This window comes from Nothobranchius furzeri, chromosome 4, assembly GCF_043380555.1.
Source record: "Nothobranchius furzeri strain GRZ-AD chromosome 4, NfurGRZ-RIMD1, whole genome shotgun sequence".
NCBI lineage: Eukaryota > Metazoa > Chordata > Actinopteri > Cyprinodontiformes > Nothobranchiidae > Nothobranchius > Nothobranchius furzeri.
The window spans coordinates 78479522-78540469 of NC_091744.1; the positions used below are offsets into that span (position 1 = coordinate 78479522).

At 43.3% G+C, this 60948-nt stretch overlaps 1 protein-coding gene across 1 annotated transcript; it reads left to right on the plus strand.

The window, feature by feature from the left end:
* Window positions 1–31638: 31638 nt before the first annotated feature.
* Window positions 31639–50067, plus strand: tshz3a (teashirt zinc finger homeobox 3a). The gene is made up of 2 exons (XM_015964954.3): window positions 31639–31853; window positions 45914–50067. The coding sequence occupies exons 1-2, from the start codon at window positions 31814–31816 to the stop codon at window positions 49210–49212; spliced, it is 3339 nt and encodes a 1112-aa protein (XP_015820440.1). The 5' UTR covers window positions 31639–31813; the 3' UTR covers window positions 49213–50067.
* The last annotated feature ends 10881 nt before the right edge of the window (window positions 50068–60948 follow it).

A 60948-nucleotide genomic window follows, 5' to 3' on the forward strand; every position in this document is an offset into this window, starting at 1 on the left:
CATGGTTTGGATTTTGATTTATGTTCCTGTGAAGCTCAAATCAAAGATTCCATCTACTGCTGCTTTATGGCAGCTGGGATGATGAATGGCGCAGTCTCTCGGTCAAACCAAGCCTCTGTGTCTTTGCCCCACATTTTAATTGCTAAAGTAGCCAGTCATCGCTCAGCCCTCCTCTCCCTTCCTCCCAACCTTATCCTTTCTCTGCTTCTCAACGTATTGTCTCTCGCTTTCTCGCTCTCTCTCTCTCACGTGCGCCCAATAATGTACCTTTATCTCCCTAAAATTTCAGAAATGTCTCAACTTCCCGCACTAAAACTTCAAATTGGCCCCTGAGGTGTGGCCAATCAAAGAAAAATTATAACAGAAAGCAGTAAAAGCCTAACAGGAACCCTTTAATATAAGCAGTTTCCAGCTGCCCTACATTATTTTATACATCCAGCATTAGCGCATGATTTACAGCAAACAAGTCTGATGAGGGAAGAAATTCATTCCTGCATCAACATAAAAAGCCACTTTATTTGGAGGAAGAATGTGCAGATGTCAAGCTCTGATAGAGTTTATGTTTTCTCACTATTTTTCAAAAGTAAACACATTCTGCGGTACATGGCATTACTAAGTAGGTTAAGTATAGCCCTGGGCCGTCATCCATCAGTACAGAATGAAGCGAGCATATTCTGCTCGATGAGAGGTGAAAGTTTTCCACTGTGCCACCATGACATTTAATTTTTCACATCTCCTGCGTGTTCCTGGGATGAATTTTGGCAGACCTGGTGCAATTTAGCTGCTTGGCAGTTTGAAATTGGGCGATGAATCACAACGTGGATTCAATGGGAGCCAGTCAGTGTACGATATTTTCTCTGTGTCACACTGGAAAGGGAGCGGGAATAAAGAGCTGCCGAGGCTTTAGATTGTGTTCTCCAATCATCTTCCACTCACGCGGCCTATCATACTTTCCTCCCTGTTAACAAAAAAGAAAAGACGAAGAAAAAGAAGTGCCCGGGTCGGCCATTAGAAGAGAAGCGGTGTGTGGCTGCGGATGTCGAGCAATGGCGGAGGTCTTTAAGGTCTGCAGTTGGATATTTTGACAAAGAGCAGTGAAGAAAGAAATCAATAAAGTCAGGACTTTGCCAGTCACTGAGCAGAGCGGCGGGGAATGCAAAGCTCCTCTCCGACCCCTAGACAAACTCGAAATGAGCAACCAATAGACTGACACTGCCTCTGACACGAGCCATTTATTAGGCTGGCAGTAGAATCTGGTGGATTGCACAGCTGATGGTCTGTAACTGGGAGGACCACACCTGAGGAGGAGACGTGTTATATAGAAGGCAGCATGTGTGGAGGCGCTGGGCCGTATAGTAATGACTAAAAGTGTGAAACATACTGTATGACATCTGCAAGGGAAATGTTTGAGCTACAACACAATCCATATATCACCGGGCATCCTGGTGTGCCGGAGTGGTACTTAAAGGATAGCGTTCACGCCCCGTGTTCGCATCATCTGTTCCGCCGATCGCTGAAAAATGATCACCCCGGCGGCACTGTTGTGTTTGTGGCTGCACTTTGACCTCCCAGTGGAAAGGGCAAAAGAGGGGAGAAAAAAGAGGAGAGGCTTTTTCTTCCGTGATGAAATTAACTTGAACTTTCCACCGATGCATGAGAATAATGTATGAAAAAAAACCAGAGGGGTGAGGGATTAAGGTTGTAACTTTGGTTTGACAACAAAACCTTTTGCAGGAGCAACAATTAAAAATTACAGCTCTTATGATTGTTGACTACCAGTCAGGTTCTTAATATTAAAGACAGAAATACACAGAATTTCTGCAGTAATATTATAATTCGTTGCTTATTTTTTACCAAAAGGAAAACATCTTGGTAATAATTCTGACATCACTTGAGAGGTTTTATTGCCCATTTTAATCTGATAGATCATTTGCGTCAAGAATTCATAAAGTGAAAGAACTTAAATATTTTATGGGACTTAAAGCATGTTTGGTACAACACAACACCTCACCATTCATTTCTTTCTTTCTTTATTTATTTGAAACCCTAAAATAGAGAAAAGATTTTCAGATAAAACCTTTTGCTTGTGACACATTTTGTTTTGGAATATTTCTCTGTTTTCTTAGAGTTTAAAACTCTCAAACCCACAAAAACATCTTGTAAAAATCTAAACTCATCTTAGTTGCGTTATCATTTACTAAAATATCCACTCTTCCTACGATTACATTAAACTAAACTAATTCAGACTTTTTTTCCTGTCTTGCTTGTTTGTGGATGTTTTTAAACAGAAAATGAATGAAAAAAATAACTTCAGTGAACAATAGCAGTTCTTCTGCGTTGTGGAATGGAGATAAATTAATGCACTTCTTCTTCCTTATTTCTTTGATCATATAAATGATAAATGACCCGCACTTGTATAGCGCCTCTCAGAGTAAGGACTCCAAAACGCTTTACGCTACAGTGTATCGTTCATCCATTCACACACACATTCACACACTGATGGTGATGAGCTACGATGTAGCCACAGCTGCCCTGCGGCACACTGACAGAGGCGAGGCTGCCGAGCACAGGCGCCACCGTTCCCTCCGACCACCACCAGCAGGCAAGTGTCTTGCCCAAGGACACAACAGCAGACTTCTCTGTCCGGAGCCGGGATCAAACCTGCAACCTTCTGGTTACTGGACAACCCGCTCAACCTGTTGAGCTACTGCAGGTGTTTCTGTATTTACTTTTTCACCTGTTGTGAGAAGTTTTCTGAACATCATCCATTTGTAGTAATGAGTTAATGTTCAGCAGGAATTAAGTGCTAATGGCTACTCTGAACATGCATAAGTGTGTTGCTGCCATGTAAAAAATGCCTCCAGTCTCAAAACTGAACTTTTTAATAAACTTTTGCACTGCTGCATTTTTTTGTTTTTCAGTTTTCAGTTGTGACCAAACAGTCTAATCATTAATGAGACGTTGTTTATGGATTGAAGATTATTTTGACATGGAGAGCAATTTAATTATAGCAATATTTACAAGTGTGTATTTTGTTGAGTCACTCGGGGTATAATTTAATAAGCATTAGCTTCTTCCTACTCCTTTTCGAACAGAATATGAAAAAGTTATCCTTTTTTATTATATTTTGCAGATTTGAGAGCTATATGTTTTCTTTATTTTTTGGAATGTTTTGTCTGTAAATATTTCTTTTATTTCTATTTTATTTTCAATTTTCGAATAAAAATCAAATCATAACAAGCAGCACCAAAGTGGTGCATCCAGACATTGCATGCATCAAGAATTTCTTAACATAAATAATCTTGGCACATGGAAGAGCTGCAAAATTATTCCCCGCCAGGACAACAGAGGGCGGAATACTTCACTCTTCACAGCTGCTTCACTCTCGGCTGCGAACCGCTCCAGCGAAAGCTGAAGATCACATTCTGATGAAGCCAACAGGACCACATCATCTGCAAAAAGCAGAGACCTGATCCTTAGGCCATCAAAACAGATGCCCTCCACACCTTGGCTGCGCCTAGAAATCCTGTCCATAAAGGTTAAGAAAAGAATTGGTGACAAAGGGCAGCCTTAGCGGAGTCCAACTCTCACTGGGAACGAGCCCGACTTACTGCCGGCAATGCAGACCAAGCTCTGACACCGGTCATACATGGACCTAACAGCCCATATCAGAGGGCCTAGTACCCCATACTCCCGGAGTACATCCCACAGGGCCCCCCGAGTGATGCGGTCAAACGCCTTCTCCAAATCCACAAAACACATGTAGACTGGTTGGGCAAATTCCCACGCACCCTCCAGGATCCCCCTAAGGGTATAGAGCTGGTCCAGTGTTCCACGGCCAGGACGAAAACCACATTGCACCTCCTGAATCTGAGGTTCAACAGTCCGACAGACCCTCCTCTCCAGAACTCCTGAATAGACCTTACCAGGAAGGCTCAGGAGTGTGATCCCCCTGTAGTTGGAACACACCCTGTGGTCCCCCCTTTTTAAGGAAGGGGACCACCAGCCGGTCTGCCAGTCTAGTGGGACTGCACCCGATGTCCACGCGTTATTGCTGAGCCGCGTCAGCCAACACAGCCCCACAACATCCAGAACCTTAAGAAACTCTGGGCAGATATCATACACCCCTGGGGGCATTCCTCCCAACCACACCTCTCCAGGTCTCACTGTTGTTGCTCACGTGAGTGTTAAAGTCCCCCAGCAGAACGAGGGAGTCACCGGAAGGAGCGCTTTCCAGCACCCCCTCCAAGGTCTCCAAAAAGGGTTGGTAGTCTGAACTGTAGTTTGGTGCATAAGCACAGACCACAGTCAGAACTCATCCCCCACATGTAGGTGGAGGGAGGCTACCCTCTCATTCACTGGGGTAAACCCCAACGTACAGGCACCAAGATGGGTGACAACTAGTATGCCCACCCCTGCTCGGCACCTCTTAGTGGGAGCAACTCCAGAGTGGTAGAAAGTCCAACCCCTCTCAAGAAAACTGGTTCCAGAACCAGAGCAATGCATTGAGGTGAGACCGACTATATGTAGTCGGAACCTCTCAACCTCACACACCAACTCAGGCTCCTTCCCCACCAGAGAGGTGACATTCCATGTGCCAAGAGCCAGCTTCTGTAGCCAAGGATCAGACTGCCAAGGTCCCCGCCCTCGACTACCACCCGTCACCCGCTGCACCCGACCCCTTTAGACCCTCCCACGAGTGGTGAGCTCATGGGAAGGGGGACCCACGTTTCCTCTTCGGGCTGTGACTGGCCAGGCTCCATGGGTGAAAGCCTGGCCACAAGGCGCTCGACAACGTGCCCCACCTCCAGGCCTGGCTCCAGAGGGGGGCCCCGGTGACCCACGTGTGGGCGAGGGAGCATGGTTTCCATTAATATAATTCATCATAAGAGGTCTTCTTTCCTTCTTTGGCAAAATATTGCACAAAACAACTGTTTTTCATAAGAGAAACATTGGAGCCTGTGTCTAAAATATATTGTACTGGTGTGTTCTCAATGGTTAGGGCAACACGTGGTATTTGTCCAATCAGTTGGTTCTTCACTTCTGTACTGGGCCCTTTTAACACTGGATACCCCACTGTGTGACCCGCTACAGTGGTGTCAACTAGTTTAAAGATGCAAATTCTTGTCTACAAAAGTGAGCAATGTGCCCTACCCGGCCGCACTTATTGCAGACCGTATAACCCCGTTCATCATATCGGTTTGTAGAATTCACGGAGGCAGAGGACAGAGGACAGGAGAACACGCAGCTAGTTAATTTGGTTCTGTACCTTTCTCTTCAGCACAGCCAACAAAGATTTAAGATGGATCAGTCCTCCTGCATGCTCAGATCATTCCCTTCCCTTGCTTGAAAAATTGTTCCAAAATGAAAGTTGAACCCACATCTTTTTTATCTGTGAATTCAATGCCATTCGGCGAGTCTCAAATAAAAATTTGGACGTCTTACTGTAAAAAAAAAAAATTTACCATTTATGTAAAAAATAACCTCTAAAACAACTATCTTCACATCCAACAGTATGTTCTAATGGGAAACAGGCTTCAACACAAACGGCTGTTTTCCGCTTGGTCCTAGAGCTCAACCAGTGTCAATTTAATATAACGTAATATTGTTTTTGGATGGTAAAAAGTGCAGGGGTCAAAACTTGACTTTGGAAAAAGTGGGGTGACATCCCCCCCCCCCCCCCCCCCCAATTACGCCCATAATTTCTATACATGTTTTGGCTGTCAAACTTCCATAATGCCCCTTTAAAATCCTCTTGTAGTCGAAGGACAAAAGTGCTAATATCCTCCTGCGACTGTTGTCGAGCATTAAAAAATTGTGACCGTAAAACTGAGGCTGTGGCCTTGTCTCCATATAACTTATTCAATTCAGAGAAAATTTTCTCTATTGTGTCTCGCCTGTGCAATGGCAGAATTAACATTTCTATCTTGGTCTTTCCCTCGAGACAGCACATTCTGAATTCAGCTCTGAAATCCACTGGCACTCCTTGCACAGCAAAGGTGGTCTTTAGGTTACTTTTCCACTCTCCAAGGCCAATTTCTGAACCTTTGCCTTTAAACTTCACTATCGCCATGTTAAGCATAGGAAGCATGCCAAACGGTCCAATCCTTAGGCCCTACCCTAGAACAGGGTTGCTGGATTGAGAAGGACCTTCATCTGTCATTCTGCCCACTACTGGTTATTTTTTGGTCAGATCCTGCCAACAACGCCAAGTTGTAACGCCCGCAGATCAGCCACCAAGATGTTACATGAAGTGAATCTGACCAACCAGCATTAATGTGGGCAATGAAGCACAGAATTGGATCGCTTCAAAAATAGTTAATTTATTACAAAATTATTGCAAAAGCTAAAAGTCCATAGAAAAGCTCAGTCTGTGTGGGTTGTGCCTACAAAACAGAGCAGGGAGGCCATTTAAAATCCAGGAGGAAGTTGAATTCACCAAACCAACATGTATGAAGCCAGGTAGTGACGATGACTTGAGCTTCCCCCAGTCGGCCCAGTGCCTCCAGCCGTCCGACTAATGGTTGGTTTATGCTTGACGCGTCCGCGAGGTCCGCACGGCTCCGCGCGGCGAAATTGCGTCATTTTAACAACCACACCCCTCCACCGCGTCTCCGCGCGGCCCAAAATTTCCGCAACGCGCACCTAGGAAAATTTCTAACCACGCGGACGGTCGGACGCGGAAAAACATGGCGGACTGGCAACAACTAGTATAGCAGAGGTTTGTAAACACAGACATTTGTATGATTCAGCTCTCAGAGATCACCGTGATCAACATGTTGTTAATAATTCTTGGAGAGAAATAGCTTGAACTGTCGGAAAAGACGAGGACGCTGTTAAAAATGCTGGAATGCCATGCTGTAAACAGTCATTTTTACTTCTACTATGGTGTAGTGTTGGATGCATGCCGCAGAGCTCCATGCTGCCCCCTACAGTTTGGGAGAATGTTGGCTCACCGCAAAGACAAGCCGCATGAACCATAAATGCTGCGAGTTGTGAAGCGCGTTCCATCCGCGAGCCGCATCACCGCGGGGAAAGTGAACGCGTCAAGCATAAACCAAGCTTCAGTGCTGGACAGGTGTTTGGTCCTTCTGATCAGTGACTCCTTGTCTCCCATGTTTGGCACACCTGTGAGCTTCTGCGAGGAGTTCTGCAAAGAGTTAAGCACAGCCGCAGTAGATACAGAGCTATGTGTGCCTTCCCCGTAAGTAGAGCAGTGCCTGATTTCTAATTGAAATCACCTGTGTTGCTGCACCCACACATTTCATACACACACACACACACACACACACACACACACACACACACACACAGTGCGATACAGCTCTACCAGGTTACACACTCATTGTGGCGTGTTCCTCTGAGCTAAGTGTTTTTCCCTCACCTTCACAACATAACTAGTGACATAGACTTATAGGTGTGCTACATTAGACTGTCCAAGCTGCAACAACAATGTGAATGTGGTTTTAAATTGTGTTGATCCTTAAGGAAAAGATCACATCTGTACAACAAGCTGGTCCTTCTTTTCAGTCCAACCCTGGATGCTGAAGATCGTCCTCATCCATTGTGCAAAATGTCATCACAATAAAAAGGAAGGTGAATGAATACTCTGGATTGCCCATAGACCAGTGAGTCACTTACACGCAGGAGAAAAGCAGAGAATAAACAAAGAACAGAAGTATTTTAAAGACTTTAATGCTTCTGGGTTTCAGATGCATCTCCATTTCCAACAGCTGCATTTACTCCTCACCTTTGAGAGCTCGTGTGCCGATTGACAATCAAGGCAGAACCCATCTTCTCACAAAGTGACCCTGTGTGTCTCACTCCCACCTAATGCAGTTACACACTTCTCTTTGACATTAGGCTGGAAAACATGAAGTGAAATCTCTCCGTGCGTGCATGTGTGTTTAAATGTGTTTGCGTGTGTCGTTGTCCGCACACTTCTGGGAGCGTGAGGATAATTCTAAGTGCCATTTCCTTGTGTGAGGACAGCCTTCACAAACGCACTCGTCATACAGAAGATGTCATCCTCCGTCTCGTTGTTTGTGTAAGCGATGTCTCCAATCACCATCAAACACGTGGAGTTTTCATCCTCCCTCTGTCACTCTCCTTCTCAGCCTCCTCTGACGATTGCACAAATTGTCCTGTTGTCCTTCTGCTCCTGCGGTCTCCTCTGGCGTTCTCTGCTCAGGAGCTTTTACTACTGACGCAGACAGAGGGGAAGTGGCAGTGATTAAACTTTTTGAACACGCATTTTTAATTCATCATATTTGAAATAAGTGTTTTAGGAAACAACTTTAGTTTTGAATACTGAGATGTTTTGTGACAGAACTTGAGCCAGGATAACAGAAATAAGATGTGATTAAAATCAGCTAAGACTGAAATGATATTTTAAAATGTATTCCTTTTTGATTTTATTTATTTATTTTTTGCAAAACAATTCTTTAAACCAAAGTAAACGAGATGATTTGGGGTCTGGACTGCATCAAACTCATCACATAAATCACAATAAACAGGTATTAAAACTGAATAATACAAAGGAAAACATAACAGCACAACTAAATATGATCATAAGCTTAAATTATTTATCGTTTACTCCAGATTGACAACTTTGCTCCTGTAATCACTTTTCAGTTGTTTTTGATTTTTCTGTTCTGATTAAACGTTCGATTGTAACATCATCCAAAGCAGCATCAGAGCTGTTTTCCCTGTTTCATGACATGATCCTTTGACTCAAATGTCAAGTGGAAAATCGGCTCGTCTATTTATCAGCATTTCTTGGAAAAGTTTCTGTTACACTCATCGTAACAAAGCTGTAAGCAGCTGGAATAACAGCCTAAACTTTAAGCTGTTTCTCTTTATGCTGCATATTTTGGTCTTTTTTTGATATCTATAATATATTTTTATAATATAGTAGATATATTTTGATATCTATAATATATATACCGGTGTGTATATATATATATATATATATATATATATATATATATATATAATCTTTTTTTTTTTACAAAAAATTATGTTATGAAAATCTTATTTATTTATTTAATTTCTTTTTTACCATCTTTAAAATCACAATAAAGTTGTTACATCTTTTCTTCTGTTTACAGAATTTACATATCTTTACATGATTTATGTCCAATGTTTTAACATTTTATAAAAAACAAAAACATCAGATCAGTTAATATTGTAGTTTTGATTTGTTTCTGAAATACTACAATGCTTTTTTACTTTTATTTCTTTGTGAAGTGCGTTCCACAAATGACTTCCTTTCAAGGAGATGGTCCATTCCTTTACTTTGGTTCAGATCTAGTTTAATCAGAAATGTCTGTTCCTTTCAGATTGTTAATTTCTCTTTTTTGGGGGGGTGACTTCTGGTAATAATTTACTATTAGCCTTACCTAAAACATGAAGATTATTATAATTTACAATATAATGAAATTGTATTGCCTTGCACTTTACAAAAAGAGGATTGGATGGATCTCCATATCTTTTGTTGCTATTCTTAAATCCTTTCAACATCTGCTGTATATCTACACAGTAAGTTAGGTATGCCATGATCATTTTATAAAGTGATTTATAAAGTAAAACTGTGTATTTATTATGTTTTTGTGGAAATAAGTGATTGAAAAGCAGCTCATTGCAGTTTAGAACCACCAGCTTGCATGTTAACGAAAACCAAAACAATTGCCCTTAAGGGTGATTTTTGTATTTTGGGTTCTCTTCTGGGTTTTGCAAATGGTTATTATGTGACTTCAGGTTGTTAGTTATGTATGATCTGTTTGGTCTAAAAACATTCATCTATCCTATTTTGACTGCTTGTTCGGGGTCGGGTCACGGGTGTAGAAGCCTAAGCAGGGAGGCCCAGACCCTCCCCGGCCACCCGGGCCAGCTCCTCCGGAGGAATCCCAAGGCTTTCCCTGGCCAGACAAGAGACAGTCCCTCCTGCATGTCCTGGGTCTTATTTAGAAAGTTTCATTTAAAATAAAAAAATAATAAAAAAAAAAACTCATTTTGGCCGCTTGTATCCGTGATCTCATTCTTTTGGTCACCACCCAAAACTCGTGACCACAGATGAGCGTAGGACTATAGATCGACCGGTAAATCTAAAGTCTAAAAAAAAAAAAAAAATAGAAAATTGTTTAATTGATTTTTTTTTTATTTTAGAATAATACTTCCATCTATGTGTTTTCCATTTGCATTCCTGCTCCAACACAAAATTAAGTCTTCAACTCCCAAACAGTTAAAACTTTTTTACCAGTGTACATGTGGCCTCTGGGGCCAACGGTTGTACGGCCTGGAAGAACATCAGAGGAACATTACAGGTAAATACTGCTGTTTCATCTTGCACTCTCCCCCCATGGGTGTGTGTGTGTGTGTGTGTGTGTGTGTGTGTGTGTGTGTGTGTGTGTGTGTGTGTGTGTAGGTACTCCATTAGCACAGTTTCAAGCCGTTATAATGGTGCCGATGAAAGCTTTTGGCCTGCTCTTTGCAGCGGCCCTCCAACCCCATCCCACCTCGCCCATCCTTCAAATATCTCGTCTCATTACCTGATTGACCTGTTAGCATTCGTTACCAAAAGCTGCAGCCTCTCCCAGCAGAGTACTTCAGATGGATTTCCCATTTTAGATCAGAGGAAAGTGGAGTCGGCTTCGATTGGAGCCGACATTGGAGGAGTTCTTCAGGGCAAACCAGCTGTGACTGGGCTGATGTGTAGCTGTCACTTTGTCGTGACATGATATAATATGAAATGATATTGAACAACGCTGGTTTGGCACTAAATTGTTAGCAGGGCTTCAGGTCTGACAGCAGCCAGTTTATGGCTTTAATCCCAAGGTCCTTTAAACCTTGTTTGACATAAATTGAGTTTGGCTTCTTGACGGGGGAAAAAGAGCAATGACGAGAAAACGCTTTCCGCTCTCCCGTCTTGTTTGGTTCAAATGTAAAGTTTCTCTGTCTGTGAAGTTTCTTTAACTCATGAGCCCAAGTGGCAATGTCAAACCAGTGCAATAGTGATTTTAGTGTCATTTTCTTTCTGTTTAAAGGTGTGGAACACTGAAAAACCCATTTATAATGATTATTTCTGATTACACAACACCTACAGCTGTTTCCTGCATTAGCTTCTGATATAAAATAGACATTGGAACACTAGGATTTGAAAAGCTTGACAGATCTAGACATAGACAAAGTTGTTGGTGCCCTTCGGCCAATGAAAGAAAAACTCACAATCGTCACAGAAATAACTTGAATCTGACAAAAGTAATAAAATGGAATGCTATAAAAATTAACCAATGAAAGTCAGACAATGCTTTTCAACCGTGCATCAGTGGAATTATTTTTAAAAATAAACTCATGGTACAGGTCTGGACTAAAATGAATGTACCCTTAGCTTAACTTTTTGCTGCACAACCTTTTGAGGCAATCACTGCAATGACACAATTCCTGTAGCTGTCGGTAAAACTTTTGCACCTCACAGCAGGTATTTTGGCCCACTCCTCATGAGTAAACTGCTCCAGTTATATCAGATTTGAAGGGTGCCTGTTCCAGACGGCATGTTTCAGCTCCTTCCAAAGATGCTCAATAGGATTGAGATCAGGGATCATAGAAAGCCACTTTAGAATAGTGCAATGTTTTCCTCAAAGCCATTCTTGGGTGTTTCTAGCTGTGTGTTTTTGGTCATTGTCCTGTTGCAAGACCCATGACCTGCGACTAAGACCAAGCGTTCTGACACCGGCCAGCACATTTCTCTCTAGAATGCCTTGATAGACTTGAGATTTCATTGTACCCTGCGCAGAATCAGGACACCCTTTGCCAGATGCAGCAAAGCAGCCCCAGAACACAACACAGCCTCCTCCGTGTTTCACAGCAGGGACAGTGTTCTTTTCTTGATATGCTTCATTTTTGTGTCTTTGAACATAGAGCTGATGTGCCTTAAAAAAACGTTCAATTGTTGTCTCATCTGGACAGTCTCCCAGAAGCTTTGTGGCTTGTTAACATGTGGTTGGCAAATTACTTCCTGAAGCAGGCACATCATGCAACTTACAAGGCACTCATACATACAAGGATCATTACAGATATATTGATTAAATGAGTGAACCACATTTTTAACACAATTTTGAATTTTCATGCCTTTTTTTTCAATTGTTTCATAACAATCTCACAAATCCTACGCCTAAACTGGAGCTTAAATTATTGAATCTGAGCACCTTCAGACGGTCATCTCCTCTCATTGTCAGGGCGTTGACATCCACCGGTGATCTGTGATAAATCTGCTATGTAAAGCTCAATGAAAACCCCGAACACAGGTCTGAGGGACCCGTTACAATGACTAATGTCCCGACTGACAGCGAAAGATAAGACTCATCCTTCACCTCAGCCAAGCACATTTCTCAGCAATAATGTTCATAATGGAGTGCTCCGGTGTCGTTATTGTGTGAATAATTTAAACAGTGATTTAGATTATTGGGCATCGAGGTCACAGCCACATCAACCCGCCTAGAAGACTCGGCTTTACATGGTGCACTTCAAAGAGGCACTGGCAAATATGGCCGTGCTGCAGTGTTTCGGTGTGTCGCTTAATTAGATGTTCCAGTGACATCTGTTTTCTAAGGGAAAACTGCAACTCTGGCACATTAATTCACTTTGTAATGAATGACTGAATGTCAATGCAGGCCATGAAATCACCAAGAGGGAAAGTGTGTGTGTGTGTGTGTGTGCACGCGTGCATCACAGTGATGCTTTTCCATCTGTTTGGCAAAAACACTTTCCCTCTGACACTGGCACCGTCGGTGCTCGGTCGCCAGAACAAGGAGGGATTCAAGATGGCCTAAAGCTGATTGGAATTCCTGATGAATGGAGGAAAAAAATTAAAGAAAGATGGAGTGGACATTATACTGCTGAATCTTAGTTAAGGACGCTTCACAAGTGTGTGACAGTGTCATTAATCTCAAGGAATTACAGACGGAGAAACCAATACAACAGAATCACAAGATGCTAATGGAGAATGTGTATAAAACCACATTTCTGTGTGCAGAAATCATTTCTATTCAAACTTATACCAGGATGCTCTTCTTTCTAGTTCAGGGAAGTTGCTAAATGAACTTATGCTAAAAATCTGCTATAACTTAATCTTTCCTTATCTTCCAGATGGAGGTAAGCTAAATTGGCTCTCCAACAGGATAAAGCAGCTTCCTTTCTGTGAGTGACGGACTGCAGTCCAAGGAGACCACTTGGCACCTGGAGTGACAGGCTGCCATCAGCGTGTAAAGATGCTAATATGAATTCTGATCCCTCACTCATATAGGCAGGGGAATTACTGCCCATCACCAGCATTGACTGATTCTCCACACATGGTAAAGTCAAGGGGCACTCTGCAGAAACCAGGCAAAGACGTGATAGTTAAAGCCAGATTCTGCTTAACACCTCGTTTTTAAGTGGTGGTGGTACGATACGTGCTCTGTAATATCCAAACAAAATTGGAGCTGTGCCTGAATGATTTCAGAGTGATGAGAATGATTCATGACAGATTCATCGCTTAAACCATCTCTGTCCTTCAGTCTTGATGCCTGCACAAGCCCAGGGGAGGTCAAAGGCTAATTACCAAACAGGATAAGAGGCAGAGGAGGAGAAAGACAGAATGTTCACAGTTTAGGGAGGTGTAAATTTATGCAGATTATTTCTGAGTGGAATGTCTTTCAGATGATTTTCAAGGGGAGGACACTAATCACTAAAACAAGCAACTAAAGTTGAACAGCATCTGTTATGTTACATTAATGCAGTTGATGATCTCGCACAAACAACGAGTGAAACAAGAGAAAATCTTGCGGTTTTGTGTCCTTTTAGCTATTTTCTACGATAGAGCTGGAAAAATGTCAGAAGAAACTTTGACCAGTAAAGGAATTAAAAAAATATTTATCCAAAAAATGCTGTTATTTAAAGGTTATAAAATAAAAACGAAATTGAAAGAAATGATATAATTCATTCCATTCCATTTATTTGATAGAGCACATTTAAAAACAGCATGTGAGCTGACCAAAGTGCTGTACAGGGGTAGAAACATATAAGGTTAAAAGAATAATATAAAAGAATAAAACAACTAGAGCAAAACACAAGGAACCAACCATGAGAAGTCAATAAAATCAGTAAAAGAACAGTGTAAATAAACCATCGATAAAATAGCTAGGCAGTAAAAGCAAGGAAATAAAAGTAAGTCTTTAAGTGAGACTTAAAAACCCCAATGGAGGGGGAGAGTCTGATATTCAGCGGGAGATCATTCCAGAGTTTTGGAGCACAGACAGAAAAAGCTCGTTCATCACAGATTTTGCAGCATAGACGGGGAATCTGTAGTAGGTGTAGGTCACCTGAACGGAGAGTCCTGCCCGGCACATAAGGAGTGAGTAACTCGGATATGTAGGGTGGTGCTAAGCCATTCAGCACCTTAAAAACAAACAATAAAATTTTAAAACGTATACGGTAGTGCACAGGAAGACAGTGAAGTCTTGCTAAAATTGGAGTGATGTGCTGCCGACGGCCGGTATTGGTCAGAAATCTTGCTGTCGCATTTTGTATCAGCCGAAGGTGAGATAATGCGGCTTTTGAAATGCCAAACAGAATTTATAAAATTAATAAATTATAAATTATAATTTATAAAATAAAAATGAAATTGAAAGAAATGATATAACTCATGGCAGTGCACATGTGGGTGGTCACCATGGCAACTGCTCACCTGTGTTTCTTACTTTCCAGTGACATTGTCTGAAAGAAATTAGAAGAACTGTTTTAAAGCAGGTTCACTGAAAAAAAAACATTCGTTTTATTTATTATTTCTGATTATAATGAAAATATCCCTCTGATATAAAATAGACAGAAAAACGCTCGGTTCAGAAAAGCCTGACAGATCTATGTCACACTGTCAGTTAACATTCATGGACTCAACCATCTTGGCTCATGACGGGAAAGGCTGTTGTTGGTTTAGTGTCCAGGAAACGGCAGAGAACGTCTCGAATAGCAGAAGCTAACCGTTATCATTAGCAACTCCACCACATGGCAGAACTCCTTCAGGTTTGTGTTATTTGTGGAGATAAAACATCTATGTTGCATGTCAGGTGTAGAGTTGCATTGCTGTTGTCCAATCAGAGACCAGATGCCCAAATATCAGGAAATAAGGCTCCAAATCCTGTCGTCTGAAGCTACTTTCTCCACCAGCCAAACTATACGTCCTCAAACAGACACATCTGAGCTTTCTTTTTCCCCCAGAGTACAACTTACAAAGTGTTCAATCTTACTACAGACCACTGCAACTATATTAGGAGTAACATTTAGTAGTAAACTGACCAGCTGACCCATGAGTGTCCATTCTGAGATTGGGAGATCGTGGGCTCTAATCCATGAGTCGGTCATACCAAAGACTTCTAAATGGGACTCAATGCCTCCCCGCTTGACACTCAGCATTGAGGCGTTGGATTGGGGGGTCAAACCACCAAATGGTTCCCGAGCATGCCTGTGTCTGCAGCTTGCCACTCCTCCAAGAGATGGGTCAAATGTGGAGATATTTTTATCACCACACACCAGTGTGTGTGTGACAACTAATGAGGCTTTGATCTTTAATCTTTACCAGGGGCGGATTTAGGACTGAAGAAGATCCGGGGCTTAACACACACACGCGCGCGCACACACACACGCGCGCGTGCGCATACACACGTGACACGCACTAGTCAACATCATATATATATATTTGTCTTGTACCACATAATTTTTAATCTGAAGCTACATATTAAGCATTTTCAGGGCAGAGTATTGTTCCTGTTAGTGTTTAGTGTGAGATGATAGTAAATATTCCCTTTCTTTCTCCAACCACTTTACCTGATAAGCTAACTTTAGGCAAACCAGCAGCACAACAAATATTTTCAAATAAGACTCAAAAACCTGAGTCAACACCAGTCTCATCAAAGCTGGGGTTCTGTCGCGGTACTTTTTGTCTAAAAACGTCCTTATGTCCATCTTCACTCATGCGTTTCAGGCAGAGACTGCAGAAGAAGCCGGCTGCAGAAGGGCTTCTTCTTCAGTGGTGGAGGCTCAGGCAGGCTGTATACAAACTGCTGCCAGCTGCTCCCTCTCTGTTGGACTTTGGTACTGCATGTTACTTCCGTGATTTAGATCCGGGGCTTTTCATAAAACATCCGGGGCTTCAGCCCAAGTAGCCGGGCCTAACGCCGCCCCTGATCTTTACAGTGATGCAGATTACATGTAAGATGTTCTGATCATTGAGGTATGATACTTATTTTAAGGTGATCCTGTTTATCTTTTTATTCCTGTTTCACAAGGCCTCAAACATTTTGAAAGTCTGACAACTAAAGACAAAGGCTTTTCATTCAGATAAAAACGTTCTTATCATTGCAAACAAATGTATGAACCTCAAATTTCCGTGACACGCGAGCACACATATCACGAAAAAATCAAACGTGTGGCTGAAAGTGCAAAAGTCAGCCACCTGATCTCCGCCGCTGTCACTCCACTTTCCTCCCCTCCCCGGTGAATTCACGCTTCACCCCTGAAAGCGACGATACCGTCTACTTTGCCGAGACTCTCCCCGCTTGACACTTCGACACGAGGAGAAGGATGTTTCTGTCTGTCTCGTCACATCGCAGACGTCCTGATTCGGATCCCTCCCATCCAGCACCCTGTGACGCTCCACGTTCAAAAGCTGCCCGTCCATCATAAACATCCTCCCTTTTATGTTCCCCGCCTGAGAAGCAAGAGGAAAGAGAGAAATCTGTCCTCTCTCAAACACAAGCTGACAGCTCCATGCAGACTGACGTTACATCAGAGGAGAGATGTGCCAGACGTACATTTGAATTTCCATAACAAGAAAAAAAAACATGCGATTATAAGTCACTCAGTGAAAACAGAAACTTATTACAATATTGAAGAATTTGTTCAGAATTGTGACTTCTTGCAAAACCCAGCTAAACTTTTCTTTCTTTCTTTTTTCTGAGGAAACTGTTAATCATATACATCACGGCTCCTTAATCAGTCTCTTTCTAAATATTCTCAGCAGTTCGGCAAGAGGCTTAAATTAAATCCCTCACCTTGACTTCTCATAAATGTAATACTGTCAATAAAGGGGATATAAATAGATTAGGTCCTAACCATTCATAATCTACCTGAATATTTTAAAAGGGTCTTTTGGGCAATGAGGCAGAGAAAGAGAAGAGGACAAAGAGACTTGATCAATTGCCCGAGTTCTGCCTCTACAATCAGAAGTGTGCTAATTGAAATGGTGCAGAGTCATCTACCACTCCTAAAGGATGAGGCGTATCAAATTAGCAATTTTCCCCAATAATTCTCCACAAATTTATAACATCTACTTGGATCTCACATGTTCCTCTCCTCTCCTGGCTGGACAATGGTTGAGAAAGAATTGCTTATTGGCTGTCGAGGGAGAAGCCCAGAGAAATGTTAAGCAGACCTTTTCAACGTCTGACCCATTCAGTCTGTGAATGTTAATGGTCTTTAATGAAGACATGAACTGAAAACTGAACTATACAGCTTAATAAGCGAGAAGAAGAAGAGAACAACCAACTGGGATTTTTTTTTTCTTTTTTAGTGAAGCAGTCCGAGCTTTAGGGCACCAATGGCCCGAAGAGAAATTGGTGGTATGTCAAAAGCTTAAAGAGAGATCTTAAGTGTTTAAGGTGGATCACTGGACGTGTTATTAAGGCGCTTGCTCTGAGCTATCATCACACGTCCACCTTTCCCTGAGCTTTTCTATTTTCAGAGTGAAGCTAATAAATTGGGATCTAGAGAAGGTTTTTCTGCAGGCTTACAATGAGGAATGATAAGAGATTATTTTAGAATGAAGATCAATGACAAGGTCGAAACGGTGAGATGAGGAGGAGGAGGAGGAGCAGGAGGAGGCATTTGGCACTAATGTCGTATGAGTGTAATGTGCAACTCGAGGCCAAAGGCAAGAACTTCATCTGGCCAATTCTCTTTACAGGAGTGGAAATTACTTGGTGCCATACATAGCTGATTTAAACAAATTAATGACTTGGGTTATTAATATGCAGAGGTGCATATATTAAACATCACGAGTAAAGGTAGCTTTAATTATGCATTCTTTATAAAACATGTTTGATTTTAAATCCTGCTGCAGAAAAACTTCAGTTTAGAGAAATGGAGATTCTGAGTTTCTGGAACTACTTCACATTACATATGTGCCTTGGTTTCTGTTATTAGTTGGAGCAGAATAGGTTTAAGCACATGGAGAAACTTTAGTGAGTTTCTTTGAGACTGGAAATTTAAAATATTTCAGCCAAAATAGCCAAGAGGAAGGTTGTGAAATTGCATTTGTAGCACTTGCTTTAATTTTTTACGATTTGAAATTGTTTTAAAACACTTTTCAAATGGTTTCACTACGACAAAATGCTACCATGTCAGTATAGTGAAACTCAAAAAAACTAAAGAGAATCTGGTGCCAAAGTACATTTATTTCAGTTTTTCAACTCTGACTGAGAGACCATCTAAAGGCCCAGGAACCCTTTGCAGGTGTGACACTTTAAGCCTAGAATATCTAACTGTTTCACAACATTTTAATTGTCTAATTGTTTTCATAAGTTGTAAGCTATAAACATCACAATCATGACACATAAAGGCTTGACATATCTGGCTCTACATGGAATGAGACAATCTCGTATTTTACCTTTTTAAAGGCACACTTTGGCAGTTTTGTTTGCTTTTAGCACCCCCTAGTGTTTGTTATTAATTCTCTGTGGTCAAATCAAAAATGAAACTTGCCTCCTTGCTGTGCGTTTGTCTTTTTAACACCTTAATCAAACTTCTGAAATGTCTCTGAGCCTTCCTTACTGTCTACAGGAGTCATGCATAACTAAATCAAACAAATCAACTGTGTTCATGATCTAAAACATGCAGAAAATATGCTGGAAGCAGACTGCAGAGCCAAGTGGGGTTGTCACGGTAACCGGTATAGCGGTAAACCCCGGTAAAAAAGTTGACAATTAAAATAACCGTCCAGTTTTTAAAAAACTAAATTATCTCGGTGGGTTTACCGTGGCCGCGGTTTAGGCGCGGTGACACTTACCAGCCACCATCGCTTCTGCTGAAGTTCCCGCGCACACGCACTTTTTAGTTTGCAACAAAAACTTTGAAGCTGAAATAATGGCCGAAGGAGGAGACGGCAGCGCCCAGGACATCCATCAGCCCTCAAAGAAGACTAAATCGGAAGTATGGGCATATTTTGGATTTCTGAAAAATGCTGAGGGACAGTTAATAGAAGACTGCTATCCCGTTTGCAGAACGTGCAGGAAACAAGTGTCTGCAGAAGGCAGCAACACTTCGAATCTAATGGCACATCTGCGTGACCATCACCCACGTCTCTACAGCCAGTGCAAGGTAAGTTAACATTAGCATTTTAGCTTAAATGCATGACGTGAGGACTTTTGGCTGAGGGAGAATGCAACGAGTCACTATAGACTGCAGCCGCAGCGCCCTCTGCCAGCATTTAAACCGTGTCACAGACACCCTGTTGCTGGATGAAGCATCTTATTTGTTGATGATGAAGAGAAATATACAATTAGTTCCTTGTCATTGATTTGTTTACTTATTCAATGCCATTTATACTTGAACATTTGGATTTGATTACATAGTGTAGTAGTTATTTTAGTAATTTGTTTAAAGTGGCTATTTGTTTTAAATACATTTTTTTTAAGGATGACTTGTACAGTGCTCAAGTGAAGTGTGGACTGGAGTTTTAGATTTTCATTTTGATATTGAAGAAAACAAGTATATGAGAAAACAAGTGGTGTTTCTTTGATTTGTTTACATATTGTTTATGTTTTGAATGTTTGGATTTGTATAATTTAAACCTGCACTACTGTAACATGTTCCAGAAAAATAAGCTATTTGTTCCTTTACTTGTGAAAAGTTGCACTTTTGCTAAGGTTTTGTGTTATTTTAGGTTTAATAAACACTGTTAAACCTTTTCAAAACTATTTCAGTTTGTGTAGAACAGGACTATCAATGCTTTCTGAACATATGCAACACCGTTTAAAAAATAATACCGAAAACCGTGATAATTTTGGTCACAATAACCGTGAGGTTAAATTTTCATACCGTGACAACCCTGGAGCCAAGTATGTCAGCTAATATTTTTCAAGGTCCTACAGGTGGCGGCCCGCCACTCTGAAGTTGCAAATGTGGTATTCTAACCAGGGCTGGACTGGGACAAAAATTCAGCCCGGGCATTTTGATTGGAGACCGGCCCATCACCTGGTTTTTTTGGAAAAGACATTAAGCCTTACGCTGTTTCTGACACACACCAACGTACACTTTCTTATTGGTAATATTTATGTATCAATCTAATAAACGTAAACCTACACCATCCTTCCTATCCTGGTATTCTAAAAAAGTAGGGTTGGGGGCAAATGATTATTTTTAAAGTGATTATTCTGACGATTATTTTATCGAATAGTCAACTATTCTAATGACTATTTAGATGATTAATTTAGCGATTATTTTTCTATTGCACAATTAATAAAAACCAAAAAATCTCAAATAAATTCCTCCAAAAAATTGATAAGTTGTTACTGTAAGAGAATAAACACTACAGGCCTTCCATTTTGTATAACACTGCTTTTATTGTGTTGCGGTTGTTTATATTCTGGTGACGTGTAGATCATGCAGGCTGCTGCCTGAGAGGTGGTTGGAGACGGAGTGTCTCCATGCTGCTTTGTTTTGGTCACTTATGTGCATGAGGCAAGTGGTGTTACGGCCCTTCCTGGGGAGTCACGTGTAAAGGGTTAAATTTACCTAAATATTACCTTATTTATTATCTCTTGATGTTATTAGTCCCTATTTCTGTGGTTAATTGACAATAGTTTCCTGAAATGTTTCTCCTATTTTAACTGTAAATCCTTCTAGCTGTTATATTTATAACAAGAAACAGATATTCGGACGGAATATTTTCATGTTTATTCGAATATGATTGTGGAACACACCCAGCATCATAATAAATGAAGTCATATTTATGCCAATTTAAGCCTTTATGGGTGACCAGGACACTGTAATCAATTTTTGGCAAGGGAAATTATCTTTTTTTTTTGCCATTTTTGGGGTGTTTATGATGATACAGTAGACAGTATGAGTACAGTAACATCAACAGATAATACATAAAACCCTTATTTGGTCAATTTTAGCCTCCATGAAAATCTGAGCGATACAATCACTTTTTGGCAAGTAAAATGCCATTTTAGTTGTCTACAATTAAATCATCAATAAAGAATTTAAAGACATTTTGAGGCATTTCTTATAGGTAAACAGGAGGGTGTAGTCTCTATTTGGCAAGTGAAAATCTTAATTGTATGTGCTGATGTGCTTTTATCTTGTTACTTTTAAATAGAGCAACGTAATGTATAGATAGTAACCTACACAGTGTCATTAAAGCCAAAGCTTGATCAGTTTAAATACTATTTTTCCAAGTAAAAATTTGCCCCAAACTAGTTAACTGTGGCTCCATGTCAAGTGGACTAAAGAAAGGAAGGGGAAAAAATTAAATCGCTGGAGAATTGTTTATTTACATTTATACAACGTTTACATTCAATACATGGTGCCATTTTACATTGTTGATTTATTTTTTTAGTATCAAGGCTGTAACATAAAGAAAGCCAGTTCTTACCACAAACCATCTTTCAATCGCAAATATTGCAAAAAGGATTAATATATCCTCATTGTGAACGTTTAAGACAAATAGCAACACTTAAAACAACTTCCGAACTGGAAAAACTTATGTGGCAAGGTGAAGAAACAATGCCCGAGCGGGATTCGATCTCCAGACCTCTGGGGAGAGAGTCATACGCTCTAATCACTCAGCCAAAGGGACATCCCCTAGGCGAGTAGCCAGGGCGCAAGATCAATCGGGATATTGTGGATGCTCACACTGTCACATCTTCCTCCCTCTTTCCACAAGTACGTCCTCGAGCGCCCGCGCAGGGTGCCACAAACACTGCCACACTAATATCCGCGATAAACATCTGTTTAAGTACCGGAAGAGGTTATCTTTGCTTTCTGAATGTCCATATTGCTAGATATGCCGAGTTTTAGGGCGAAATCCTGGGGAATTTTGTCTAGAAATGCAATTACCTAACCGTGCGCGATCCCGCGGTGGCTAATCATTTTTTGGCAGCGAGTCGATTAATGGCACAACACCGGCTCGGGTTTCTACCTCCTCCTCCCTCTTTTCTTCTCCAACCTGTAGCTGGGCTGAGGCTCCATCACTTCCTAAATTGATTTTACTTGAACCTTCACTACCAAACAACTGTGAGATTTTAACACATGTGCCAGCATCAGCCTGAAGGGCCAGTTTCTTTTTTAGTCGAATTTTCTCCGCTCCTGCTTTCCGTTTTTTGTTCTCCATTTTGTAAAGCTCGTCTGTCTGTTTACTGAGATTCACAAACAACTGGCGGGTGCATCAGACCTCTGGCTATTGGTCCAGCCCAGAGTGTATTGTTACCAATTGGCCAATCCACCAACTTTTAGGAGGCGTCGCGTGGGGCGGCGCGGACAAGTTGTCAGCAACGACTAGAGGCCAGAAAAAAAAAAAAAAAGACACCGGCCCATAAAAGATGAAAGGGTCGGCCCAGCGGGCAATTGCCCGCTATGCCCTATGGTCAGTCCAGCAGTGATTCTAACCAAAGAAGGCGGTAAGGGTCTGAGTAGTGGCGTGTCCAGATCTTTTAAAATGGGGTGGCCAACGTGAGGCACAAATTTGTGCATGGGTGGCACCAATGGTTATGCTTTGTTTGTTTTACCCCCAAGCCTTTTGTGGGAAAAAAAAGCCTATTTAAAGGTACATTAGTGTGATGGCACCTGGGGTGGCCAATCAGATTCCAAGGCTGGCATGTGCTACCCCAGGCCACTCCCTGGACACACCCCTGGGTCTGAGTGACGTTTCATTAACACTGTAACGTGTCATTTTAGCCCATGCTGGCTCAAAAAAAGATTTAAACAAAAGAAAATATTGTATAGTATGACTTCAAGTTGTTTTTGATATTCTAGTTTTTCACGTTTCCCCAGTAACTAATCTCTTTCTCCCAAATGAGGCAACTGAATAAAAACTCCTACAACGGTTATTCCCAAAACAAGTAAATATATATATTTGTGTCATCCATTTCTTATAATAGCAACTAGGTGCCACCCAAGACAGCAAACTGTTAATGCTTCTATATTTAAAGGTGTGGAACACTTGTTTAATCAACACATTTGCAGTGTTCTAGTAGGAATGAAGGCCTTGTAAATCATTCTTGAGGGGAAAACAAACACCATTTCTGCACCATTCCCAGTGAGCAACATCACAGCTGAGCTTCAGACGGCAGATTTTGGACACTTATTTCTATTTCATATTTCCTGATATTTGGACATGTTGCCTCAGATTGGATAACAGCAACATGACTTCACTGACTGTTTTGCATTGCTGTTTTATCTTTACAAATAACATAAGCCTGAAAGAGTTCTGTTGTGTGGTGGAGTCGCTAATGCTAATGGTTAGCTTCTTCTATTCGAGAGGTTTGCTGCTGTTTCTTGGACACTAAAACCACAGCCTTCACCATCGTGAGTGAATATGGGTGAGTCCGTGAATGTTAAAGGTGGAATATGGAACATTTTAATAAAGGCTATATTTCAAAAATATAAAACCTCCATGGGACGTTGAGAGGTGTGCAGAATAAATTACAGTTTCTCCTATAAAAGCTATATTTAAAAAAATGAATAATCAAAATTTTATTTTCATTGGCAAACCGGGTTAATGTTTACATCTACCAGCCAATAGGGGGCACCATTGTGGTAAAAAGTCTGCTTGGTAAGGTGAGGCTGGGACTGTGTCAAGCAGCTGATTCTGAGCCCAGAAGATGTGCTAACAATAAATACTGTTGTAAAATAAACTCAGTAGAAATGAGTCCTTAGCCTATACGATTCACTACTGGACATGGTGCTGGCTGGTCCCTTCACGTATCGGCAGTAAACCAACACCCTGACGGCTAGAACAAGTGTTCTGTTGTTGCACTACTACCTCTAAACACTAGATGTCACTATTGTGTGCGTGTTCCATATTCAACCCGACAGTGTGACATAGATCTTGTCAGGCTTTTCAAATCCTAGAGCAGGGGTGTCAAACTCAAACTCACATGGGGCCGAAATGAAACTCTGGGACGGAGTCGAGGGCCAAACTTAATATTTTTGAAAAAGTGACGGCAAATTTGCACATTTTCTTTATCAACATATATGCAATTTTGAACCTTTAAATTTGGAAACAAACTTATTTCTGCATTAACACTGAATGTAGAATAACCAAATTACACAAGAGCAAGTCAGTTTTAAATAAATCACATCAGTGGTTTCATTACTTGTGGTATAATCAGCATTTTATAAATCTATTCAGGATTTATGTTTTCTTGTTTATTCATTTTTCTTATTTTTTATTCTCTTTTTTTCTCCTGTAATAAGTGTCATCGCTGCTGTGACATAGCTGTCCCCACTGAGGAACAATAAAGGGATTTTCTATTCTATTCATCTATCTGCAGCCTTTCCACTTCCGGTTTTACTGTAGGTTAAGATTAAAAATATATATCATTTTATCTTAAATGAAAATGCAACATCTCACCTGTTAACTTTCATGTTTTGGAGTAGAAAAAGAGCATAAAACCAACATATTTAAAGCTCCGTTTGCTCCACTGGTTTACTGTGATGCTCACCTGTTCCAGCCAGATACCTGCATCATGGGGTTGATCTGAGCTGAGGAGGAGACTCCTGTTGTTTTGTTCATCTTCATCATAATAACGACAACAGGTGCTCACATAGGTTTGTGCTAATGAACATGTCTGAGCAGCTTGACCACGTTGTTGTGTGTCGGGGAGGAAACACAACAACAGAGCCGTGCTGGTTTGAGCGTGTCGCTGCTCGCTGGAGTTATATCAGCTCTGTCTGGACGTTAGTTGGAAAACTTTCTCTTTCAGTCGTGAACACATTACTGAGCGGCTAGAATCTCCATTTCTGGTCTTCAACGTCAGAAAATAGCTGAGTGAACTCGGCGCTGAGTGAGAGGAGTGTTTAGTTTGTCCGAGACAGCGAAGCTGCTGACACCAGCAGCAGGCGCTGAAAAAACACAAAGGAGGGGGCGCATCAGCTCCGCGCTGACGCCGCAAAGTATCATGGGAGTTGAAGTCTTTGAGGTAAAATCGGCCAGCGGGCCAGTTTTAATATATATTTTTGATATTTATCTCGCGGGCCACATAAAAATGCTCCGCGGGCCTCATGTGGCCCGCGGGCCTTGACTCTGACATATGTGTTCTAGAGTTTCACTGTCTGTATCTCTCAGAAGTTAATGCGGGAGATATATGTAGGAGACTATTTTCATGTTCAGCCTGCATGAAAAATTCAGAATGACCGATTTAAAATATAAATTAATAATTACGATTTTGTTTTTTAGTGTTCCACACCTTTAAATGGACTTCATCGTAATTTTGAAGCTCTGCGTGGTTAACTAAATATGTTCTTTGTAAATCTGCTTCAAAGTTAATGATGGAATTAAACAAAGCTATTGATGATAAAAGTTTTCAGCCACATTAGTTGTATTATTCTGCACATTCTGTCAAGTTCACCCTGATTTATATTTACCCAAACACAGCCCGCGTTTCATACTTTGGGGCCTCGATGTGAGCAGGAGTTCCTGGGACCTCTGTGCAGACAATGGTGTCACAGCCTCCCCGGGGGGTGGGGGGTGGGGGGGGACACCTCAGTGTGATTTGTGGTTTGGGAAGACTGATGAACTGCTATTGCCACCCTGTTTCTTTGCAAGATCAATTCTACATGTAGGAGTGTGCTTTATGAATGATGGAGACCTTCTCGAGCCATCCATACAGCTGCCCAAAGACACGTCCCTGGCCCCCACAGCACCTACAAGGCAGGAATAAAGCAATCACTCTTCTCAACAGGGCCATGCATTATGCACCCGCAGTTGCACGTGAACGTAGCCACATGAATACACAGATAAGCCAACAAGGCACGCACACGAACAACTGTGGTTATCTGTTTGCAAGATACAAATGGAGATCTGGTTGAGATCTTTATTTCTTCCTTTTGACTCAGAAAACCAGCATGATTCCTGCATCATTATAGAAGGACTGCTCTTTACAGTTTGGGAGAAAATGTTGCTGAGAGAAAACGAAACTGGCGGTCCACGATCCGGCTTTGCACAGTGCCGCTTTTCCGGACAGGCCCATTAAATGAGGCGCAGGCCAATAAGAGGAATTCGATGGTACTGAGGGATCACTCGCGGCACACATCTGAAGGCTGTGTAGCACTGTGAAAAGCGGCAGCACACATAGATGTCATGAGTTCTGCCTCCCGCAGAGAGGTGGAAAGCAAAAAGTAGAGCGCAATGAATACTTGAGTGTTCTGGAGGCTATGAAATTGAAAGGCCTCTCTGTTTTTGCCAAAAGATTTTCATGGAGAAATGGAAGAAGCTCTGGCTTTTTAATCGCAACTTTGAGATTGATTGGGCAAACTTGTGTGCAAATCAATGCTTCCTTGACGGATGAGCTTCTTTAATGATAATCTCGATGCCAAGAGCAAAATGAAAAGAAGGATGCAGAGGGGCTACCTGACGATGGAGAGAATTGCACAGCCGCGTTTTTTAAAATACGCACTCATTATGTATAAAACTGCATTTTCTAAAACCACAGAGCCCTCCAGCCAGCGCCAATGATTAAAACACCTCAGGTTGTGTTCATCACTTGCAAAAACGCCTTTTGCATGACATTATAATCTGATGCATTACGTCCTCGTTTTCACAGCAAGCTAAGCATCTGAATACACTGCTGCAGTTGTAAGATGTCATGTTTTTTTAACGCACACACCAAAGCGAGACAGATGCACGGCTGAGATAACTTCCATTTACAGTGTAAGCCTGGGAGAGCCTCGGTGTAAGGGCCATATACTATTTATGGGTTAATCGATACAGTGGCTGGATGACACCATGTCCCCACTACTTTCTGTCATGATGATGGCTCACTAATTTTGGAGCGGCTGCTTTCTCCTGCTGCCTTCAGCAGGCTGCAAGAGGGTTTAATTTGGCTGTAAAAACGCCAATCACCATGTTACTTCTTGTTCCTGTGGGAGGTCAGAATGGGGGCAAGTCCATAGGAGGAAATATATTCACATAGTTCTCCTAGAGACACTGCTAACCTCTGACATCCCATTTGGGTTGTAATTGCATGTTGTTAAAGTGACAGAGACCCAGCCTCCGTGCTCTCAGAGAGACGAGTGAATTGTGATCAGAAAGGCCTTTGGGTCTTCTTCTCTGTAGGGTAATACCAGCGAGTAAAAGTGTATGAAGGTTAGGGTTAGGTTTGTGATGGAAAGAAGGAAACCTTTAGGAAACCTAATCCAGGAGTTTGCCGATGATGTTTCCTATCATCTCTTTGCTGATGATCTTCAGCTGTATTGTTCTTTCAAGCCTTCTGAGGTTAAAAAATTGCATCTTGTTTTGAGCGAATCAAACAGTGGCTCGGTGCAAATGCCTTACGGCTGAACTCAGACAAAATTGAAGTACTGGTGATTGCCCCCGATGATGCTGTTCCAGGGATTCACCAGCAGTTAGGTGATCTGAGTTTGTCTGTTAAACCTACCCTTAGAAACCTTGGAGTTTTCTTTGACAAGGGAATGTCTCTTGAACATCACTCAAAGCAGTTAACTAGAAACTGTTTTTACCACTTGAGACAAATTTCTAAACTCAGAACAATGGTGTCTAAAGTTGATCTTGAGTTGATTATGCATGCGTTTACATCATCCCGTTTAGACTACTGTAATAGTTTATTTTCTTGTCTAAACAAAAAAGAGCTGTCCCGCTTACAACAAGTCCAGAATTGTGCAGCTAGATTTCTGACCCGTGACAACAGAAGGGCCCACATTACCCCCATTTTAAAAGCTCTTCATTGGCTTCCAATCACATTTCGCATCAATTTTAAAATTCTTGTGCTGACTTTCAGAGCGCTGCATGGTCTGGCTCCATTGTATGTTCGAGACATGCTCTGCCCTTACACGCCTTCTCGCAGGCTGAGATCTCTGGATCAAAACCTTTTAATGGTCCCACGTACTCAGTTCAGGACACGAGGAGATCGCTCATTCCAGGCCGTCGCTCCTAGGCTCTGGAATGAGCTACCTCTGTCCTTACGCTCAATCGACTCAGTTGATGTTCTTAAGAGCAATCTTAAAACCCATTTGTTTCTCCAGGCATTTTAAACTTAGTCTCATTCGGATGGGTTGTATTTGACACTATGTATATTGTGCCTATATTCTACTGTATTTATATGTTGTTGTCTTTTAACGTGTGAAGCACTTTGTGACCTTTTTGTCTGTGAGAGGTGCTATAGAAATAAAGTTACTTACTTACTTACCTAAATACTGTGGGCCATCTGCATCCAGCTTGTTTGCATTCTGAAGACACGTCAGAGTCACAGGAGGTCACGCGTTCTAGAAATAAGACTGTCTTGAAGAAAGAGAGACAAGTGGAGAAAAACTCATTACCATGGCACCTCAACTTACCGCTGCTTCCTTCAGCTGGCTTTCATCTCCACCTAATGTGGACAAATGAGAAAACGGGTGCCGTTAGCGTGATGAAAGCAAACATTGAACTGCTCTCATTAAATCTGTAAGTTAAAGCATCACATCTGTGTGAAGCAGGAGTTTCTTTAATAATTTTTTATGAAAATCGGGCTGGAAAAGTAAAATAATGAGCATCATTGAGCACCGTGAGGCTGCCATGGGTCTCTTCTGTTGATTTTGTTTTAATCGCTCACATGCTCACAGCAGATAGAGGAGGAGCAATGTGGTTTTCGTCCTGGCCGTGGAACTGTGGACCAGCTCTATACCCTTGCAAGGGTGATGGAGGGGGCATGGGAGTTTGCCCAACCAATCCACATGTGCTTTGTGGATTTGGAGAAGGCTTATGACCGTGTACCCAGGGGCACCCTGTGGGGGACGCTCCAGGAGTATGGGGTGGGTGGCTTTCTGTTAAGGGCCATTCAGTCCCTTTACCAGAGGAGCGTGAGTTTGGTCCGCATAGCCGGTAGTAAGTCGGACCTGTTCCCAGTGAGGGTTGGACTCCGCCAGGGCTGCCCTTTGTCACCGGTTCTGTTCATCACTTTTATGGACAGAATTTCTAGACGCAGCCGTGGTGTGGAGTGTGTCGAGTTTGGTGGCAGGAGAATCTCGTCTCTGCTTTTTGCGGATGATGTGGTCCTCCTAGCTTCATCCAGCTCTGACGTTCAGCTCTTGCTGGGTAGGTTCGCGGCCGAATGTGAAGCGGCTGGGATGAGGATCAGCACCTCCAAATCTGAGACCATGGTTCTCGACCGGAAAAGGGTGGCTTGCCACCTCCGGGTCGGGGGAGAGGTCCTACCTCAAGTGGAGGAGTTTAAGTATCTCGGGGTCTTGTTCACGAGTGAGGGTAGGAGGGATCGGGAGATCGACAGGCGGATTGGTTCGGCGTCTGCAGTGATGTGGACGCTGAGCCGATCTGTCGTGGGGAAGAGGGAGCTGAGCCAGAAAGCCAGGCTCTCGATTTACCGGTCGATCTACGTCCCAATCCTCACCTATGGTCATGAGCTTTGGGTAATGACCGAAAGAACGAGATCGCGGATACAAGCGGCCGAAATGAGTTTTCTCCGTAGGGTGGCCGGGCTCAGCCTTGGATATAGGGTGAGGAGCTCGGACATTCGGAAGGGACTCGGAGTAGAACCGCTGCTCCTCCGGATCGAAAGGAGCCAGTTGAGGTGGTTTGGGCATCTGGTCAGGATGCCTCCTGGACGCCTCCCCGGGGAGGTGTTTCGGGCATGTCCTGCCGGCAGAAGGCCCCCGGGTCGACCCAGGACACGTTGGAGAGGTTACATCTCCAATCTGCTCCGGGAACGCCTTGGGGTCCTGCCGGAGGAGCTGGTGGACAAGGCCGGGGAGAGGACGGCCTGGAGCTCCCTAGTTGGGATGCTGCCCCCGCGACCCGGACCCGGATAAGCGGAGGAAGACGACGAGAGACATGCTCACAGCTGTACCCTGTGTGGCTTTGTAGGGCAGATTGCTCTCATTTAGACAAGAAAAATGCACATGTTGCTGTTTATTGCAAAGGCATGGTTCAAATCTCTTTTCATATCACACTAGTAGATGAAACACACCTGAAAAATGATGTTTGATGTCTGGATGCATCCAGAACTGAGCTCTAATCGTATTTATTTATAAACGTGTCTATGTATAAAACTAAAATATTGATCAAGAATCCTAGAAGAGATATTGGACATTCCTTAAATAAATGGGGAATTTTTAAATTGATTTTATGAATCTGTATATACAGTATTTGATATAAATGGAAACATGTAATTATGAACGTAATTGGTAAAAATAGTCCATACAGTATTTGTATTTTTATTGTTCAGCCTATAGGAAGAGTTGCTAGGCTGATCTGATTGTTGTTCATTGTTTTAAGAGCGAGAAAAGGAAAGTGTGTATTGTTGTTTAAAACCTCAGATTTGTGACCTTTCTGTGACTTAACTCATGCTGGGAATCTGGGATAGCCACGTATTTTCATTTGGGTTGGTTCTATTAGTGTGAGTGTGTGTGTGTGTGTGTGTGTGTGTGTGTGTGTGTGTGTGTGTGTGTGTGTGTGTGTGTGTGTGTGTGTGTGTGTGTGTGTGTGTGTGTGTGTGTGTGTGTGTGTGTGTGTGTGTGTGTGTGTGTGTGTGTGTGTGTGTGTGTGTGTGTGTGTGTGTGTTCTTGTACTTACTACATACTGAGGACCATTTTGACCATTTTCCCTACAAAGTGAGGACACTTTTTTGGTCCTCACTTATTTTTACAAGCTTACCAGTTGGCTTTAGAGGTATGGTGTGAATTAAGTTTTAGTTAAGGTTAGGGTTAGGAATAGATCAGCACTGGTTAGGGTTATAGTATGGGTTAGGCATAGTGGAGTCACAAAAATGAATTAAAGTCAATGGAGGGTCCTCACTATGATAGAAAAACATACGTGTATGTGTGTGTGTGTGTGTGTGTGTGTGTGTGTGTGTGTGTGTGTGTGTGTGTGTGTGTGTGTGTGTGTGTGTGTGTGTCCAAAGAGTAAATGAAAAGTATGTTGGAATAAAATATCATGAGATCTGGAATTATAAAGCATTTTAACAAATCCCCATGTTACAATCACAAAGTACGTTTTCTAAAATGATGACCTCACTAGAATAAAACCCGTCTTGGCGCATTTAAAAGTATCATGTAGTTTGCGGTTTGCTGCACTCATCCTGCTGCGTTTGGCTCCTGACGCGTACCAGAGGCAGGAGGACGCACCGTGTGAGGTGTGGTGTCCGCCCTCTCTGAGAAGTAAAGAGTTAACAGAGCGGTGGGTTTGCCCATTCTCTCGCTGTGAGTGACGCGATCATCTCTCTTATCCCTCAACTTTGCCTGTTGCCAGACCAGGCAGCCGAGGTGGACGCTGGCTATGACCGAGCACCGACCCGCCGAATACCAAACAAATCCACGTTTTACTTCCTTGTTTGATTTCCCGCTGACATTCCCTTTCGTTTCCTCTCGGCTGCTGTTTCCCAACGATGATTTTTAGTTTTCCTTTCCATCGGACGCTCCGATGTGCCGTCTACTACACGGAGGCGTGAATCTTTTTTGAGTAGAGGTGGATCTTCCCGGATACGGCGAGGAGGGAGCTCTATGAATTAAAAAAGGGAAGATTTAGACGGAGAACTGCACAAATAAAATGCCACGGAGGAAACAAGAAGCGCCCAAGCGCGCAGCAGGTACGTGAATCCAACTGTAATGCGCGTAAAACAAGGTTTAGGTGTCAAAGCTGCACATTTGTTTTGTGAAGCTCACTTAACCGTCTCCGCATTTCTGTTTCCACTTTATGGATTTAGCTCTAACGACGCGCTTGATCACTTATGTCGCCGTTTCCAGACCTCACGGAGACTCCTGCTCTGTTTTTGTCTCGTCCTGGCGGATAGAGGGTTTGTTGTGCGTTTTTTTAAAATTTTTTTTTTTTTTGCGTTTTCGCTCCACGTTTTGATCCCCATAGGATGACTCGGCAGCTGTAAACTTTCATTCCCCTTTGTTCCGAAGTTGAAGCCCTTGTGCCACATCTGACTTTAAATTACATTTGATAGTAAAAGTAAAAACAAGAGTGTGTTTTGCCCGAGGCGTCCCATATAGTGGGACACAACAGAGGGCTTTGTGCGCAGTTGATCCAAACGCACCAACTTCTTTCATCTTGGGATAAGATAAACAATTTGAGGGGAGACAATGGGAGTTTCGTGGGCTGGAAGGAGCCATAATCGACAGTTGCCACGTCTGATTTGACGGTTGATTGATTGGCTGTCATGTGGCTTTGATCTGATCCTTCCCGATTTGCATCAGAAAATCACTTCCCACCATGTGCTGCAGGCCCCTGACGTCACGTTTAAACCACTTTGAAAGGATCTGTGTACTTTTTCTCTCTCTCTCTCTCTCTCACACACACACACTTTGTGGCAATGATGGTCAAGTGACTCACTAAAAAATGAAACAAGGGGAGGGGGCAAAGAGGTTTCACGGTGAGAAATCATGGACATAAACACACACACACACACACACACACACATCTATAAGAGAAGCTCACACTCCCACTTGCTCAATTTGAACACACACAGTAACAAGCGTACAGTGGATAAGAGGAGGCGGGAGGAGTGGGTTAGGGGTTGTAAAAGGAGCCGTGTGCTATGTAATGGAGGGGAGGAATGGGTTTGCTCTGTCAGACTGGGCCGTCACAATGGCTTTGTTTCATGTTTGATTTAATTGTCTCTCCCCTGACAGGCCCATTCATCAATGGCTTTAATGGTCAATCAGAGACAGGCTGAGTGAGTGCTCCCATTCTGTTTAGCCATAAGCTGGCCTGGGCTTTTATTTCATCAAAATGCCCCAGCCTAATGTACATGCTCACTGGCTCAGAGTGGCCGCAGGGAGCACATAAAGAATGACTGAAAGCTTTCTGATTTCAGATCAGTGAGAAGGATGTTTTTTCTCTCTTTTATGTCCTCTACTCTCTCCTCCCTGCCACACTGCTGTTTCTCTGTTGACGAAAGAGAATAAAAGGCTGTAATACGGATCGTTTTGTGTTTTTAGAAAACAACTTTTTCTCCTCGCAACCACGCTTCTTTGTTCATTCATTCATCTATTCATTTCTTCATTTTTTCACGCTCCCCTTCCACCCCTGTCAGTCAGCCCGTGCAGCTGCAAGTTATAAAGTTGTCAACTGTTCAGTGGCACACAAAGGGTGATGATGAATTGATTGCAGCACAGAGCATGGTGATAGAGAGAGCAAAGAAAGGGATGACAGATGATGGGCCTTGATTAGGGACTTAGGGAGAGAGTCAGCCCACTGCAACCTTGAGACTTGCATGAAAAATCTACACACGCCCCAACAACACACACATAGACACGCTCACATCCAGCATTGCTCTCTCATTGTCTCACACACACACACACACACACACACACACACTCTCCTTTTCTTTCCTGTCTAAGAGGGTTTCCCCCTCCTCAGTAGAAAACTTGTTTTGCCTGCTTCATTAGCATTGGTCCAATTAGCCGTGAGGCTGATGGAGTCCTGACAGGCCCTGTGATTGGAGATGACAAGCTCGGGGTGCCCGGCCCAATGAGGTTTGCCACCACTTTGATGTAATCAACTTGATATTACGCAGAGCCGCTCGCCTTTGGTTGTGCTGTAACTCAGTTTTCTGCTGCAGGTGACAAATGGGCCTGCGTACCTGGGTCAGGTCTGAGTGCTCTTAACAACCTAGAGCAGCTGGACATAAACACCCGAGAAAACTGGGGGGGGGGGGGCGACTGGGAAAGCAGATCTCTTTCATTTCTGGCTGGCGATTAGCTTTGCCACAAGTTCAGGGCCTGAAGCTATTGAAATGGCAACAGAGAGTTGAAGTTCTCCATCGAACATGTCGGCAAAGAGGTGGAGATTTTACAGAAATACCTGAACTGACCGCTTAAGAGATTCAGTTTGTTTACTGAATCAAGAGTGTTTGATTCACCAGTTCTCTCTGAGGTCTTCGCAGAAATCTCTGCTCATCCTCCCCCGTTTCATCGGGTTCTTTGCTCATGTTTTTCCCTATGAAAGTTTGTTGGATATCAAAACCGGGGAGTGAATCCGATTTGGACAAGTTTTCATCCGCCAGACCGACACCCACCACTCGTGTTGTGTGTACGCACATGCTCTCAAATCAGTGGCCTCTCTTGTTTCTCAGGTCTGGGCGTATGTTTGGTTTGGCTCTCGAATCCGCTAATGAAAGGAATGGTAACCATAGAGCAACTGCCGGGGTCAGCCCACAATTCTTTGAACTCGTTTGGTTTAAAGTTTCTCCTCTTTCCATCTGTTTATCTTAGCACATCAGTGATGCAACATAAGTCACAGCGTATGCCGGCTTGGAAACCAGAGCAGCTGCAGGCAGGAATGAAGTGTTGTTGCCGGTTAGAGGTACAAGCGTTCACGGTGCACATTGCAGACACTCGCACACATGTTGTGACTGGATTGCAGAAGGTGGCTGCATTTATCTGTGCGGCTTCCTGTTTACGTGTGAAGAGCCTGTCCTTAGCCGGGAGCAGCGGGGGACCTCCGGTTGGGACGTAAACGTCGGCTGATGTCGTCAGCGAACTTTAGCAACAACCCCCCCCCCTCCACTGGTTCGCAGGTGAGGGAGGCAAATGGTTTGGCCTCGCAGGCCTTGCTGCTAATGAAAGTTCCGTAGTCGGATTCCGTTGAAGTTGAGTCACGTCTGTGATCTATGTGTCTGATAAGTGCATACCTAATGAGGCTGTGAACGCCAGAGAAAGGAGGAGGACAGCTGACGGAGTGTTTCCCACAGGTATTGACAGATGCCTTTTTTGTTTTTACCATGAGCCTTGACTCCATAAATCCTGCCTGTGTAATAACAGTGCCACCCTGCCAGCAAGCGACTGAAAAAGAGACTTTAGGAGAAGAAAGAGGGGGCACACGGGGAGGAGGAAGAGGAGGAGGAGGGGGTGGTGGAGGGGAGATGAGAAGAAGAGCGGGGGCGTTTTAAGTCATCCTTCTCTCCTTTTTAACACACACTTGGCAGAAGTCTGGCCATAGGGTTGGGCTCTTTGAGAAGTGTAAGTGCTGTAGTGTCACAAATAAAAAACTGTTAGCCGTTCACGTTTCCTTTCAGCTTCCAGTGGAGGTTTTCAGCCGACTGCCGTCTTGGCACCGAGTCTTTGTAAAAATAGTCCCACCGCTGTTGTGATAGATGCAGCTGCACTGGGGCGACAATTGGGACAGGCTGGATCCCTCCAACTCCACCACCCACCCACCTATCCCTCCCAGAGGTAGCGAGAGTTAGAGCCTGATGGGATGTGTGCTCTTTTCGGGGAAACTGAGCCACTCCGATCTTTAGGGGTCTTGAAACACAATCCAGGAGGAGAATAGCCCGGCCATGCCAGAGAGCCGATTTCCTTTTCAACAGAGTCATTTATCACTGACCCACCCTTCGCTTCTGACACGGTGACGTGTGTCATTTATCAAACAGGCTTTACCAGACACACAGAGAGGGGAGGTAGAGGATGGGGGGAGGCAGAGAGGAAGAGAGGGAGAGAGGGAGAGTGAAAAACAAGACAGAAAGTGGACTGAGAGAAACAAAGAGAAGCCGAGGAAGACAGAATGAGGCGCAGAGTTGAAGGGAAGGGACGTACAAACTCTTGTTTGTGTATGTATGAGTGATTTTCCAGGGAAGAGTGAGTTTTCCTGAAACCCTTGAGGAGGAGTGATTGGGAGGGGAGATTTCTTTTCCCTTTTGAGATGACTGGGAGGATTGAGTTACACAGAGCTGTGTCTTGATGAGTGACAGAATGCGTTTCCGTGCCACGTCGCAAGACGTCTGAACGAAGGAGGGAAACATGCTTTGAGAGTACACAAGTCCGACAAGTATGCAAGTGTTGTTTACTCATCATATATGCACCACAAACATGTGCAGACAGTGTAAAAGTGTGTGTCTGTGCGTTCAGGGGGCCATATGGCGTCAATGTTTAATGTTTGTGTGTGAGTGTGTGTGCTCCCTGATGAACAGGGCCGACAGGTATCACTCATGCAGCTGCCTGGCCTTTAAATGAACCCGGGCTGCTCTGCTCTCCTGTGGCCCTAACAGGCTCTCTCCAAGATGGATGCTTCTTTAAAAATCAGATTAATGATGGATACCAGGCTTATAGCGCCATTTATCATGAAGAATATTATTTAGGCTGGCCGTGTATGGCTGTAACTGGAGAGCTAGGACGAGAAGAAGCAGGGTGGAAAGCCTTAGACAGACACTCACTGTGTGATGGATGGCTGAGCGCTCTCTGAGTGTTACTAGACACCAGCGCCGCAGCAGTAAGCCATAATCAGATAGCCCAGGGATGTTTATCCCGCAACTACACTACCCAGATTGCTTTGCCTGTAGGGGTTGCTTTATGAAAGGTATAAACTGCCATTATCATCATTTTTAAAAAGTTTGTAGAGTTTTTTTTTTTTTTTTTTCCGAGGGGGTAGAAGAAAGACCTGAAGGACAAAATCAGAGTTTTATGCCCCGGACTGAACTTTTCTCCCCCAACAGTTATGAATGAAAGTACAGTGAGGGGTCAAGGCAAGGTCAGCCCTGCTGCTGCTCCCAGAGAAAAGTCAGAAAAAATGTTGTCTTGTGTCCTCTAGTTGTTCCCTTCTCCCTGCCTCCTACATTGTCCTCCTCCTACACACTACTGTGATTTATGGTGACCATCCATCTTCAGGCTGCGTCCATCACCTCCTCGTTGCTAGGCGATCGTGGCAGCAGCTGTGCGTGGTGGGAGGGGATTCGGCCGTCCAGCTTTCCAACTCCACTTTATTCCCTTGACCCTGAAACGTGAAAGTTTGGACCTCAAACTAAAAACTTCACTTCCAACCTTGAAAGTGAAGCTTGTAGTCTACATCCCTTCCTGAGTTATTAAAGCTGCAATAGCTAAGCAGCAAACAAGCCAGGTTTTGAATGCAAACATGGTCACAGACCACTCGCCCCTCCCCTCGGGTATCTTTCCTGAGACGCTTCCGCCGGAAACACGCTTTGCGAGAGGAAACGAAAAAGCTCTAAACACCAGTCTCCCTTTTCTTGGTCCAATTGTCTTTTTTTTTATTTTAACAATGACTTCAAACATTTTGGGACTCTGGTAGTTTGTTTTATGGTTGAAAGTGGTAGCAGCCAGCTGTTTCTCCTTCTCTGATGTTATTGAGCTGAGAACCTCTCACAGTGGTGTTCTGTAGCTAAATACATGAGTGGAGGACACAGGGATGTGCGGTGGTTCGGCGAGACCGACACCCGGAGGCTCCGATGGTTGCTTTGGGCCCGAGCCGTGCTATCGGTAAAGGTTTTTAGACAAATGCAAGAGAACCACTATTAATTGTAGGCCTGGGCGATAAATCCATTTAATGAATTAATTTGAATTTTTTGTTGCGGGCGATTTTTTTAAAAAGTAATTCGAATTTTTATCTAATAGTGCCTTTTTGGCTCCCCAGAGCTTCCGTAACGTTAGTTTCACATAACCGCGACAACGTCATAACACGCACACAAAACTGCAACAGCAAGCGAATCCATGGCCACCGGTGAGAGTGCGAAGTTTGTTCCTAAGAAAGGAATGAAATCATCTGTTGTTTGGAACTGGTTTGGGTTTGATGTGACGGACGTGGAGCGTGCCACTTTTATTCCAAGAGGATGTTCATTTATTCATGAATCACCTTAGAAATGAGTATTACATTTGTCTTGCTTGTGATTAAATAAAAAACTAAATGGGCTTTAAAGTGCCTTCCATTTGTACTTCTTGCTATTCTTCATAATTGAGGGGGAGAGAGAATCGGAAAAAAATCGTATATCGAATTAAAAAATATTTTATCGCAGACTTTATTTTCAGGCCGCATCGCCCAGCCCTAATTAATTGTTGTTTTGTTTTGTTTTTTATTAATCTCCACATTATATGTACAGTTATACTATGTAATAAAGTGTACCGTATTCTATTAGAAGATTAAGAAGCATGAAAAAATCTTAGCTCAGACTCAGAGCATCTAATCTGGTTAGACACATTAAGCCTGCGAAAGCAAAAAGTTCAGAAATCAATTTCAGATTCTTTTATTTCACTTGGTCAAGCTTGTCTTACAGATTTACGTGTTTAGTAACCGATTTGTGGTCTTCCTGTGTAAACAAATTGTAAGGCATGCAATAGGGCTCATGATCGTGACGTCATCACCGACGTGGCCGCCCCGCTGGAGGCCTGAGAGTCCTTACTTGTTGCTTGTTACTCCTGTAAACGGCGCGCTCCGACTCGCTTTTGCAGCTTTAATTTAATTTAATTCATTTAACCGGTTATATTACTCAACTATAGTAAATAGTTGCTGTGTTGTGGGGTACAACGCGTGATCGCCAGGAGAATAAAGATGGAAAATGGGCTAATTTTTCAGTTTTCCTGCTTGGAGGGACAGCCACGCGGACCAGGTATCTAACATAACAAAGTCTTGTCGGCTCGCTTGGATTGCAGCTGTAAAGTAACCAAATATCGCCTACCGGAGTAGTTTTATTCTGGTAAGCTACAGATGGTGTACATTTATTTTGTACATAGCTTCTTTCCTTCAACCGCGACACACACACACACACACACACACACACACACACACACACACACACACAGGCTACACACACACCGGTAAGCTAATGTGGGTGCATTGACACAACACAACTTCTCCTGCTACATTTCTTCTATAGGATGACGATTTTGATTGTTTTACTAGAAAAACCAGCAAATGAAATGTTTACCTCTCATCCGGACATTTACATCCGCTCACACCACAAACAAGAAAGTATATAATGCTGATTTCATCCACATAGCGGTCCCCGACGTCTTTATTTAATGTATCCCAGTATATTCCGCATCCTTTTTGAGATTTTAGCATGTTGTTGACACTTCCTTTCCCTTGAATCTGCTTCTTCTCTTCAACGTGCTGTTTTGTTTTCACAGTTTGTTTACACTCATAAGACAGCCAACATGTCTGCACACACATCCCAGAATGCTTTGCGTAATCACGAGTGATCACAAGCCCTATAGTAACAACAGTCTAAAGTTTAAATTTGACTTTTTGATTCTACATGTTGGGATCGGCACCACAACCCGGTCGATGTCTGCAGCCCCGTGGGTTCTTTCACCCTTGGGCTGAATTTCTGTCGAGTGTTTCTCAGACTCCCGAGTGTCCCGTCGCGACACCTGCTAGATCCTTTTAGACCGTTGTTAAACATCCTGAATCTGACACAGGCAAGACCAGATCAAACAGGTTTTCCTGTTTACATCATTGGCCTAAAACTAAAATGTGTTCTACCGCTGATGGTTTCAGTTTCCAGTGCAATCTTACAGCCTCAGGCAGGAACAGAGTGTCAACAATGAATGAACTAATTCAATGACCCAATTCAACCTGGTTTGGCTTAGCTTAGCTTTAGCGTTCCTCATACTGTTTTACACAGTTTCCACGCCCAGTGGCCCCTTAAAACTTTCTTTATGAGCTCTAAACTGTTAAAGGAGTTTGAGAAATGACAAAAAAAACTTCATAAGGTTTTGAGAACCGCTCCAATAAGATGTGCAGAACCTAGACAGAAGGGGAAGAGAAATATTACTAAAGGATGTTTTACTTTAGACCGAGCAGATTTCGTGTGCTCGGTTTTCTGAAACATCGTCTTCCTTCTCAGATAGCCTTGCTCCTGGACCCTGTCTCATGAAAAATTGACTTGTTTTTATTATGTTTATCATTTATTATGGCTGCTCCAAACTCAAACCTCACAAGTATTTTTTTTTCCATCTCATTCTCCTCAGCGTTAAGGTAGCGGGAGGCCTTTATGCGTTCTTTTGTCAGTTAAACTGGATGGATTTTCAGGTCGTGGGGGTCTGTATGTGCAGCTGGCAGCTTGAGGTGCAGCCATAACACAACAACCAGCTGAGGGTTGAGTCTCGTCACTTTGCTCTCCCTCTCTCTCTCTCCTCTCACTCTGTGCACTGACAAGGTTCAGCCCTAAGCTTTGCCTGGGGCCAGAATGATCTCTCTGTTTTTCCCATCTCCCGTATCACACATCCTGCACTACAATTGGCGGACGCAACGTATTCACAATGCCATCAGGGGGTAGAGAATGCACACAAATAAAACCTGACAAAGACATCTATGATCGACTGGGACACCACGGCCTCTACGAGCAGAAAGTTGCAGCGGCGTTATGAATTAAAACTCTAGTAAATGATTGATGGAAATTTCTTGCATCAAATCTGCATAAGCGACTTATGTCAGAAGTTATTCGTGTTCCAAGATGGCCACAGATCACCTGTTACGGTTTTTCTCGTGGGACCGTAAGCCAGCTTGCAAGGATCAAAGGAAAAAGGGAGAGTACTAAGTTTGATTGAGTGTGTTACTTTGACGCATGTGTACAAGAGAAAGGCATTTTAGGTATGTTACTGATCTGCAGCTATTTTGACAGAATGGGGCTGTTTTAGACTAAATTATTCTAATCTAGTTAAAGGGTTTTTGACAGCTGGGAAACCTGAGAGAGAGTACAAAGCAGATTTTGATTGAGACTGAGGTGACTTCCTGTCCTGCAATGTTCTTGAGCAGTTTCCTGTCGGTGAGAGTACCCCCCACCCACTGCCCCCCACCCCCCACCCCGGTTTGGGCCAGTCAGAGTGCAGTTAGAATAACGTACACATGTCAGAACAGACATGTCATGCTGTGATGCAGTTTAATTTGCTCCTCTTAGGGTCTCTCCAGGCAGTCTGGAATGTCTAAAAAACCACATCAGACCTCCACTTTTCTTTTGATGCTGAATAATAACAAACAAAAATCTGTCTTTAGACATCGTGTAATCATCATTACTTTTGATCGTTTGTGAACAGAGCTGTACAGCTTTTTCTTTAGTGAACTTGAAGAGACCACCTATGTAGACAACTTCCAGTCCCTTCCCTAGATTCCAGCTGCATATTTGTGTACTGTGTGTAATAATCACTATAAATATGGGTATAATAAAGATGTAAAGCATAAATGTGTGCATTATTTTTGCAGCAGCATCATTTTATATTCAATTTTCCTAAATATTGTACAGCTTTTTAATATTCTTTGTCATTTTTTAAGGTACAAAGTATTGCACCATGTTTTTAGATTCCCATGATTATTATGAATATGATTATTTTACACAGAGAAACATGTCAGTATCTTGTTAGAGAAAAAAGACAAATGAATGTATTCATGATGGCCGCACAAAGACTGGCCCTTTTTTAAATTCTAATGTCTCGGGCAAGGTTGTGTGTTTTTTTTTCTTGTATTATTTATTTATTTATTTATTTATTTTGGACCAAGTAAGTACGAGTAAGAAGGTCAGACGCAGGTAAAGTTTTTCTAATGACACATCCTGTTTATTCTGCTTCCGCTGGGTGTGATCGGGCTTCCAGACCATGTCCACAGCTGTGGAACATTCCAGTTGATGTTCATCAAGAGATTGATTTTAAACAGGAAAAAATGCATCTAGTTGTTGCTTGACACATTTACACTTTGGAATGTTTTTATGAAAACATTTCTACTTAAAATAAAAAGCGTGTGACCCGTTATCTGTTCAACTGACGACTGCTTAAACATGCAGAGCTAGTGCAAAGATTTCTTCAGGGGTTCATTCAGGAGTTTATTTATTCACACGAGGCCCGTTTTTAAGACGCAACATCAAGAGAAGTTCGACTTTCAGCAGCAGCTGAGGAGAAGTGGCGGCATGACAGAGGCAAGGAGACAGAAAGTGTGCTTTAGAGGCAGCCTCGGCACCTTCCTGCCTAATCACCCCCTGTCCCTGCCCTCTCTCTTGTTCCAGATCGTCAGAGAAGCACTGCAGTATTTCTATCAGATGATCTCTCCCTCCTCGTCTGTGGCCCTTATGTTTATGAAAATGATACTCTACAGGAATGCTTCCTGCATGCCAAGATGTCACTGTCTTTCCTCATCACTTGCATCTACGTGTGTGTGTGTGTGTGTGTGTGTGTGTGTGTGTGTGTGTGTGTGTGTGTGTGTGTGTGTGTGTGTGTGTGTGTGTGTGTGTGTGTGTGTGTGTGTGTGTGTGTGTGTGTGTGTGTGTGCCGGGTGAAGGGGGTGGATATAACTAACCGACTAGCTTTGTTTATAATTGGAGAGTGTGGCGTGTTTTTATTTTTTTTGAGGTGAAACATGTGGATTCTGAATGTGAGATTCCATTTCGTGATTCTTTTGTGTTTGCACGAATTGTGACTGAGATGTTGGTTGTGTGAAAACGCACCTCCTACCATCCTTACCCAGCCCCACCCCAAAGGAATCATTCACAGAACCTAATGATTCTTGTCTTCCCCCCCGCATGGCATCAGCTCGGTTTATCATTACAAGAACTTGCACACACTCGCTCCCTTTCTCACACCCACATTCAGCGGGAAGATTCGTATATTCACCCCACACCATATGCTTGGATATTAGTTAAGACTGCATCCAAGAGTATTGTTGTATTCAGAATATTCCTAATTTATTCCAAGGGAGCCTCTATATTCCCATCACCTTTTATTAGCTTGATAAATCACCTCTGTTGTCAGTCAAGGCAGGGAGAATAATTGGATGTGGTTGTCGCCCTGTGTGATGGATTATCAGTCATTGGGGATTAAATTAACAGATAGTGCTCAGACATAATGGTTTTTGTTTTGCATTTTAAATTGCCTGGGAGCACGGTTGGACTCTAAGGTTTTTATTGCGGGTCCTTTTGGACTTCTTTCCCCCTTTTCTGTTCTGCTTGCACTTCATAACAAATTAGTAATGGCCCATAGAGCTGCAGCTCCGCTAGTATAACATTTAACAACATCTTCCATAACGTTGAGATGCAAAAGCAGAACACCTCTGAAATGCGATTGCCTGTTTTGATCTTGTATCTAGCAGTAGTTTAATAAAACATCAACAAAGTGTGAAGAGATGTTTGCGATGTCGTCTTGGTAAGGAAGAGTAAGGTGACTTGACAAGTGATGTGCCAGGCTGTTATGATGCAAGCTGACATCTCTGACTTCCTTAAGGACGCAAGCACGTTAATTACCTGATCCTGGCTGGATTTCCTCTTTTAACAAGGAAGAAAACTAAAGAGGGAGTTGGGAGTAAGTTTAGCACTGCAGGAGACCCCAGACAAGAGCCATTTACCTCGTCACCCCTTCTCCGTTCACCCGCCACACCCCTCCCTTCCATTTTCTTCACGTCCACATTATCATAATTGTGTCCAGAACATGAGGGGCCAGGGAAGTGATCATGTCATTTTATTTACACCCTGCTTGGCCCCTTTTACAAACGACATGCCACCGACTGCCAAGCGGACTGGGGCCCGACGACATCTTTTGATCAGGGCTGTCGGAGCCGATCAGCAGAGAGTGGCAGGTAATGGATACCCAGTGACAAACCAAATCTCTGGGAGGACGGAGAGTGGGTCGCACCTGCCAGGTCTCCATTAGGCTGGCCTCACAGTGGGGCTGCCTGCTGACTGTGCCCCCAGGGTCCAAATCAGACCAGCGCCAGTCGCATGGCTGTTTTGAGATTGGCTGTTAGCACTGGAAATGAGAGTTATTTCAGCTATGACATTTTTGTTTAGACTGGATATGTGTGGTGGGGGAGTAGGGGGGGCTGAAGGATTTAGTCACAGTGTGTGTGTGTGTGTGTGTGTGTGTGTGTGTGTGTGTGTGTGTGTGTGTGTGTGTGTGTGTGTGTGTGTGTGTGTGTGTGTGTGTGTGTGTGTGTGTGTGTGTGTGTGGCAAAATTCACCAGCTTTACAGGGTGTGATCAGACTATTCCAGCCTATCTATCCGCAGGTTCTTTTTGTGGCATTTGTTTTAGTTTATAATCTCATCCAAATGGCCTCCGAGCGGTCTACAGGCCATCCCTTACTTTCAGAGATTATTTGTTTTTCCTCAAGTTGAGCTGTTTTGTGAGTGGGGTTGTCAGGAGATGGGGAAGTGGGGACTTGGGGGTGAGTGGTGGCAGAGTTGGTGTTCGATGGGTAGGCTTGTTGTGTCTGAGGCAACGCGGTACAAAAACACAGACGCAAACACACATTCTTCACTTTTCATTAACCCCTACTTCACACTGCAAGCCTCGGCGATGCGGAACAGCAGCGGAACGTCACTGCTTCAAATACAATCCATTACAGTCTGCAGTGGTAATTCAAACCGGCCGCAACGCGGAAATTTCCAGGTGCTTCTCAGAAGCGGCTTGTCGTCTGGACAGGAAGTCACACGTGTTTTTAGTGTAAAACCGGTTATTTTCTAAATAAGACTATTGCAGTGATGCAATTTCATATCTATGTAGATTAGTCAAAGCAAGGCACCTAACAACTTGTTTATTCCCATCATCATTTGAGAAGTGCAACTGTGTGTTTCTATCGCTTTAATCCTGGAGGTGGAGAAGAACAATGTAACCCACTTTTGTGGGACTTTTATTTTGAAGGTGCTGCTGACAGGATGTGTTGTTTGAAAAGAGAAAAAAAAACAGAAGTTGGAGCGGAGTTGTTAATGGTGCCGTTGAATAAAGAGACCCTGACAGTTCACGGTTATCAACCTTTTCTTGAGCAACCACAGTCCTGTATCTTCTCCCGTCTCTTTCTGGAATGCTCGGTTACAACAACATCAGATGACTTCAAACCGCCATATCAAACGTGGCTTCCTACTTCTTGTTTAATGGCGGATGGCATAAACAAACTGTGGCCTTCGAAGTCTCGAGTGACTGGCAAGCCAGTCGAGGAGGGTGGCGGAAGTCTTGACAGATTTTGTGGTCACCCAAGTCCAGCAAGGACCAAGGCAGAGAACCCCCCCCCCACACACACACACACACACACACACACCCCATAGTGTACTGGCACGCAATGAAAACTCATGGCCTTTCCGCACCACTGGCACCTCCAGTGTGAAGTAGGGGTAAGAGTGCTGAGCATCAACATGCAATAGGATGGTTTGCTTATGAGTTTCCATCATGTCAGCGAACCCTAAACCATGTCTGCCCTCTTAAGATTTTTCTTGATTTTGTTTGTTTTGCTGTTTTGTCTTTTGCTTTTAAGGACTGATACTCAAGTCCTGAACCTGTCCTAACTATAAATAATAAAAACGAATGAACTTCCTGCAGCCCAGATGATGCTCAACATCAAAGTTCTATCAACGGCAATGTTGACATCCCTTCTCTTCAAACTTTTTAAGAAATGCTTTTTGCCTGTGTTCATGTGTGTGTCAGTCTACATTTGTGTGTAATCGGAGAGGAGGCAGATGAAGAGGCGTCAGACATATTAACTGACAGATGGAGGTTGATCCAACTCATTTATTACCCCAGAGGAGAATGCCACAGTGAGATTGGGCTTCATTAATTTCAGATTTAGTTTTCATTTCAAGCTGTTGTGCCCTGAGATAAATAAAATGGTGCATTATGTTTTTGCCAAGATATTTCTTTTTTGTTTTCCTCCAATAGAAGGAGTGAAAAGAGGGGAGGCATAAGTTCCATGTGGTTGGGGTAGTATATAAATACAGGCTCGCCTAGAGGAAAATAACACCTCAACGGTTGATGAGGTGAAATGGGATGACTGTAATTTCTCAGCTCAGCTTTAAAGGCTCCCACACAGATGGCTCATTTATCCCTGGGAGTCCTCGGGCACACATTGCAGGGAAACTTTTTCTCCAGTTATTCTAACATAGCATGTACTCTGTGCAATTTAACTCATCTCTTTCCTTCTCTCGTTTGTCTCCATTCTCCTTGCAGCTTATTCTCCTGAGGAACGGGCAGAGCGCATGGTGGAGGAAGCAGAAGCGGGAGAGTTGCCCTCAGTACCTCACGATGACCTTTCCATAAAAGAGGAGCTTGAGCAGAATCTAGGGACTGCTGAGGAGCAGGCATGTGACCATGAATCAGCTGAGGCTGCTGAGCTTTCAGGACAAGAGATGGACAGCGAGTCACATGTGAGCGAGACAAGTGACCGCCTCTCAGACTTTGAAAGCCCCCCTAGAAAAGCTGAGGCCAGCTTGGTCACGGCATCTCAGAGTGCTGATGCCAAGACACCTCCCATAGGCATTGACACTTTAGAACAAATGAAGGCCATCTACTCCAGTTTCTTGACCAGCCCTTTGTGGTCGCCATTGAACTTGAATCCCACACCACTACAGCCACAGCCCTCAGCATCCGCAGAGAAGCAAACTCGCAGCAACAGCACTAGCAGCAGTAGTAGCTGCAGCAGTGGAAGCTATGACTGGCACCAGTCTGCAGTGGCAAAGACACTACAACAGCACCCACCTCAGAGTCGGCAAACTACTCCAGCTGAGCCCAGCCTCTTCAGCACGGTCCAACTCCACAGGCAGAACCCTAAGCTGTTTGGTTCAATCTTCACAGGAGCCAGTAAGTTTCGTTGCAAGGGCTGCAGTGCTGCTTACGATACCCTGGTGGAGCTGACGGTTCACATGAATGACACAGGCCACTACAGAGATGACAACCAGGACAAGACGGGCAGTGGTGCAAAGCGCTGGTCCAAACCACGTAAGCGTTCACTAATGGAGATGGAAGGGAAGGAGGATGCCCAGAAAGTTTTGAAGTGCATGTACTGTGGCCATTCCTTTGAATCCCTCCAGGACCTCAGTGTCCACATGATCAAGACTAAACACTATCAAAAAGTGCCTCTGAAGGAGCCCATGGCACCTGTGGCAACCAAAATTATGTCTTCTAAGAAAAGGGGACTTGTGGGTCTGGACCTCACATCTGCACCACGGTCAAGAGAAGGAACCCCCAAAGCAAAAGGAGAGATGAGCGAACCCTCACAGAAACCTTCCTTCGACCTCTACACCGCACCGAATAATCGATACAGCCACCAGAACGGTGCGAGCTACACGTGGCAATTTGAGTCTAATAAACTACAGATCCTCAAGTGTATGGAGTGTGGCAGTTCCTACAACACACTCCAAGAGTTAAGAACCCACATGATGGTGACAGGCCACTTCCTGAGGATGACCGGCTCCGTGGCTAAAAAAACAAAAACACTCTCTGAAGCTACCTCCCCCAATCCAGGACGGGTGAACACACCCACTGAGCAGAGAGTCCAGTCTGTACCGCTTGCACCCTCCACCTTTTCACCGTCACCTCTTCAAACCACCACAACTCCCCCTGCCACCTCCCCACCTCTAAAGGAGATAAAGAAGGAGGAAGTTGAGGAAGAGTGCACCAAGCAAGAAACTGTTGGAAATGAGAAACAAGTTCCAGTTGCCGTTGGTAAGGAGGAGGATGTTGAGAAGGAAGAAAAATTTGACATTTCAAAGTATAATTATCTTACTGAAGAGGACCTGAAGGAGAGCCCCAAAGGAGGGCTAGATATTCTCAAATCACTAGAAAACACTGTGACATCAGCCATCAACAAGGCACAGAGTGGAAATCCAAGCTGGGGGGGCTACCCCAGTATCCATGCAGCCTACCAGTTCCCAAGTGCTCTCAAACTCCAACAGGGCAACATGGATAAGAATTCCCAGATGAAGTTCCTGTTCAGTGGAGGGGATGGAGCCTTGTCCTCTTATGCTAAAAACCAGCCCCTCGTTTCCCCACCACTAAGCCAGTCCTCCCCCTTTCCCACCAACAACTTTCAAGCAATGGAAGATTTAGTTAAAAAAGTAACGGAGAAAGTTGCAAAAGTGGAGCAAAAGGCTAAGCAGATATCTCCAAAGAGGGACAACCAGCTGTCCCCTTGCAGTAGTGATGCTGGAGATTCACACAAGGGAGGAGAGGCTGAATCGCCTCGGGATTGGAGGGAAGGCACTCCAGCCAATAGTGATAGGGGAAGCCATAGTGACAGGGCATCCCCAGCAACAGAACCCAAGAGAGACTCCATTGTAAAATCTCCTCTTGCCTCTGCGCTGAGATGCAGCACCGCCATTATCACTGGTCATACTCCCCCTGAGCAGCCCTTTGTCAACCCACTAAGTGCTCTTCAGTCAGTAATGAACATTCATTTGGGGAAAGCAGCCAAACCCTCTTTGCCAAATCAAGATCCCCTTAGCCTGCTTTCTAGACTCAGCCAGAGCATGACTGAGAAGGCCGCAGTAGCTGCTTCTCCATTACAGACCAAAAAGCCAGAAAGTGTAGTTGATAATAGTTTCTGTCAGCTCAGCGATGACCAGCCTATCGACCTCACAAAAAGCAAAAGTGATAAAGGTGGCTCTACAGGCTCCGCCCCGCTTACGCCCTCATCCACGGCCTCCTCGATATCCCCTATCTCGCTTGTTACCCCTGCAAAACTAGCAGTGGTGTCTCCCTACACATCCACCAGCCCTCTTCATGAAAATGCATTATCAGATATTTCAGACATGCTTAGAAACCTGACACAGTCCCACCCTGTAACAAAGCCCCCTTCACGACCCCGAGTCACAGATAAAACAGAAGTTATGGGCTCAACAGTCGAAGAGGATGACGTGTCGCTGCATGGGCACAAGCGCAAAGGTCGCCACTCCAACTGGAACCCGCAGCACCTCCTCCTTCTGCAGGCCCAGTTTGCCTCAAGCCTGAGACAGACTTCAGAGGGGAAGTTCATCATTAATGACCTGAGCCCACAAGAAAGAATGCACATATCTCGTTTCACAGGTCTCTCCATGACCACCATCAGCCACTGGCTTGCAAATGTCAAGTACCAGCTACGGAGAACGGGCAGAACCAAGTTCCTGAAGAATCTGGACTCCGGTCAGCCTATATTCTTCTGTAGTGACTGTGCCTCACAGATCCGAACCCCAACAGCTTACATGTGCCACCTGGAAGCCCACCTGGGTTTCAGAATCAGGGACCTGGCCAAGATGTCCCCGAAACAGACTGCTAGGGACACTAACACACTCGCTGAGAAAATTGTACCCTTGGAGTCCTTCCTCTCTCCGCAATCTCCAGATGACCGTAACAGTAATGGAGCAGTTTATCGCTGCCAGCTCTGCATCCGTAAGTTCGCCACTAAGCACGCCATCAAGCTTCACCTCAGCAAGACCCATGGAAAGTCTCCAGAGGACCATCTGCTGTATGTGTGTGAGCTAGAGAAACAATAAATTACTCTTTGCAGTAGACGTACTGGGGGGGAGGGGGATGTAGAATGACTGTTAAAAGCAAGGCAGAAATGTATACATATTCAAAGTGTATGGTAAGATTTCATGAACTACTGTTAAACGTCAGCACAAGGTGTTTACATCTGCTCGGCCTATAAACATTTCTGGTTTCTCTGGATTTCAAAAGGCATTTATGTCACCTTAAAATATCGTGTAGCTCAAAGACGTTCCGCTTCTCCTGTCTGTGTTTCCTCTTCAAAATATCAGACAACTGGGGCGAGATTCGTTTGACTAGAAAGTCGTGCATTAACTTGAAATGTATTGAATTTATTTATTTTAGATTTTGGACGTTTGGATTTCGTTTTGCTGTTCAGCTGCATGTTTAACTGTTACGTTTGTGCGGTCCCGTTCTGTCCTGTCGAGATTGGAAAATGCCATTTCAGAACTTGTCGTCACCTTAAGAGCAGCCAAATTCCTGGGAGAGCTCCTTCAAAGAAACTGCCAAACTATGGAAGTACATCACTTTTCTTTATTGTTTTATCAATTTTCTTGCTGATTGTAAAATCTGCCTTATTCATTATCATTGAGTAAGGGGCACTTAAAATCCAGGTCTGTGTACAAATGTATATATAAATTGTGTAACCTGACAATTTGCTGTTTAAATTATGCATACTTGTTATATTTCCTAATTTAAGAGGACTATGACTATCCACTGGTGCAGAGCCTTTGAAGAAGATTAAAAGGACACTGTTTTGCACAATAGTTTTATAAATGTTATTTGATATAAAAAACACAATACAGATATGTTGATGCCTTGTGCTTCTATGATTAAATTGAATTAACTGCTGCGGAAAAAAATAGTCTCCTCTCATGCTTGTCAATGAAATAAATTTGTGTTTTCAGGATTTTAAATGAACTTTTTTCAAAGCAGAAACATTGTAAAGAGCAAGAAACACCTGCGATGGCATGAATTAAATGACAAATCTTGCTGTTGTCCCACAGTTTCATGACCAAACGCTTTCAGATCAGTTGACGGTTTCCTCGCTAGGACACCGCTGCTGAAACATTGAGCAGATCTTTCTTCTGCGCGGCCACAAATTTTCAAGCGACATCCGTGACGTTGTTGTGGGTGGGGAGGAGGGGTCGACTCTGTAGAGGTACAAGTGGTGCCACTGCCTGCAAGGCGTCTGGCAGGTGGTGTGTGCTGCATGTAAACCACCAGATGTTTCTGAAACGAGCCACTGGAGGAGGAGGAGAAGGAGGCAGGCGAGCTCCAACAGCAGGCAGAGTGGGCTGATTACCACGGGGGCTTGGAAGCCATCAGGAGCCCTGGGCACAGACAGCAGATCTGGCACACACCTGGACTCTAAGACTGTCCCTTGGAAAACATAAAGTGGATCCTATATATGCGTGCTGAGACAAGCTGACAGAGGTGCTATTCCCTCAATGCAGGCTTTTGGATCTAACAATATTACTGGCAGGTGGTGATGCTATCAGAGTAGTCACAATTCAGGCTCAGTGCCATGTAATGAGAGGGTTTTTTTCACTGCATAATGAAGGAAGACTCACACAAACACAGCTACTCCTTAAATTTGCGACGATCCACCTCTGTCTTATTTGAAGATGCCGGGGGACATGGTGTTCTTTTTGTTTGATCTTCCCAGGCTTTGCTTGTCATGACTGACTGACTGAGTGACTTGAGGCCGGGGAAGTTATCTGGTTACTATGGTGACGGCCATTTGCCCAGCCTCTAACCCCGCTCACTCACTCAACAGAGGACAGCTCGAGTGCAGCACACCCATTTACTCTCTTAAATCTCATCATCTCGCTTCAGTTCCTCCCACCCGGGAACAGATTAATTAACACACACACACACTGTGTCCTGACCCCGTCTTCTCACACAAACTCATTACCGCCTCAGACTCGCTCCCGGCCCTCCGACGTTTAGGATACATTGGTGAAACGTTGCGGGACAACCCGGTGATGACTCATATCTGACAAGCAGAATAAAGCCTTTAACAAAGGATGCTAATTGAAAGATGAGATTCAAGCCGGTAGCCATTGATAATGCTAATGAAAAAGGCCGAGCAGCCTTATTGAATATCTTGAGTTCTCAGAGCTCACTGGGTCCTTGCGGATAGAAAATTATCCTACGGACTTGATCAATTATTTTTCGGCACTCCTACGTGTTGGTGATGCTTTAGGCCAAGTGATGGACTTGGGGTGAAGATAGTTGGAGGCATTAATGAGATAGTTGACACTTTGGGGGTTAATGAGGGGCTGGAGGGAGAGGGATAAATGATTGGACTTCTGCTTGAATGAGCATTATAGCGGCTGCTGGAGAACAACGTAGAAGCTGCTGTAGACAATTATGTAGCATGAAAAACACAAACCTTTCAATCGTATCTTTTAGTGATAATAAAGAAGATATTAGCTCTGTTATCCATTGTCTTTTTGTCTCGACCATCCTTGAGGGCTGGATAGTTATAAACGTCGATTCGCCTCAATGCTCCTAAAACAAAGTCGGCAGTGAAAGGGGATGAAAAGAGGCGGACAGGACAGGGATAGGATAGGAGGACAATGAGTCCCCCTCTCCTCCATTCCACACATCTCCCATCAGCTCTTGTCATCCCTCTAATGAATATCAGTTAAATTGCTCTGTGGATCTGAGGAGTTTGGATGTCAATGTGATTTGTGTGACTGTGGCGGATGGAGGGGCCCAGACTAATGAAAGGCGAGCACAGCCTGACAGAGTGATGAGCATCAAGCCCATCAGACCAATCACAGAAGAGCGGATGACAGCGCCGAAAGAAAGACAACTCAGGAGGAGAAACGATCTATTTAGGGAAACAAAATGGCTGCCAAAATAGACGGGGGATTTCTTTAGAGAACATTGACAAATAGTGTGTATGTGTGTGTGTGTGTGTGTGTGTGTGTGTGTGTGTGTGTGTGTGTGTGTGTGTGTGTGCGCGTGCGTGCACGCATGAACTGTAACCTGTGCTGCAAACAAAAGTGTCTCCAAAAGTCCTCGAATAGTCAATTTGGTCACATTTACCAAAGTGTTGAGATAATCTGATTAATTTCTTTTTGAAAAATCAACAGATTGTGAAGAAACGTTACTTAAAGGCGATTTAACGCTATCTTTTGCGTGCCACCATTGTTAAGAACTTTAAAAAATGCGGTGCCTCCTAAAGAGACCATTCAATCATATTTTAATATACTTGCAGTGGTCTAGTAGGAATAAATGCATCATACACCCAAAAAAAACTTTTTCTGAAGCACCCAAATGAATTGGTTCTTCAGAGAACCCCTTGAAAAATGGTTATTTAAGGAACCCTAAAAGGTTCTGATTTTAAGGTTCCACAGAGAATCTAATGATGTTCTTTAAATAACTTTTTCAGGTTCTCTGAATCACCCAACTGAATTAGTTCTTCATAGAACCTTTTGATAATTTGTGGAACCCTAAAAGGTTCTATATGTGAGGTTCCACAGAGAACCAAATAAAAGTTAATTAAAGAACCCATTTATCAATGGTTCTTTGAGGAACCAATAGGCAAAAGGTCTCTTGGAGAACCAAAGAAGGTTCCCCTATGGCATCACTGTGAAGAACCGTCTTTGGGTCCAACCGGAGCCTTTATTTTTAGCAGTTTAAGTCGTACTCTGGGGAAAAAGCACCGGTGCGTCTGTTTCAGCACGGAGAATTCAGCTAGAGGACAATGTAGCTTCAGTCTTACTTCCTGATATTTGAGCGTCTTGCTGCTGATTGGATAACAGCAATGTGGCTCTACCACTGACTCCATTTGCTTTGCAACCATCGACATATAAATATTGGACAATTGGTTTCCATAGACTCCAATAATACGTTTTTGAGGCTAAATGGGAGGTAGCCACCACCGCCATTTTGACCGTGTCACAGGTTCCGTCAAGCCCAGACGATTCCACAAAAGGGAAGAGAGGTGGAGCTGAGGGTGTGGCTGTAAGGCTGGGATCAACTGACGACACCCGGTCGAACTAGCTACAAGCTAACCTGAAGCTAACCCAAAGTTAACGCGGAGGTGGAAGCTAAGCTAACGGAGGTAGCAACCTAGCTACAACCAGAGTTAACTGTGCACAACACCAGAGCTTCTGAGTCAGAGATACGCTGGGCTGACCGCTGGGCAAAACCAGGTGGAACACAGAGGTCTCCCGAAAGCTGCTGAAAGCCATCAGCCCGCGCAGCAGACAGAAGCCGCGATCGAGATGGATCGGGCTGCGGGGAGGGGAGAAACGGGTGGAAAACATCGGTCTCCCGAGAGCTCCACAAGCCGATAGCTGGAACCCAGCTCCACCAACATGTTATATTTCAACCCATTTTCTAAAGTGCAGCATTGTGTTAAATGCACTGGGATTTACCCTATTACATTTACATTTCATGGTTAAACAGTACATGTTAAAATCTAAGCTCAGCTCGGCAGTGACCTAAAATACTTTTACTTACCGAAAAAAAATGAAGTGGAGACTCCCTGGACGCTCTATTAGTGCAATTAATGCCACAGCAAGTCATTTTGTCCAACAATTGCACAAATAATATCCAAAAAAGAATACACAAACAAAGAGACTCAATATCCCAGAACAGTTTCCAGGCCAGGCCGAGGCTCTACTGAGGCCTTTCCACGGTCACGTGGGTCTGAGGCGGCGGTCACGTGGGTCGGATGCTCATTAATTATACAGAATTTTAGGCTTTTAATACACTTAAACAGAAGAGTGAGGAAAAAATTCACCCCCTCAGAGTTGTCATGAGTGTAAACCAGATCATTTAAACCAAAAACATGTTTTGGTACCAGGCTGTAAACATGTTTATTTCTGCTGTGAAATTGGTATTTTTAACATGGGAGTCAATGAGGATTTGCTCGCTTCTGACACCAGCCCCCAGCGGATGAGGGTGGAACTGTAATTTTTGTTACTTCCAGGTTGGCCTCAATTTTTGAGCCGCATTGTGGGGGCTTGTTTGCAACGTTGATGTTTTATCTCCACAAACAACACGAGCCTGAAAGGCCTCCTTGTACCTTTGTGTGCCAACATGGAAGACGACGTGTGTGCCGAGTGTCGCCAATACAAGTAGCCTCCAAAAGCTGCATGATGTCTTCTGACAGCAGTGCAGAAGTCAGGGACATAGCCAAGTTGGCATCACCTTGTACCTCTGACCCCAGCAGAAGTAACATGCATCTATTAAAGCGACTGCAACGGTCACGGAAAGACAGGAGGGACTATTTGTAACATCTTTAGAAAAACATGCAATTTATGAGTGAATTATTAAAGATTTTGCCAGAGCCTGGGAGTGTGAGAGGTAAAAAAATAAATAAAAAAAGCAGCAGCAAGAGACAATGAGGTTTCAGATGATGTGATTTCTCTCTGTGTGTTTCATGCTGCTGTGTTGCAGTGCTCCGATGCTGCCTGAGATAGCTGTCAGAGGTATTTTGGTGTGATATCTGACAGATTTGCTAAAGACACTCGTCTCAGGGCAGTACTCTATATATTGTTAGTTTAATGCACAATGACATGACCAATTATAGTGAGCTCCATGCTCAAATAGCATGTCAAAACCTGTGTATCAATCCATTAGATCCTGTCTCCCATCACATTAAGTGGTACCTTTAGCTATCTGTTCGGCACGTAAAGAAAAATGCTGACGGAATGGAAAATGTGCCAGTGCTGTTTACAGAACTGACGTCTCTTAGAAAAAGGATCTCTCCTCTCGCTTCTTTCTCTCTTTTTTTTCTTTCCACTTCTACGTCTTTCCATCTCTCCTTCACTCACTTGCACAACCAAGCCACGGAGCGCAAAAAGGCATAAACAATATATCTAGATAATGGGCGGCATTGTTTACTTAGCTCTGAAAATGTATTTGTGCAAAACTCTAAAATGCATTTAGGAGGAATCATTCACTCTGTGTAAAGCCTTGTTGACACGGGGGCGCTTTCAAAAGCAGCGGAAGTGTCATAACAACATCATAGATCATTGTATCAATTGGAATAAGAGGATATGATGTGCATTACTTGTAACAAACCAGTGGATTCCTCCAGTAGCGGCAGTGCCTCCCCCAGTGTTCCTGCATCAACCTGCTTTGTTGGCCATGACGGTAGGTGGGAGGAGTTATGTGATTTAGTGCAGTTGGTCCTAACGACCTCTCTGTCCTTGTGACGGGGACACGCAGCCTCAGGGCTCTGGCATGGCGGATGAGCTTAGGACCGCCTGGCACCTCGCCTGGCACCACGCGTGGCAACACGTCCACAGTCTGCCACCCTCCTGATGGATTGGCCTGTCTCTGGTGCCACCTTCATAAAATCACTTTTTGATTTGTTGTCATGTTTTTCTCCCCTTTCCTCTCTTCCCGTGACTTGGATTTTTCACGGGTAAGAACACCCTCTGGTCAGGTATTACAAGAGTGATTAAATTAACCTTCAATAAATCAGCATAATAGAGCATTACCTGTGAGTGTGTGTGCGTGCCTGCTTGGCTGATGATATGAAAGTGTGTGATTAAGAGGTCAACATCAGATGTCCATCTGCAACTTCTCAATGAAACACAGCTGCCCCATGGCTGAAACTGCTCTTTCCGATGTGCCATTTCACAGGAAACACATCAATGAGGCCCGATGACAAGGCTGACAAAATTCATCTCGGCTGTCATTTCACAGAGCTCGGGTTTGAGGACCTTCTCTGATCAAGTTAAATTAGTGTGAAGCTACCGGCTGATGTGAAGTTGAATCAAAATTCGTTTGGCTTCTCTGCTGTTTGGCAAAGTTACGCATTCACCAAGAACCTTTTCTGCACAAATGCAGACTATAATATTTCTTGCTCCGTTGTTGAAACGCAAAGCCACAATGTCCCACTTGCAGGCGCTGCCATGTTTTGTAGAAGCCTCACTTTCTAAAGTGCAGAGTCGAGGACTTTTTCAGCATAAAAAAAACATCAACGAACTCAACAAAACTAAAAAATCTGAAGTACATGTTTGTTTTTTAACAAGGACAGTGTCCCATTCATTTAGATGGAGGATTATCCTGCTCTAGATCCAGTTTCCAGGTTGGAAGTTTCCATCCTTCTAGAAACTTCAGGTTTAAAGTCGTGGAACACTAAAAAACATAGTTTTATTATTGTTTCTGATTGTGATCGGTCACTGTGAGTTTTTCATGCAGGCTGAACATGAAACTAGTCTCCTACACCTGTCTCCTGCATTACATAGATGGTGAAACTCTAGGATTTGAAAAGCCTCACTGTCTCTCAACATTCACCCATCTTGACTCATGACGGAAAAGGCTGTTATTGGTTCAACATCCATGAAACAGCAGAGAACGTCTCAACTAGTTTAAGCTAACTGTTAGCATTAGCAACACCACCACACGGCAGAACTCTTTCAGGTTTGTGATATTTGTGAAGATAAAAGATCAACACTGCAAACGGAGTCAGTGGTAGAATTGTGTTTTTGTTAGCCAATCAGAGGCGAGAAGAGGCGAGATGTCCAAATTTCAGGAAGTAAGACTCGAAATCCTGCCAGCTGCAGCGCTCCTCTGATCTGGCATTCCTGAAACAGGCACACTGATATTTATTTTCTCAGAGTACGACTTACAAGGCATTAATTCCTACAAGAGTGAACCATACCTTTATAATTAAGGATCTGTTGAGAGTATTGGTTGTTGCTGAACAAAGACAACATTCAAAGGAGACTTATTTTAAATCGTTTTAATCACCAAAAGTCTTAAAACACTTTCTGGACATTTCCCAAACACTTGTGGCTTTTCCTTTATGAATTAAGCTCTGTTTTTATTTCTAAACTACAAATATTTCACTTGTTCTTCTTTAAATCCTGTTACTCATGATACTGGTGCATGTAGTCCCATCAGTTTATGATCCAAACCTCCTCATTTTTTCCATTCCTGCTGTCCTCTGTGCCCTTCACAAGCAAATCTTGACAGTTTTGTCCAGAGAAGGAAGGCAAGCTCAGGACATCTGCTACTCTGCTTCATGAAGACATGGCAGAGATTTTGACGCAGGGTGTCAGGATAATCTGACAAGACAAGCCTCATGTTTTACTGGAGCGTTCAGAAAATGTGCCGCCGTCGCTCTGACTCGTGTTTCCTGCACATCATTCTGTCTCCTCCTTGACTGTTGAGCGTCGCAAAGGTGGCAGTGAAACTGAATGTCCGGTAAAGCAGATGAAAGAGGGGGGAAAAGGAAAGAGAGAGAGACGGGGAGAAAGAGGAGTCAGACCCGTGACCTCTTTGGCCGTGCGATGTGTCTGGAGCTGGCAGGGGACGCAATTGAGAGTGACACTCCTGGTTGGAGCTGCCAAACTGCCACTTCCTGTCGTCTTTATTCACACATAACAGGAGTTTAAGCTGGATGTTTGAAGAGCTGAGAACAGACATGTGTCTCCCTGCACAGCCATCGCTTGTATTTGTCATTATTATGGCTCAGGATCGCTCCATCAAAACCACCATCAGATGGGTTTTTTTCATTTCCCCCATGATGAGGACGGAAAAAGAGATGATGTTGGGAAGTTGTAAAAGGGACAAGTTATGAGATGGAGTGTGTTTATTTCCTATAATTGACGGATATATGAAGCCGCCTTTGTCATTATTGCTGTTTTTGAGGGTTTTTTTGTTCAGCTCTTGACGCCTCCTCTACGCGATCATTGAATTTAGGAATCCTCAGCGGCTCTGTGCGATCGAATTGCGGCAAGATTGGGGAAATTGGACTCATAATTTTGATGTTTTGTGTTAACTAAAGCTTTAATTTTATTAGGATCCCGTTTGTCACTCTTCTGCTGATGCTCTCCTCTCTAATGGCTTTGTTTTTCTCCCTCCCATCATCCTTTAAAATGGTTGTAACTGGAAAGGGTCACTTTCACCAATACAAATAAGATTCAAAGTCATGTGTCCAGCTGCAGGTTTTCGTTTAATTTTGTCCCCCCAGGTCAGGTTTGTTTTATTTCTCTTATATCCTCTCATACATTGGCTTTACCACTATATCCATCTTTGTTTCTGCTGTTTTCCTCCTTTCCTGTCTCTCCGCACAGACACACTTTCTCTTTGCTCGCATACACGCACACATTATCCTTGGGCTATTACCAGGATAAGTCAATTTGATCCATCCAAGGCAGTGGATGTCATTTTATTCATATATTTTCAAGCCTAGTGACTTTATTAAAGGCTACTGCTTCAATCTATCCTGAATGGATGAATGCACCCACTGATGAAACACAGGGAAAAATGAGGCCCACACAGCCTGAAATGACCACAGCCAATCAGCCTGTCATTTTCAGACATCTTCTCAAATTCTATGTTTATATGCAAACGAAAACAGCTTGGTGAATTTGAAGCTTTTGGCACAATGTTTTCTATTCATCTGTGAGTGAGGAGACAGAGAGCTGCCTGCTGCCTTCCAGTGACAAGAGAATGGCTGTTGAGACTTCCAGCTTGGGGGGAAAAATGAGATGTTACAGTCAGTGGAGGCACAGAGCGGAGAAAGTTGGAGACGAGACAAAAATGTGTCTATTCATGCCAACTGGTGTCCTGACCCTCCTCCAGGCTGCCATTGCCTTCTGTCAGGAGAGGGAATTAAAGGACCATTCACCAAACATAAAGATTCCCACTTCTTATTCGCCAGGCCTCGTGGCTTCCTTCTCATCCCGCTCGTACCTCTTCTTTGGTCTGCTTCGGTATAATTTAGGCGCTGAAGGAGGAATGCTTTCACTGATGTTCATTCAGGAAAACATAGGGCCTGCCTCTTTAAGGGGAATATGGAGATGCAAAAGTCCCGACAGCCAAGTAGTCTTTCGTATGAGGGAAAGGTCATGTGGAGTTCAGAGAGAAAGCACTGACTGATGGTTGTAGAGAAACTTTGGTGTGTGGTGATGCACCTCAACAACCAGTCTTCAGTGGCTGTGAGCAGACCAGGTCAAACTGGGACCAGGCCGGTGGCAGACAGGCTGAACTTTATGTCGCAGGATAATAAAACTTATTTTAGAGGCAAAAACATCCCTGACTGTCTGCTCCTCGAGGTTGATTTTATGACAGCAGCTCAAAAAAGGCTGAGTTTGAGGTTTCTCATCCAATCTGCAATCCTGATTTACTTTGACATGCAGGTTTAATTAAACTAAAATGCTTAATTTTAGACTGCAGTGAGTACCAAAGTAAAGCGGTGCATGCAAAGGTTTACAAAATGATATTTGCATGTGTCATAGTGAAATTGTGAAGATTGGAAGAGTCTAAAGACTGCAGCAATCTTCTTTGGAAGTGGGTCGATTTCATCAAGCTATTTTTAGCTCATCAGTATGGTCAGAATATGTCAAATGAAAAAAAAGATGTAAATAAGCTCCATTTTGCACAAACAATTCTACTGCAGCTCATACAAATGTCATTCTTACACAGGAATGGAATTTGCTTAAGATTTTTTTCCTGCAGAAAAGGTAGAAGTGGTAAAATGTTAGCAGGTAAATAACTCATTTAATGCGCCAAGTTTGCTTTGGTTCCAACTATGGATGCTCGATATAGGCTTTTTTTTTTTTTTTACTGATATCTGATTTACAGATATTGGCTAACTCTTAATTTCAGATTCAGATGTGAACCGATACAGATATAAGCAGGGTCGCCCCTAAAAAAATCAAGAAAAACAAAATCATTTTAGGTTGCCAACACTGAAATGTTCCTATCATGCATGCAAACATTATAAAATTTCCATGTTTAGTCTCCAACAGCAGCTGAATCTCCCTGAGAGTTTTGAAATTAGTTGATAGAATATCAGCAATGTACACATGCTAAGCTAGGCTAGTTGCTAAGCATGACACTATGTGCATTAGTAATGTATATTTTTTACTTTTTCTCTATGTTTTCTGCATATATAAAGATCTTCAGATAAGAAAAGCAAGCCCTGGGTGGAGATTCTTGATTTTGATTTAGCGGTTTGTCAGCTTGCTAGCTACACAAAGCAATGTGCTATGAGGACAGCATATGCTCACTACAAAAGGGCAAAATACAACTTGTGCCAAACAAACTCCAAATTCTAGACATTACATCAGATCTGTTAAATTGTGACATTTCAAGAGAGAAGGGAGGTAGCTGAACAGTTTCATGTATAATATGTTCATGGTATTTTAAAATTTTTGTATCAAATGACTGAAAACGGATACCAAATATTTCCAGATATTACATTTTAATGCTAATATCGGCCAATATTAATGGTAGACTGATAATATCGGACATCTCTAGTTCTAACTGTACTCAGCTAGCTGCTAGCTCAGCAAAAATCATTATTTTAAACTGAAGCTGTTCAGAAAGTTAACACTGGATAGGAATTCTTTACAACAACAGAATAACCGGGAATCCCATTTAAGTATATTTTATGGTTTTAAACAGATTCAACGAATCTAAGTGCAAACTGCGATGATCAACAAGGAGTACAACTCGAGATCTTCACATTATTCACTTTGATGCATTTCCATGTGCTTTATTTCAACAATAAAATCTTTTTTGCACAATATTTAAACTTGAGGCGTTAATCCAATTCTTTCATGTAAATCCACTTTTACAACAATTTAAAACTTAATATGTAAAAATGTTGGAAGTTAAAGTTAAATATCTATGTTGCATGATTTTCATTGAAATAATAAAAAAATGATGTTTTTTTTCTGTTAGATTACAAATTAATAAACACCTTAAATTATTTGAGACGTCAAACGGGCTCCTTGAGACCCCATTAAACC

What these genes read in the sequence shown, in the direction of transcription:
- tshz3a (XM_015964954.3), top strand. Translation starts at nt 31,814, where the DNA reads ATGCCACGGAGGAAACAAGAAGCGCCCAAGCGCGCAGCAG. An exon ending in AGCGCCCAAGCGCGCAGCAG is followed by an intron (nt 31,854 to 45,913) that starts GTACGTGAATCC and finishes TTCTCCTTGCAG; the next exon opens with CTTATTCTCCTGAGGAACGG.